At 35.7% G+C, this 72089-nt stretch overlaps 3 long non-coding RNA genes across 7 annotated transcripts; 1 reads left to right on the forward strand and 2 right to left on the reverse strand.

Moving 5' to 3' along the window:
* Positions 1-9903: 9903 nt before the first annotated feature.
* Positions 9904-14665, reverse strand: LOC145325023 (uncharacterized). 2 transcript variants are annotated; one of them, XR_013881376.1, is made up of 6 exons: positions 14328-14665; positions 13759-13811; positions 12608-12681; positions 11651-11860; positions 11150-11287; positions 9904-10669 (listed from the first exon to the last, which is right to left on the reverse strand). It is a non-coding gene; the product is annotated as an uncharacterized LOC145325023 (long non-coding RNA). The 2 variants fall into 2 exon arrangements; XR_013881377.1 differs by lacking the exon at positions 9904-10669 and having other exon boundaries at positions 11132-11287; positions 14328-14399.
* Positions 14666-19983: 5318 nt separating this feature from the next.
* LOC145325024 (uncharacterized) lies at positions 19984-24734 on the reverse strand. Of its 4 annotated transcripts, none has more exons than XR_013881379.1 (8): positions 24605-24734; positions 24037-24104; positions 22527-23129; positions 22196-22312; positions 21763-21900; positions 20761-20946; positions 20459-20555; positions 19984-20116 (listed from the first exon to the last, which is right to left on the reverse strand). It is a non-coding gene; the product is annotated as an uncharacterized LOC145325024 (long non-coding RNA). The 4 variants fall into 4 exon arrangements; XR_013881380.1 differs by having other exon boundaries at positions 23045-23129; positions 24605-24733; XR_013881378.1 differs by having other exon boundaries at positions 22196-23129.
* On the forward strand, positions 22030-22624 carry LOC145325026 (uncharacterized). The gene is made up of 2 exons (XR_013881382.1): positions 22030-22168; positions 22583-22624. It is a non-coding gene; the product is annotated as an uncharacterized LOC145325026 (long non-coding RNA).
* Positions 24735-72089: the final 47355 nt, after the last annotated feature.

Raw genomic sequence — 72089 nt, forward strand, 5'->3', positions numbered from 1 at the left:
TTCATTATATCTTTGGTTTTTATGGTACAATAGATTTTTTTGTGGATTTTAATATTAAAAAAATAAAATTTCTCGCTGATTCGAGCATCCAGTATGTAATTTACTATCACTGTCATCACACAACATACAGGAAAAAGGATTTGTGACTTTTTCTACCTAAAATATATATTTATTTCAACAGATGCTTTTTAAATCTACTTGTCTGTATTCTTTGCTACTTAAAAATGTTGTCATTCTTGTTGTCAAACAATAAAGAAATATTTAATATCATTTTCTCATATTAGGTTAATTTTTGGTAAATTATTTCCAAAATAAGTGTTTTTATCTCCCCCCCCCCCAATTTTTTTTAATGGGGTTATTCATCCTTCCTGCTGAGATTTTATAACATCCCCTTCCACCCTTTAAAAGTGTTTTGTGGTGGAGGGGGGGGGGGGGGAAAGGTTAATTTATCTTCTGTACTATTTTTTCGAAGATGCTTTCTAGCTCCCTTCCCTTCGGTCATTGCAGGGTGGGGAGAAGGGATGGGGGAGAAGAGATGGGGGGAGAGATGGGGGGGGGGAGAGATGGGGGATATAAATGGGAAATAGGGATGGGGGAAGGGATGGGGAAGAAGGGATAAGGACTAGGAGGCCCATAATCAAATAATCCCACCCCTTAAAACGCCCTTACTTAAAATTAGTAAATATAATCAAAATGCCCCCCCCTAAAGCAAAGTGCCCCCCCGGGGCACTTTGATTTAGGGGGGGGCAAAATTTTACAAAATCTTCAAAATGCCCCCCCCTAGACAAACTGCTTTGCACGCCACTGCACAAGATTGTAATGTTTTCTAATTAAGTAAATCTTGTAGGTTAATATAATAACCATACCCCCAATCCACGCTCTTTCAACCATCTCCCCTACTTCTACTAGATAAACAAAATGACTAATAATGATGCCGATGTTAGCATGCTAAATTGACGACTATCTTTTCCCTGCCAAGAGTTATAAAAAATCTCTTTATTTATCTAGTCCGGAGACGGAGCCGTTTTTTAACGAAAATTACGGCTCCGCAACACTGGTATTAATGATAAGTCTTAAACACACCATAATTAATAATAAAAATTATTCCTATTGCTTTTAAGTAAGGTGCGTGACAATATAAAGATTATATGAAAATGGGTTGTACCTTCACCAATAAACCACGAGATGATTTGCTATTAATGCAAAAGAATAGAGGGGGCAGGGGTTAAATAACTGTAACTGGAACCAGGTAGTTGTCTGGGTTATACATCTAAACTTAGACATCTATTAGTATGCTATTGGATTAGGGTAAAACATTAGAGGGGGAAGGGGTTAAATAACAGTATGTCTACATTCTAAGGACCTTGTGCCGACTCTCAATTGGGTCTTTGAAAATTAACCAATTTTGTGGGGAATATTAATACAACCAAGTAGCAGAAAACAATTTGCTAGCAGACGAAAAAGGTCTATACTATAGATCTATGGTGTCAATTTAAAGATTATCCAATTCCCTTTCCCCCTGAGGTGGTACACCCACTTGTTATGATCTTAAATTATTTTGCTCTTGTGCTCAATTCAATAATTTAAATCAATCTTACTAAGCATTGGTTTTTATTGATAATCAATCAAATCAAAAAATCTTCCGATTCATTAGTTTAAACAAGAATAAAAAGTGCTAAAAGACAAAGTAACTTACTTAATTTAGATGCTCTAATGGATCAAAAAATCTTCTCAAAAATCGTCATTCTTCTATCTGTGGCAGCAGCCGCTAAAATTGCAAATTCTTGTGGTTGTACTGAGATAATAATGAACAATTAAAATGAGCAATAGACATGGATGTAAAGGAATAAAACAATAGACGATAAATCGATTAACATCCCCATTAAGGATAAACAAAATTACCACTTCTCTAGATCTTAAATTATTGGTTGAAAAGTTAAAATATTGATAGATTGAACCAACCATCCAGGTTTTAAAAAAAGTACCCAACGTTTTCAAGACAACAGAAACCTTGGGGACTAGTATAAAGATCAGTCCAATGTCCCCTCCCTTTTTGATTATAGAGTAGTTTCGCTACCAAGAATAAATATCAAAGGTATACATCAAATATAATTTTAACATTTTTTTTATATATTTGAATAGAAGATCTGCATTTAAAGGGGTTCTTTTCTGCAATGTATTCGTAAACTATCATGGTTTATTTATTACTTATTCAATGTTTTGAAGCAAAATAGTTTCTTTTTTTATTAAAAGAAGTAATAAAATTTTATTCTTTGATTTCTAGACATGAATTAGAAAGGGTTTTGCAAAGAAACTTTAACAAAGGCAAATTTCAAAGTGATAAAAGATTTTTAATACATTTATTTGACCCCAATAATTATACCACTCCTGTCATGTATCTATTTATAATGAACTTTTAGTAGCGAAGCTACTCTATTATTTGAAATGTTCGTCAGTAAGACGTCCAGAAATATTCAAGATATGACAATAATTTTTTGGTGAAGAGTCCTTAAATAATGACCATCAAATTTATAATTTACTTGTTGCGTTAGTCTGTTGGTCATACAACATAGTAACATAGTTTATTTTGTTCTAAGAAATGTTTTACAATTTTTTATTTAAAGTGGGGTTAATTTAGGACCATTTTAAATTGTCCCATAATATGTTTAAAACAAGGTGTTGGCGCTCTGTTGTATGCATTTTCTATATGAGTCATGAAAGCATATAAAACCCATTTTGAATTGCAAAGCTTTTCATAACTCTCTATGTCTGCCCGCCCATACATCCGTTATAATTGGTATTTCTATAGGGGTAGGTCATTTGAGTATAAAATTAAATGGTACCCAAAGTTAAACTCACAATTTATATCTTTCTTTTGGGATCTACTGCAGTTCATGGTAAAATATTGCTGGTAACGAATATTGCCAAAAATATTAAAGGCTGCTAGCTGCCAAACGGCTGAACGTACAGATCATGACCGCACACTGTTTTAAGCGGTATAAGAAGGCCTACAAATTATCTGGAATAGCCATAAATCACTAATGCATAATTTTCTCGCAGTGCAGAGAAATGAGCGAAAAAGGCCTATTTTACGCGTTTTTTCTTCAGTGAATCTTTCCCTGTGCATTATTGCATCTTGGCTATTCCAGATTATTTGTAGGCCTTCTTATACCGCTTAAAATGGTGTGCGGGTATAATCTGTACGTTCAGCCGTTTTGCAGCTAGCAGCCTTTAAAATTCATAGATTTTTGGCAATATGCGTTACCAGCAATATTACCGTGAACTGCAGTAGATCCTTCTTTTGCTTAAAACTGTTAAGCCAATAACTTTGATAATAGTGGGGCACTATCGTTCATTGTCTTTTCCCCTAAGATCCGTGTGTATGTCCGTCATTTCAAAACACCCGGTGGATATGAGAAATATGGTTTTACTGTGCTGCCAAACTATAGATGTGCTGACGATTTTTGGCCTTAAAGAATTCTTCAAATTATGCAAATCTATATACTCTAAAATTAACTTAGTCTATGCTTTGAATGATAAATCCCTATTTTAGATTTGTGTTTATTTCAGTGCTTTGGTGCTATGGATATTGTTATCCTTAGCAAGATTTAAACAGAACAGGATTAGGACTTTTAGAACAGTTCTTTCTCGGAAAGTTTACAGTTATAATTAGTCAACATTTTTACTCATTCTATCAAGATGTCAGTTTTAGAAGAAAACAGGACAATTTTGTTCGTCTGTATATAAAGTAACAGGATGGTTGTCTGCAGATAAAGATCCCACTTACAGCTTGTCAAATTATGATTCTCCTTTACAGAGAAGCTTCTTATAGGTCCAGGGAAGGTTTAAAACTTTTTTGAAAGAGGATACCGCCACCTTCCCAATAAAGATCATCAATTAAAAAAAATTCACAACCCCTCATTTTTCATTAACTGAAAAATACATATTTATATAACTTATTGATTATCAAGATATTATGTTTTTAAATAATTAAAATCCTACAATGAACAAGGACGATGAAAAGTTGAAGAGAAGCTGCACAACCAATTTAAAACCAGTGGCTTAAAGGAATGTTTCATGTGAAGAGAATCAAATAGGACCATGCAAAAATATAAATTTTATTTAACATTGAATATTCAAATATTAGAATTACATCTAATATTTGATAGCGCAGCTACTCTAATTTATGGTACGTCAGTCCGTTAACGAAAATTAACATCAAAGAAAAAATACTTCATATAGTTTTAGCGGCTACGCCCCCCAAAATAGAAATAAACCTTCCCAGGAATAATGCGAAGCTACAGTGTAAAGGAGAACCATATTGGTAGAGCGGTTAGCGAGATCCTTTTATACAGACAGACGTTTCTGTTATGCTGAAAATTAAAATATTTGAAAATGCACAATGACCAAACTTAGATTCAATGTCTATTTTATAATCGGTCGGATTAAACGGCTGCATTTAAGATTGCACGAAATCTATGCAAAGCAAGGATGCCATCGTCCATTATCAAGCTTTGGCACAAGGCTAAAAAAACTGTTAAAAATACAAGTATGCCTGTTTGTCTGTTTGTACCCTGTCTGTATGTACCCTGTCTTTGTGTACCCTGTCTTTGTGTACCCTGTCTTTGTGTACCCTGTCTGTGTGTACCCTGTCTGTATGTACCCTGTCTTTGTGTACCCTGTCTTTGAATACCCTGTCTGTGTGTACCCTGTCTGTATGTACCCTGTCTGTATGTACCCTGTCTGTATGTACCCTGTCTGTGAGTACCCTGTCTGTATGTACCCTGTCTGTGTGTACCCTGTCTGTATGTACCCTGTCTGTATGTACCCTGTCTGTATGTACCCTGTCTGTGTGTACCCTGTATGTATGTACCCTGTCTGTATGTACCCTGTCTTTGTGTACCTTGTCTTTGTGTACCCTGTCTGTGTGTACCCTGTCTGTATGTACCCTGTCTTTGTGTACCCTGTCTTTGTGTACCCTGTCTTTGTGTACACTGTCTTTGTGTACCCTGTCTTTGTGTACCCTGTCTGTATGTACCCTGTCTGTATGTACCCTGTCTTTGTGTACCCCTGTCTGTGTGTACCCTGTTTCGCTAACTAATGGACTAATATGGTTCTCCTTTGCAGTGTGCATTCTTAAAGGTCCATTAAAAGTTTATAACTCCCAAGAGAAATGTGCCCTGAAAAAAGGAGAATTTACATAACCACCCCCCTTCATTCAGATGCCCCAAGAGCCTTTCAGACGTAGCTGATGGCATTCTCTAAACACAAATAATTAAGATAGGCGTATTGACCTTTTGTTGTTATATAGAGTAGTCAATTGTAGCAAATAACTTTTTTATATAAATCATAATAGAGAAAAAAAAAACACCATAATTAAAGAAAAGCAATGATTTCAAAACAACACACACACACAAACCAGGGGATGAAGGGACATTGGACTATAAATTCTACTGGTACCCAAAGTCTTGTAACCACGTTGCTTTTTTAGTTGGTTAAAAAACTATGGGTACCTTTAATGAATTTTTATTGCTTGATCTTCAACTAATGATTTTAATCTACAGAAGGGGCATCTTTGTTTCTTATAATTGGATATGTACATAAATTATATTCATTGTCTTATCCCTTAAGATCCCTGCACACAAACACAACAAATACAACAGCAACAACATTTTGGTTGAATTAGCACATTTACGCAACAACAAGCACCACTATACAACCTACACATGCAAAACATACAATTGAGAAGAAAGGGTTGTGGAGCCGGAATAATATTAACAATGCCTAAATGGAGTTATTGATACAAATATAAATTGATATATATTTATAAGAAATTATAGATAAATTATAGATAGATGGATAGATAGAAAATTGATGGAACGGATAGATAGATAAATATATAGTTTGATAGACAGACAGGTGGATAAACAGACATATGGATAGATAGATAATTGAATAGTTGTGTAGACAGATAGATTGATTGAGAGATGGATAGATGAATATGAAAAGGATAGATAGAATGATAAAAAGATAAATGAATGATTAGATTTATAAATAGATGATTGGGTATCTGGTGAAATAGTTGAATGGATTATGGATGAGGAGTAGATAATTATATAGATGTCTAGACAGGTGGATAGATAAATTGATTTATTGAAATTGTAAGAATGGATAGATAGATATAGAGATAAGTAAATAGTTAGATAAATCGATAGATTGAAAAATATGCATTTTGGGATCAATAGACAACTACATCAATAAATATATGAGTAGATAAATGAGAATTAATCTTTCAGTTAATTGTAAGACAATGGAAAAATTTTAAGGATGGGAGAAAGAGTTGTAGATCCACTTAGCTGTATGAAGGGCCTGGCTATTTGGTCTACCAAATGAATGGTTGCAAAATTAGAGCTAGTGTTATAGACAAAACTTTAAGAAAATAAAATGAATCTGGCGAAATCCAAATAAATTTTGACTTTTTGCTTGACAATCCATGTTTGCTGTATTAGGGGAGTGTAGAACTCTATCAAGGGTGATATTAGGGGGGCATATCCAACCCTATAATTATGAGGTTGTATACACCTCCCTTCTGCACGCCTTTGAGTTGATGTTAAAACAACTCTACAATCACTCTATTAAGCAACAAGTGGACACTGAATAAATGTTTTTTTTTATGTTTTTTTTTATTTAAACCACTCTACAATCACTCTATCAAGCAAGAAGTGGATATGTGAACCACTCTACAATAACTCTATTAAGCAAACAGTGGATATTTTAATCACTCTACAATAACTCTATTAAGCAAGAAGTGGATATTTAAACTACTCTCAATAACTGAAGTTGAATTCAAACAACTAAATAATCAATCTATTAAGCAGGAATTGGATATTTAAACCGCTCTACAATAACTCTATTAAGCAAACAGTGGATATTTAAGGAGGAACAGAGTTTTTGCAAATAATCTCGCACTAGTTTTTTCGCTCAGTCATTGCACGGTCAAATTTTGACAAAATGCTACCTTAAATGAAGTGTACTTAAAGGTTTGTTCAATCTTTATGTTAGAATTGCGGAGTTTAGTATTACAAATAAATACTAAAATTAGCAACATAAGTAATATTATTATCCATAAAAAGAGCAATAACTTAAAGCATTCAGAAAATAACAATATGATCAATATCAGATTTTTTTTAGTGTACTTGTAACTAATAAGAATACTCAAAGCAATATAATTTAGTTGAATGTTAAAGGGGTTATAAGCAATTTTATACAACCTAATTTGACATTATAACAGATTGCAAAAGAAACTGACTTACAGACATTCTTTGATTAAAGAGTAACTATGATTATAACCTGCAACTTTAGCGTAATAGATAGCCATCCTCTAATTTCTAAGAAATAATAGGTTAGAACCTTGATTCAAACCTCATCATAACTAAAGAGGTTTTAAAAGTACCTTCTTATGCTATGCGCGACATTAAAAGAGAAAGGGAGAGAAAATAGAATGCCTTGTCCAAAAAAGGACTAACAAAGGTTTTGTAGGATTGTTGCCAAAAGAAAAACAGATTTATAGAAAAGGTAGAAAAGGAATGGATCATTTATAACAAAAGGTATTAATGTGATACAGTTTAAAATCCCCAAAACGAATTTTTGATATCAAAATAAAAATTAATCATCAACACATGCCTCTGATTTTTAGAAGCAAAGCTACACTATAATTCACTTGTGTTGCTGTCCGTACCGGTATGTGGGAAAAGAGATTTTCAGCTGCTATTTAAGATTTTTTTAGGTGAAGACACACTTTTCCTTACTTTCTTGACGTCGGTCTGTCGGTCACGCTATGCAAGACATATCTATTGATTATAAAGGTTTTGTGAATTTTTAATATTTCTCTTATCACTCTGAACATTTGCTCTAGAAGACCACTTTCCCTCCATATTTTTCCATCTTCACTACTTATGGATGTTGACATCCCCTTGTTATGTTCAAATTTAATTTTTAAAATCCATTTTTTTGTTGCGTAGAATACCTAGGTTATGATTCTATTTTGAATCAATCTAATAGTTTCGTGATTTTTGGAGAAGAATAGTTATTTATCGCATCTATTATAGACAGCTTTACGCGGGCGGATTGTAACATTGACAAATTATAAGATAAATGATTTTATTATTTGGGGATAATTTTCTGTAATAAAATACAACACATGATTTTTCAGTATGACTCAGAACTACATAGTTCCAATCCTGCTTATACAAATCGGTTTCTAAAAGCTAAAAGCTAAAAGAATTACGGTTCCCAATTTTTTTACACATTCGTTTCGATAAGAAGCTAAATATTAGTTCCTTTTGATCAAAAACAGACATAATTAGTTGTAGTATAGCTTAAAATAAAAATATAAACCCGCGACCGTGGCTTAACACTTAGCGCATGCGCTAGTCGTCGGGAAGGTGATAGGTTCCAATCTCGGTCCGACACTGCGTCATAAAAATGGTTCCCACTGCTACTATGTCAGATGGGCGACGTAAATAGTTAGAGTGGGTGGGAACGCCTTGGCCCAAAACAGGCAAAACTCGTTACCATGCACAGTTAGGACTTCTCAGACAAAGGTCGTGCATCACAGAGAGTTAGTTGTCTGATGGATGTTGCTTCACCTAATATCCTTGAGTGTTATGAAATAGAAGGGTGCGTATTAGTCTTCCTGGATTGCTGGACCAGGACCTGAACAGTACATCAAGTCGAAAAAGACCTGGTAATCCGAGGTAAAACAAAAATATACAGGTTAGACTTAATTAAACATTTAATGATTGCTTAGATAATATATTTTAAAGTTAGTATGTTTTTCAATAATATAAAAAGAAAAAAAAGTATTCTAAATTTTGAAAATGATATGAAATAAATTTCTGAAATAAAAAGCTAAAGGGAATACTAGAAAGAATTAATAATAAAAGTCTGAGGGTATATTAGGATTTTGCAGCTTTATTCCGAATCAGAAATATAAATATACTAAACTTTTTTGTCATATATTTAGAATTGATTTAGAAAAATACATGCACAAGTTAGATAAGATTTCTAAAACAAATTGATAGGTAGTAAAATAGAAAATTTTATTGCGCTGCAATAGACATAAATAATTAAGTAATTACATATTAATCCTTAAACTTTTTTTTTTACATTTTTAAAGATCTACAGTTTATTTATTATTTGTTTTGTTGATAAATAATAAAGGAAAGTTAACAATATTTCATATGTTAGTATTTCAGTGCAGCTTATATTAAGAATGAAATTAATTCGGAAAAAATCACAAAACCTATACGCCTTTTTCAGGAACACAGTAATAGTGTCTGACTGATTATGACGTAACAAAAAAAAATTAGCCAATGAGAGGCCGTTATTGACCAATGGTAAAATTTATAGTGGCCTCTCATTGGCTAATTTTTTTTTGTTACGTCATAATCAGTCAGACACTATTACTGTGTTCCATTTTCAGCTTTCGCTGGGGGGCAACACATCGTAAAATTGACGACCTCTCCATTTGCCCCCCAAATATTATTTTAGATTAATTTCGCTTGTTGGTTATACCTCTTACCTGATTTTAGTGTAAATTTATTAAATACATATAAGCAGCTTAGAGTGCCAAATAAAAAATGACGTCATACAATACAAATGACTAATGAAAGGCCAGTATACGTTGTAATTGACCAATGTAAAATGTATACTGGCCTATCAATGGTCAATTGTATATTGTATGACGTCTTTTTTTATTAGGCACTATAAGCTGCTTTTAGTAAATCATAAGAAATAGTTTATGGTAAAAAGACATTATATCAAGCGTGGTTCGTCCTTTTCCCCTAAACCGATTCTATGAATAACTTGTAGAGTAGCTTTACTGGGGAAAAACCCAACCCATACCTTAAATTATGTATTTATTCTAATGCAAATAAAAGACTATAAAAATATTATCAAAATTAGACAAATTTAAAACAATTTAATATAACTTTTAAGTAAAAAAGCATGTATAAAGACCTATTTATTAAAATGGGGAAATAAGATCTATAAAACGAAGACCCTAAAAGGTAAAGTGAGAGACAATAACCCTTTTTAATAGAATGGTCATAGTACAGCTAAAAAATTATTAGCAAATATTGTCAGTATAAATTAACATTAGTAAAACAACACAAGAATCATAAAATTAGAGGTTTCGTGATAAACAAACTAAATTAAAAGAATGAAAATTTGTAAAATTAAAGATGACATTAAAAAAAAAACATCATTAGAAAAACTAATTTGAAACCAATAGTTTAATGTATTCTTGATGTAAAATAAAATAAAATGTGATCTTACTAATTTATGAAATGATTATTGTAATTTAGTTGAGATATGCACACACTTTTAAATGCAAAATCTTAATAATCAGGTCGCCAATTTCTATAAAACATAAAAATCAACACAAAAATAAAAGTCATCCTTTTTGTCTCTCTTTTTCCTAAGGCTTTCGGGCCTATAAAAGTAAACCTGGAAAAGAGAAACAGTCAGTCGTTTTACGGAATTTATATATATCACACAAACTCTTTTTGAAATTTCTGAAATTTAAGGGAAGACTCCCTTCTCTTTCTTTGGAATTTTCTTGAGAGTCTTGGCGGCTCAAACTTAGGATTTTACATTTGGAACACACCTAAAAAATAAAAAGTTTTGTTAGATAAGTTCATAATACTTTGTTAAATAAATTATAGAATATCATTTTAATGTTGGTCAATTGAGATAAATTTAAGAATAGGGCCTTCTTAGGGCCTAAAGGCTTAGGCATCCGGACGGATAGTTATCTCCAAATTTTCTTCTGAAGAGAACTCCTATAGCGCGGTACTAGGTACCAGCAAGTCGCAAGTCACTACGGGGCTAAATAGGAATAACACAGGGAAGGTACGGTGGTGGCTCGGCTACCAACGGTTGATGATAGCACGCTATCTGACGGCCGATACTAACAACTGTATCCTCCCCCAGCTTCTGAAGTATAGGAAAGTTGGAGATCGTTATCTATTCGGACAATTTAACATTTTCGGATTAGAACTCTGAATAAGTTCACGTCTTAAAGGTAGTTTTGCTTTGTTAATACTCTGGAAGATCGGTTCGGAGCTAGACCTAGTGACTTTCTTACCTGACAAAGGTACCTAACAAAGAATCTCACGCCTCACGGGGTTGTAGGCAGCAGAACGGAATGTTGTAGTCATGTTCGCATGGCTCTAGTAATCACAACAGATCCTTCCAGTCCAAAAGTGTTGGCAGAGTTAGCTACCTAGGAATAAAAGGATTCTTAGAATAAAATAACAGCATAAAGTTATCGATAATATTTTAATACCATTTTCGGAATAGGGCTTATAGGAAAAAGATTATCCCTTAAATGTATTTGGGTTTAGGATCGGTGTAAAATAATATCACCATTCTAAGGTTAAATATATTTGTCAAAACAGGGATTAATGCGTCGCTGATCTGGAAAGGTGACATTGGTGAGAGATTGTGGTTCTGTGATAAAGGATTACATTTGTCCCTGGAACCCGGAGGCGACCCATAAAATTGGTTCCGTTACCGGATAAACCCAGGTAAGATTTAACTTTTTCTTTTTAGGAGGGAGAGGGCAAGGCCACTAAATAAGTCTTACCAGTAAAGCATCCATAAAAGCACAGCTCTTCATTGACAAACAATCATTCCATGTGTAGTGCAGCAGAGCATAGGCCACGCACAATGGTGCTCCATTTACCTTTGATTTAGGCCTCATTCCATGTGTAGTACAGCAATGCATAGGCCGCGCACAATGGTGCTCCATTTATCTTTGATTTAGGCCTCATTCCATGTGTAGTACAGCAATAACCTAAAATGGATGATATTATTATTGATCAATTAGAAGATGAAATATTAAATCCTTCACCTTATAATCCAGAATATGAACCTGGATTAAATAATGCAGTAAATCATTATCTAAGACTGGAGGAAATACCTAGTGTTCATGTTAGGCCTGAGATTCACTCAGCAACAGCAATGCTTGTCTTAGGCAATAGGCGACAAAATCGCATATTACATAGGCCTCAAATACATGTACAAGACATTCCTACCATACATGAAAATGAGCCAAATATTCAAGTAATAAAACAAGAAAATAATGGAAATAAACCCCAAAATAAAAAAGTAGTTAAACCAACTTCAGATTTTTCGGGTTATGATTCAGAATCTAGCTATTATAGTGAGGATTTTGACAGACAAAAAAGTAAAAAACATTCTAAAAAAAGGCCTGACAGAATGTATGATCCACTTAACCCACATGGCAATGAGGACCAAAGACGCCATGAACAACATCATGATAGACATGAAAATCGTTATAAACACGATAAAGACAAAACTAAGTCAAGTAAAGAAAGACAAAATAAAAGAGACAATAGTGACAAAGAAGACAGGCATAAAGACAGACAGAATTTCTCTATGCCAAGGAGAATGAATAGACGTAGTAACAGTAGTGGTCCTAGCTCTAGTTCTAGCTCTTCAGATACAGAGTTAGATAGAAGGACTCCATCTACCAATAGAGATAATAGACATAGAGAGACATCTCAAGACAATAACTTACTTGGAAATATGTTCTCCCTATCACAAATACACGTCCTCCAGAAGCTGTTACAGGCAAACACATCTACCACTGATCTAAATACAGCAAAAATAATTAATCTCATACCAAATAATTTAGTGTGGGGCAGTTGTCAACACGAACGTATTCACAGACAAGTCAAAATATTGGGTAAAATCCCACCCCAATATGGAGAAAAAACTAACAATTACACTTTTTTTAGCACTTTTAAATATTTGGAGGAATATGAGATCCCCTTTACTCATAGTTCCTACAACAATATTCTCATTCACTATTTTAATGAAGAATCAAGAAAAAAATTAGATATTTTAGAAATAGACCCAAATACCCTCAGTGCACAGGATTTTGTAAAATCGATCCTAACTGCCATAGGTGCAGAATTACTCCACCCGTCAGACTATGAAAAACAATTCTACACTTACAGATTCACTTTAGAAGACCAAGACAAACCAAATAGAATAATAATATATTTGGCAGCCATGTTGCAAAAAACAGGCAATAGTCATGAAAATCAAATGGCTAAACTTAGGGAGAAAATATGTACCTATTTGGTACCACCATTATTGCAATCTGCATTTTTGACATCCACCAATGTTCCTTACATTACTAAAGAGACAATCTTAAGCTGGTTTAGCAATAACAGAAGCTTTTATAACTCAGCCATTGAGAGAAAAAGAAAATTAGACAGACAAAAAAATGCAAATGTAAACCAAGTAGAAAAGGAAAAAACTTGTGAGCATTGCCAAAAGCCTCACTATTCTAGATACTGTTTAAAACATCCAGATGAAACAGTTAAGAAAGCAAATATGGAATGGTGGTATAAAAAGAATAAAGAAAAAGCTAACAGTATAGTTTGTTTATTGTGTAATTCTGACACCCATGGTAGTGGGGAGTGTTTCACTTTCCCTAATGTCAATCCCTCCAAAGACCAATGCCCACGCTGCTTAAATTATGGTGTATCAAGATTATACCATCCATTGTCGGCGTGCAAATTCCCGCCAACAATGGAAAAAAACTAGTAGGGCAGCCGAGTATTTCTCAAGAAAGCAAAAACATACAATTACAGATAAAAATACCACAAGTTACGGATTCTTGGGACATACCCGGCACCCCTATTCTAGGGAAAAAATCACCTCAGAATCAATCTGGTCCCAAAATCAACATTTCTTTGTCCATTCAGATAAACCTGAAAAATTCGGATATTGATTATCAAAATGAAAATATAAAAATTAAGAATGTTGAAGTACTAGAATGTTCGACTACCCAAAATAGTGTCAATAATAATACCCAAAATAGTGAAAATAGTAATAATACTAATAAGCTAATAGAAAATATATTAATGGAAAGTCAAACATCTAATACTTCAACATTAAACTGTTCGTCTATAGACAATGATTTAAAAATAATAGAAAACTCTGTTGTTAATAATCCAATAGATAAAATTAATCCGCCAATAATTACCAATATAAAAGAAAATGTGTCTAACACAAAATTGGATAAATCCCCTAATTACGCGACGGATCAAAAAATAAGTCAAAAAATTGAAAAATTATCTAGCAATAAAATTTCTGTTAATTTGTCTCAACAATTGCTATGCCCAGAGGTACAAATAGACAAAGTCGATTTAGAAAATAGTTTGGGGCAAAAAGAGGAAATAGACGAACAGATAAACATCAGTAAAATAAAAAGCAAAGAAAATTACCCTGAGGATTTAGATGAGCAGAAAATTGACTACTGCAAAACAGTACAGTCTTCTTACAACACTGACATATCTGAAAACAATAGAATTAAAGAAAAATCAGATTTTAAAAGTGCATTGTGCATGAAAAATGGGGCCAGAAACACAAAGGCTTTATCATGGCTCCAATATCTTGAAGACTTTCCTTCTCAAAATAAATTCATGACAATCATGTTAGTTCTACTAACAAGTATGGTGATTGGTAGTACTCTTGCTTCATTTGGCTTATTATTTTTTATCATTGCATACATTAGTATGTCAAATGAGAGATTATTACTCATTGCCATGACTGAACGCGGAACCAACAGGATTGATATGAATAAGCATGAAACAAAGCCGGAGTCTAAGCCAATTAAATCGAGCAACCGTTTAATTAAAACCCTAAATAAAATAATTAATGTTTTAAATTATATTAGGGTTTATCTAGCTAAAAAGATAAGGTATAAAATAGCCATTATCCAAACGTTTTAAGAATCTCCAGATCCCATTCTTAGAACTATACAATGAGACACAGAGTTTCATTAGTAAATTTATAGTATAAATGTATAAAGAGCATATTATTTGATTTCCAAATGCATAGACCTAGAGCGTTGCAGACGAAAAATAATTTCATTAAATTTTGCTTTCTAAGTTTAGCTGTTTAATGCTTTTTACTGCTTTTAGAAAAAGAAAGGGACAATTTTAGTGAAAAATTGTCATTTCTATCTAAACTTATGTGAAGTATCTAAAACTGCCATTATACTCATAATCATCTTTTCTGATTTACAATACTGCATTTTTAAACCTAGTTATTTGTGATAAGACATTTTTCCAAATGATATGAATACTTTGTGGAAAATCAAAATTATCAAGTTTTTAGTGACATCTAGCGACAAATGTAGAACTAATATATTGCAGATGTTCCCAAATTTAATTTTTGCCTGTATTTACGTTGTTTTCGATTATTTTTCCATAAATGGTTGAGATCTTTCTTGTGGGGGTGGCAAATTAACTATGTCCTTATTTCAAGTATTGGGTTATTTTCAGTTTCAAGAGATCAATAGATAATTTTCAAAATAATTTTTAACAAATGAACAGTATTTAAACTATGCAAAAACGAAATTAACTAGGCAAAATGCAGAAATCATTATAGCTGAAACATAGATGTCCAAGTAAAGGGGTAATGGTGTATTTGTCCCTTACACCCCTCAAGTTTTTTTAAAATACCTTACATTACTCCCCTTGAACATATAGAAATCCTCATTTTACCCCCATGCTAAGTAAAAAGCTTGGGCGTCCTTGAGTTAACATTAGTTTGCAATTTGCTCTTGGTTCTTTTGCCAGCACCCGGCTGTATTTACATTTTTGAATGATTCAGCTTATTTCAAAGACCCAAACAAAAGTCGTGTAAAAGGTCTTTGAGAAGGGGTGGTTGTTACATATACTATTTATTGCTCTATATACATTACTTTAATGCTTTATTTATAAAAGGCAAGAAAAAATAATAAAAAGTTTGAACAAGAATAGACATCATTATAACTATAAAGTAGGGCAATTATGTGTGCTTAATAAAATGAACAAATTCAGCAGAAAATTAAAAAATAATTACAGACGACAATTCTAGTTTTAGAGCAGATATGCTCTCTAGTATCTATCAAGTACAGACATATCTAGTTATGTAGCAAGCTGCAACATACAATCAAAATCATAAAATAACTCCCCACAAAACTGCAGAAAACATATAACCTAGAGATAAATTTTTCTTGCTTAAAAAACAATAAATTCCTACCTGCCTATACCTCCATTAGTAACCACAAGCCCTTCACACTTCTGCAGACAAATCCGGTACATCTGCATATTACAGGAGGCCCCAATGGAGAGTAAAACTGGTAGGAACTTCGCAATTTTCTCAGCTGTCACCAATGCCATCTTCTTTTCAGTTCACAGTTTCAGTTTCCTCAGAAAATTTCGAATCTCCAAAATACAATTACAAACACTATACCTAAAAGTAAATACAAGAATTAATAACAACTAAATAGATAAAGCTATTAAGATTTTTTTTTGCAGTAATAAGAAAACACCACACAATAATAAATTAATAGTTGACAAAATTATGAACAGAAATGTGTCATCCAAAATTACAAGACCTTATTAAATAAGCATGAACTTAATCCCAAAAGAAATAAAAATTTCCATAAGAAAAGTCTAACTAAATCCAATTTCCATAAATTATGTGTTTATGTAGCAAAATAGTCCAACAAATTTATCATCTATTGTCTTATCCCTTTAGATCCTTGTATAATTAAATCCAATTTTCATTAATTATGATTTAATGTGTCTTAAATTTCCAACAAAATATCGTCCATTGTCTTATCCCTTAAGATCCCTGAAAATAAGCCTAATTTTAGCTAATAATTTTTATGAAAATGAATTTATAAATTCTGAGGTTTATGACCTAGTTCTGAACACATGTGTTGATTTTTAGACATGTGTGTTAAAAATCGCTCCAAAACATACATTTAATTCAACTTTTTACAAACTTTTAAATACATAAATTGATTATCTTGAATTTTCAACTGCAAATTATACAACATTATAAGACTGAGCTGATTAGGCTCTCTATCTGGTATAAGTTTGATTTAAGTTTCACTTTAGACTTAAAGATTTTATCTTTTTTTTTTAGGCTTTACAATTTTTAAGGTAAACCACAGTTTTTCCATTACAAAATAATTTTAATAAGTCATACATGATAAATTACCACCTGATACCTCTAAAACCAATGCTTATTTCTCCATTTTTAACTAAACTTTTAAACAATTTTGATACATCCCAATCACTAATTAATAATTTTCCTATTCTTAATCAAAAAAGGCTAAATTAATCCGGGATAAAGGAATAAACAGAATCTTTAATGATTTTTAAATATTTTTAGAATAAACAATCAGAGTGTGCATTTCCTAAAGACGAGAAGTTATTAGCCGCGGCTGTAAAGTCCCGCAAATACAGCGTCACCGCTCAGGGTGGTTCTACCACCTGTATTTGTCAGGGCATTCCCGCCTATCCCAGCCACGCTCAGGTGGACAATTGAGAGGATTGACAATGGCTGATAATTTTTCAGGAAGGACAGCTCCAATTGAAGGGGAAAATAATTATATTGGGCAATATGAAACCTATCCCGAGGGACAATACCAATCTGTCCTAACCGAAGCCTTAAGGAAGCTGATGTTATCAGCTGAACACATAGATTTCCCATCCAGAGAACTAATGCAATTGGTTGAGAGGAATTTGACCGTTTATACCCCAAAATACAGACGTCCAATTACCCCATCTGAAATGATAACTTTGTGTCCTAATCAATGTAGTCGATGTTAAGAGATAGCATTGTGGCAAGCTAAAATGATTAACTATTAACAACCTTTCGTTCTTCTATAAGCTAATTAAAATATTGTTCATACTTTTTACAGCACTAAGCATCTATGGCATTGTAAAAGGTTTTAAGAACCTAAATATGAGTTTAAGCTTTTCCCTAAGAATACTCTTATAGGGGCGCAGCCAATAGTTGTATCATTGTGTAAAGAATAGGGCCTTTATGCTTTGAAACATGTATTTCTTAGGATGTGTAGATAAAATGGCGAGTTTTTTTGTATATTTTTGGCCTAAACAAAGAATATTTCTAAATGCAGTTTAATTTTTGAAATTAGTTGTTTATGGAAAGTAAATTGAATTTTTATAGTAAAATTTGAAAAACCTTATATGATAAAAACTTTTCTGAGGGTTCTAATATTATTAAACTGATAGATAGTAAATTAAGGAAATGCTTTGCTCCGAAATAATATAATTAAAATTTTTGTGTAAATGCATAAATATAGTGTTGAAAAAAGTTGACACATGTCAAGATAGAAAACAGACCTCATCAAAATTATTTTAGTTTTTTTAAATAATGCATATTTTGAAAGTACAACTTGCAATATTTAAACACACACACGCAAGCCTAAGATAAATTAATAACAATTTCTAAGTTTTAGGACAACTTAATCTTAAATTACTTTCTAACATTTCTTGAAAGCAGTTTTTAAATCGATTTGCCTTAAAAATAAATTTTTTTCTTATTCTCTTTAAAATAGGAAGATAAAAACGCCGAATAATTTTTCTGTCAATTTTTGGCAAAATAATAGACAATTATTGGAAAAATTTGTTTTCGTGCGCATAAAAACAATCAAAATTTTTGCGTAATAGAATAGGTTTTAAGCTATTTTTGTAATTTTTTTATTTCTTTACATATCCTCAGTGTTTATGGTACGATTTCCAGATTTTTTTTTTAGCTGCAAAATAAAATTTCCTGTTGTTTAAAGAAAACAGACAAGACGATCAGACTTCCTTTTTGCAGGTTTTTGGCTATTTCTATATTTTTTACATTTTCCCCCATATTTTTGGTATTTTTGGACCAGTCTTAAAACTCTTTAAGATATCATGATCAAAATAATTCTTCCCATAGTTATGAGCATCCTTTAAGTAAGTTACTTTGACCGACAACATTATATAAATAAAAACAAGTTTTAGTGTTTATTTTACCCAATAAATCAATTAATAAAAACACTACAAATCTACTTGTAAATATTACCATCAATGACCTTTTTGTGTTTCGCTATTTATAGATGTTGTCATCCTTGTTTTGCTACATTTAAAATATTTACTTCACTTACAAATCTTCTTTCTTGTACATAAAAAGTTACAATTGCTAAGCCATAAAATTTTAAACTTTTAAAATGAACAAAAAATATAAGGTCATTTAAAAACAAATGGAAAACTACACATATATGTTTTAAAGCAGCAATTTTACACACCACAACTCAGCTGTTTCCCAAGCCACTTAGGCGGAACACACACGCAGGCTATATAGCTCTAAAATACATTATTCAACATCTAACAATAGACACATGCACATTTCACACAACATAAAAATAAAATCAACATAAATAAACTAAAACTTTACTTATCAATATTTTTTTTACACACACCTTGATTTTTCACCTTACACGACACTCCTTAATAAAAACAAAACACCAAAGCTATCAGTATAAAACAAAAAAGCGATATTAATTATTTCTCTCTTTCTGTCGACCCTTCTCTTTATCACTTTCTTTCACTCTTGTCTTAAATCTATAAGTCAAAAGGCCAATGTCTCTTATGTCAATTACTCTATAGAAAGACAGAAAATAATGCCTTATATGTTTTATACAGAATGATATTAACAAAATAAATTTAAGTTTTTAAAATATAAACCACCCTCCCAACTCCCAACAAAATGAACTGAAAAATAAAGCAGCCAATAAAAATCACTCTCAAATTTATCTCTAACTTATTTTAAAACCCCTCCAATTGAGCGAAATTTTTTTTTGCAAAGGGGGAGAAGTTATTTTGCTAAGCAAATAACTATCTAATTATAAATATATCAGTCACATATTCTGTTTACATTAATCAAAACCTAATCTTTTTGCTTCACCTAAAATAAGAATAAGCATGCATGTATCTTATCCCCCAAAAAATAATTAAGGGGTCTTTTTTTAGCTTCACAATCCTATAAAAAGGGATGGGAGCACCATAGGCCCTAAAGGACCAAAATAAAAGCAAAAGGAACACTCACCTAGAAAATCAGTGTACAGGCTACTCCGTCTGCAATCAAATATAGGGCGGACATTCACCAGTTACTTGATCAGCAATGAAATGTTGGAACCACAGTTGTTGTATTAAAACTGGGAGCCGAGTAGATATGACTGAAAAAACAGAAAAAATAAATATTAAATCAAGCTAAAAAATATTCTACAAAATATAAGCTGTAAATAAGATTATTTAAAAAAGAAAAGCACACAGAAAATAAGCCAAAAGACATTCACACTTAAAAAATTACATCTAAAAACATTAGGATTTAATTATCTGCACTACACTCTTGTTCTACTCTTGTTCAGAATACTTTTTTCTCATCATAAAATCCATTATAAATATAAACCAATTTTTTTATCATTCTATGAAAACTTATACAGCTCATAAATTACGAACAAATAAAATATTTTAAATTAATACCCATCTAAATTGAGTCTAAATGATAATATCATTACCTCATAACTGCTATCTTAAGTAAATTTTGTACACCAACAACAAAGCCCAATAAGTGAAAAAACGGCAGAACAAATAGCTAAACAGCTACATGATAATCTAAAACAAAGAAAAAATAATTGTAAAATGAGACAATAATGAATAAGACAATAGTAAAAAACCAAAAAACTTTGTAATTAAAACACCATTATTTTAAAATTAACAACAAGATAAAATTATTAGTTGTTTTGAAGAAACACAGTCTCTTATCCAATATTAAATATGAGTTCGATACTTAAAAATTCATCAAAGAATTATAACTTACCAAATAAAATAACAAAACCAAATTAGAAAGGATCTCCTACATCGTCATCCCACAAATAGCGGCAAACACCACGCTTCTTGGAACCTTGTTCCAGGACAGGAACATTCTGCTCCATGTAGGTTGTCTTGGCGGATAAATAGCGGCCCAAACAAATCCCAAAAAATCTCATCTTCTTTCTCAAAACAACTGAAAAATAAGAACAATTAAAAAATATTAAAATAGCTATACAATTTTAGAAAAATCAATCTTTTAAGTATCGGTCTAATACTCCATATATCTATTGTATCATTAAAAAAGCTATAATTTAAAAGTGAAAGAGGATGTTGCTCTTATGATGTAAAAAAACTTGGCAAGGTGTCTAATCACGTTGTCGTTGGTGTGCAGTGCATAAATCTAAAAAAGTTAAAAACGTTTTATTCTTTGCTCAATAATCTTTTATTGGAAGAAAAAACAGCTTTTTGGACTACAACACTACCACACCACCTCCTAAATTAAATCAAGATATCCATGTTTTTAAAAAATGTAAAGCTAAGATAGATACACACTCTACTACTTTAATTGGAACAATAATAATATTTAATAATTTTATTCCAGGTTTCTAACTCTTTTATTATAGGATAACACCAGAAAAAACAGCTAGTAATCATCAATTTCCTAGGATCCGAAAATGGAGAACCATATCAGTCTCATACTTGAGACAAAAAACCAACGAATGACTGTTTAAGACTAAACTACTAAAGACTTCAAATATTTTGAAATGGTCCATTTTTATCTCTTCCTAACAAAAATACTCAAAAAAGAAGACGGCAATTAAAAGTTTCGATATCTTCAATCAACCTTTTTCTCCCCTGTAAAGAATATTAAAAAACTTTCCTTTTTTCAACTATCAGAGAAATAGGGATAGGAAACTCAACAGAGAGCTGAAAAATTTAGGTGAAAAACACTCAAATAATATATATTTCCCATTCATAATTTACCCATTACATGCAATGATATACTTACTTTGTATGTGTACCACAACCCACTAGTTGGAGATGTAGCAGTGCGGCAGGTGTCCCAGAATAAACAGCTGACAGTGGAACAGTCAGGGAAGCTTTTCATACTCGTTTATTCAGGTGGAATACAGCGGTTCTAAACAACCTAAAATAAAATAACAAAATTAGGTTGTTATAAATGAACTACAAATAAAACAATAAAGTATAATACATAAATAAAATACTAAAGTTTGCATTGCTTTGTTAATTTCTTTTTAAAGTCTTTTTTCGATTTAGGGCTTTTCAGAATAGTACATTTCATTAAAACAATCCAATGGTTCATTAGTCAAAGAATGAAAAACTTACTTACATAATTAGGTGATATTTGGATAGGCCGCAATCTACACTATAACTTTGATTCCAAATTTCATTAGGTAGCTAACCAATCAACAACATTTTACCTATGGTTCTTCGTGCTCAGACTTTCCTTCTGATCCATCACGAGGGGCACCAACAAAGTTCTCCACTAGAGATGGGGAGGTCAGATCCACTCTTCTTAGGTTCAGCTAATTCCAGGCCTTGATAATATCAAATTAAGCCCAAACTTTTAATGGACTACAATGCTTTTAAAGTTAACTTGGAGGCTGTTACGGTACCCATTTATTGGTTCTTTACAATTAAATAGGAACAGTGAATTCAATGGAATCATATCTTCAATTTTGGTTTAAATGAAATCTTTACATGTACGGCTTCGCTGGGTAAATGAACTGACTATTTTAATATTTGTTTTACCTTGTATCTCCGCAGAAACAGTTTAATATTACATTTTGAAAACTTTTTCACGATAGTTAATTTAACCAATCTTTTCTTAAAAGAAACAAAATAAGTTGTTGAAAACTACTAAAATTGGAAATAAAAAAGTTCAAATTGTTTTTATAAATGCTTTGAATTGATTTAAATGCATATTCTGTACTAAAAAATAACAATTTTCTTTAAGTTTTTATGTAGACTGTTTTCCCTTGCTCTTAGTAAGATGGCCGACGGGCGACGTTAGACTGATACAACGAATATAGAGATTTGAACCTTTTGTGCGTCATAGGTTAATCACATATATAGATTGGATAATATTTTTCCCATTTCTACTTTCTACAAAATTAAATATTCTTTACTAAAAATGAATTTGAAAATAAAAATGGCTTTTGCATTAAACACTTACATTTTAGTATAAATTTAAGTTTTGTAAGTAATTAACATTATTTCCGACACTTAATTTTTGCTCTGTGGTGAAGAAATAGGTTGCGTGACTTTACCTTGACATATTTTAAATTATTAAACTTTAGTTTTGTTAGGGAAGCCTTCTCTCAGTCTTCGTGGGGTGATTTGACTGGATTCCTCCTAAATATATACAGTATGGCTACCAGGGAAACTTATACTTGTACTAATAATAAAAGAATTAAGACTCTATGACAATCTCTCAATATTTAATGCCTATTTTGGGAACTTTCTGATGACTCATGACAGCGAGAGATTGAAACTAATAAGTGAGAACAAAACTGGGAATATGATATTGCTTGAAATTTATGCAATAGCAACTAACTTTAGGGTCTTTTTGACTGTATAGTCGGGTTTTTAGCTATTTTTTTTTATAAAAGGACTTTTTAAGAGTTTATTATTTATATCTGAAAGGATCTAAGTAATTTTTACAAAATTAGAACCGACTATGAGATAAATGTAAAATACTTCATATACCTACTAGCGGTTACGCCCTTAGAAGCCTCTAGGGGCAATTAATGTGTGAGGTCTTTTCACCCATAATAGTTTACAACCTTCCATAGACATATAAGAAGCTTCATTGTAAAGGTGAACCATATCGGTTCAGCGGTTGGCGAGATCTTTCGCTACAGACAAAAAAGGCTTACTACTTTATAAAATAGGATAAAATCAATAAAATATGTAGCTTTTGCTAACGCGTAAAAAGAACTATAACAGTTTAAATAAAACTACTCTATAACTAGCTAGATATGGAAATAAAATAAAATAACAAAAGTAATTGTTGGAAAAATATTTGGCCCATAACAAATAAACTGAGACAACCCAGCTGCTCTTTAAAACAATTTCCCAAGAATTTGATGTGGACCTTATATTTTTTTTTTCAACACACATAATGTTATATAATGTACAACTAGTAGAAAGGAGATGAATATGACGAGGCTATCATATTTGTCCACTTGACATTAGTTCAATATAGTAAAACTAGTGTTTTAAAGGTCAAAAATAAAAAAGTTACAAATTTGATACTTACCAAAAATTGAGAGCCCAAACTACGACTACAATCAAGAACAAAAAACAGCCAAACTACTGCAAAAGGGCCTGAAAAAATAAGAAATTCAATTTTTAGATCTAATCAAAAAAGAATAAATCCAATTTTTAAAACACATAAAATTCAATCATTGATAAATAATTATGTTCAGGTCATAATGCAGGAATATGATTGCAATTTTATGGAAAACAACATTTTAAAAATATTGTTTCTTTAAAAAATACATATAAAATTTAGTCTAAAAAACATCTGTTTAGTGAGAGATAAAGGAAGGACTAAATATTATATAATAAAAACGTAGCATAAGATTAATGACCTTAAAAAACGAACTTTCGAATAAAATAGTAATAAAATGACCAAATTTGTATAAAAGATAATTAATTAATGGAATGTCTTTCTATTTTTTAACTCTTCCCAATAGAAATGGATTAATAAATAAGTGATAAAAAATATAAAGACAAATTATGTAATAATAGTTTAAATTGCTAAATAGTCAACACATAAAGAAATTAAATTTTAGCCTTAAGAAACAAAACAAAAATTAGTTTACCAGTAATGGTGTACTTATTTCTTCATTAATCAACGCCTTTTTGTTTCAACATTTTTACCAACCAAAGCCGAGTACACCCAATTTTATCAGCTTGGTTCAACATGATACTCTAAACAATATGTTACAATTGATTTTTAACTTATATAATGCATATTATAACATGTACATATATAAATTTAATCACGAAGGCTTTTATAAAACTTTTTACCGAGATTTTAAGGGAAAACTAATATTTATCACCAAAAAGAAATTAGCCGTTTAGAAAATTATATATTTTTATCATATTTTTCACTGAATAGAGCCTAAAAAGGCATTTTTTAGCTTAATTCTTCCCTTTTTAAAATGAAAAATTTCCAGCGTCTAGCTACCATAACAAAATTAGACGCCATTTAATGCGTCATATAAATAGAGTGTTCAAAACTTAACGCGGCATTCATTACATCCGTGCGCTTACCAATGTAGGTAAGACGACCTTAATGTTTTGGTATAAGTTTTAAAGGGCCTTCTACTTTTTAACATAGTATATAAAAGAATTATTTGAAACATAACTTAAAATCATGTTTTAAAAACCTAATATTATATTAAAAGTACGTCCGTGTAAAAAAAAAAAAAAAAACAACAAAAAAATCATTAAAATAATAAACGAAAGATATCCTATGATTTAAAACACCTCAAAAAACAAGGCTGTATGAAACACGGGTCATTTTTAGCCTCCTGAAACGTGTTATAATCGAGCTTTTCTTTTTGAGGGGGGTACATGGTTCGTCCTTTTCCCCTAAACCGATTCTATGAATAACTTGTAGAGTAGCTTTACTGGGGAAAAACCCAACCCATACCTTAAATTATGTATTTATTCTAATGCAAATAAAAGACTATAAAAATATTATCAAAATTAGACAAATTTAAAACAATTTAATATAACTTTTAAGTAAAAAAGCATGTATAAAGACCTATTTATTAAAATGGGGAAATAAGATCTATAAAACGAAGACCCTAAAAGGTAAAGTGAGAGACAATAACCCTTTTTAATAGAATGGTCATAGTACAGCTAAAAAATTATTAGCAAATATTGTCAGTATAAATTAACATTAGTAAAACAACACAAGAATCATAAAATTAGAGGTTTCGTGATAAACAAACTAAATTAAAAGAATGAAAATTTGTAAAATTAAAGATGACATTAAAAAAAAAACATCATTAGAAAAACTAATTTGAAACCAATAGTTTAATGTATTCTTGATGTAAAATAAAATAAAATGTGATCTTACTAATTTATGAAATGATTATTGTAATTTAGTTGAGATATGCACACACTTTTAAATGCAAAATCTTAATAATCAGGTCGCCAATTTCTATAAAACATAAAAATCAACACAAAAATAAAAGTCATCCTTTTTGTCTCTCTTTTTCCTAAGGCTTTCGGGCCTATAAAAGTAAACCTGGAAAAGAGAAACAGTCAGTCGTTTTACGGAATTTATATATATCACACAAACTCTTTTTGAAATTTCTGAAATTTAAGGGAAGACTCCCTTCTCTTTCTTTGGAATTTTCTTGAGAGTCTTGGCGGCTCAAACTTAGGATTTTACATTTGGAACACACCTAAAAAATAAAAAGTTTTGTTAGATAAGTTCATAATACTTTGTTAAATAAATTATAGAATATCATTTTAATGTTGGTCAATTGAGATAAATTTAAGAATAGGGCCTTCTTAGGGCCTAAAGGCTTAGGCATCCGGACGGATAGTTATCTCCAAATTTTCTTCTGAAGAGAACTCCTATAGCGCGGTACTAGGTACCAGCAAGTCGCAAGTCACTACGGGGCTAAATAGGAATAACACAGGGAAGGTACGGTGGTGGCTCGGCTACCAACGGTTGATGATAGCACGCTATCTGACGGCCGATACTAACAACTGTATCCTCCCCCAGCTTCTGAAGTATAGGAAAGTTGGAGATCGTTATCTATTCGGACAATTTAACATTTTCGGATTAGAACTCTGAATAAGTTCACGTCTTAAAGGTAGTTTTGCTTTGTTAATACTCTGGAAGATCGGTTCGGAGCTAGACCTAGTGACTTTCTTACCTGACAAAGGTACCTAACAAAGAATCTCACGCCTCACGGGGTTGTAGGCAGCAGAACGGAATGTTGTAGTCATGTTCGCATGGCTCTAGTAATCACAACAGATCCTTCCAGTCCAAAAGTGTTGGCAGAGTTAGCTACCTAGGAATAAAAGGATTCTTAGAATAAAATAACAGCATAAAGTTATCGATAATATTTTAATACCATTTTCGGAATAGGGCTTATAGGAAAAAGATTATCCCTTAAATGTATTTGGGTTTAGGATCGGTGTAAAATAATATCACCATTCTAAGGTTAAATATATTTGTCAAAACAGGGATTAATGCGTCGCTGATCTGGAAAGGTGACATTGGTGAGAGATTGTGGTTCTGTGATAAAGGATTACATTTGTCCCTGGAACCCGGAGGCGACCCAAGCGTTTAAAACATATAATAGCGCCACCCTTACTTACAGAAGTGTTTCAGTTTGTGGCAGTAGCTGCGACACTAAAGGCAAAAGATGAAAAATTGTATTGAATATTTTAAAAATCCGAATAACCTCGCAGCCCCGAAAACAAGGGTTGATAACATAAAATGATATTGTTGTAGAATTATTATTCTAAGCAGACACCATGTATAAACTTGATGCTTATACAAGCTATAGGGAATAACAAATCCGAAAACAAAATTTTCTCTAGAGTTTAAACAATCACTGTAAAAAACACAATATAAAGTAGTAAGGTTTGTTTGTCAGAAGCTAAAGATCTCTTAAACTGCTGGTCTAAATAAATTGCACTTTTAAGGGAAGGTATATAAATGTCTTTAAGTGGTTTTAGGCTATTTTCCTGACCTCCTTCGCCCTCTTCTAGAGGCTAGAGGCGAAGAAACTAGAATAATATAAAATGTTTGCCCGTCTGAAGCTTTAGGTTTTGAAAACCGCTGTAAGATTAGGTTACTTCCTCGAGTTCTATCTTTGTTAATTTAAAAAAAATCTACAGAATATTTATGGTGAAGCTTTTTAAATTTTTAATCAAAGTAACATGATGTGTGTGTGTGTCTCGTGTTAGTTTGATGTGGTTCTCCTTCATAGTGAAGCTATTGGTAAATGGAAGCATAAGAGGTTACCTTAAAGAGAAATTGCCCCTTAAAAAAAGTTTTCTCCCTCAAAGTTTTTTACTTTTTCTTTTTAAAAACTAATTATGAAAATTAAGGGTCCCCTAGAGGTCTCTAGTGGCGAGTCTAATTGATATAAAAAACATTTAGAAAAAAATAGTATTATTGTATGAACACTTAATTTGGATGTTAGAAGAATATTCGTGTTTTGTTTGCTGATTCTATTAACTCTTGGAAAATTTAGAAAAACATAGAAAGAAAATTTCCCTGTCACATAGAAGTTTCTTTTTCTTTTCAAAATTCTGATTGGTTTGATATTTAGTTTTTTGAAAACAAAGCCTAACCATAAAGTGAGTGTGTCTGTTTGTCGGAAAGGATTGCATTGGATCCATTTGTAGATCTAAATCCTATTATATAAAGTAGTAAGCGTTTTTTGTCTGTCCCGAAGGATCTCGCTAACTGCTAAACCGATATTGTTCTCCTTTACAGTTAGGCTTCTCATAGGTCCTGGGAAGGTTTTAAACTATTTTTGGGGAGGGTGTCTTTTCATACTTCCCCCCAAAAAATATTTTTTTACTCTTGAAACTCAAATTTAAAATGGGATCAGTTCAACTTTTCCCTCTCTTACCTTAAGTGCCCCTAGAGGCTACTAGGGGCGTATCCGCTAGTTATAAAATAAACTGTTTAAGATTTAAACTATTTAAAGATTTTCCATCGAACGAATGAAAAAACTTGTTTATGAAACTATGGGTACCAGTATAATTTACAGTCCATACTAACCTCCTTCCCTGCAAGGGACCAAAGACTTTTGGTATATGTACCTTACCCTCCTTCATTAATATAGATTTCAAAATTGATTTCTATTTTCCTGGGCACGTTACTTTTGTTGGTATTAATAACTGACCCCCTTATTTTACTTCCTAAAGAAAATTGTAATCGATGAGTGTTCGTTTACATTGAGGGAGGGGACAATTGAAAATAAATCAAACTGGTACCCAACGTTTTACAACTGCGTTTTCTTATTCGTTTGCTCTAAATCCGTGAGTGCTTTTAAAGGTTCCTTCCTAACGATGCTGTACGTATTGGTGCAAAAAATGGGGACAAATTTCAAATTGTTTTGGCGTGTGACGTCATACCCCCATCTCTTTTCTAGAGGGTTTCTTTCCTCCTTCCCTTTTCTTTCCCCTCACTTGTGACGTAAATAAACAGCCCCGTTAAATCAATTTAAAAAGATTCCACGACAAACGTAGGAGTCCCAAACGTAGGAGTGGAAAAACATCGGAGTGGACAAACGCAGGAGTCCCAAACGTCGGAGTGGGACAAACGTCGGAGTGGACTAACGCAGGATTTTTGGGACAAACGTCGGAGTGGACAAACGCAGGAGTCCCAAAATATTTTTTTCAATTTTGAATTTTTCTTTTATTTTTGATTTTTTTTTCAATTTTAAATTTTTTTATCCAACATCTCCCCCCCCCCCCCTTTATTCGGTCCCCTTATTTTTCTTAGTTAGGTTAGGTTAGGTTATAGGCCAGGGGGCCGAGCGCTGCGGCTAGGCAGGCTAGGGGGCCGAGCGCTGCGGCCAAAACCATTATTTTGTAGACAGGGGTATAAACAAATTTAAAAATTGTCATATTATTAAAATAGCGGACACTCCTGCGTTTTACTTAAGCAATGTCCACTCCGACGTTTGTCCACTCCGACGTTTTTCCCACTCCTATGTTTGTCCACTCCGACGTTTGGGACTCCTGCGTTTGGGACTCTTGCGTTTGTCCACTCCGACGTTTGGGACTCCTACGTTTGGTAGGACCTTTAAAAATTGTCCCCATTTTTTGCACCAATACGTACAGCATCCTTCCTAACTTTTAGTTTCCAAACACTTCAACCTATAAATTTAATCTGCAGAAAGAGTAATTTTGTTATCATCGCTAGGGATGAACATCAATTTATCATCCATTTACTTTACACTTTCAAATCCCTGGTTTGTTTAGTAGCTAATTAAAACAAGTGAATAATAGTTATTTCTCGCATCGTATTATAAACAGCTTTCCGCGGATATAGAATGTACAATTATAAGATTAAAACCAGTTTTTTAGCCCCGTGGTGCCGAAGGCACGGGCTAAAAAAATGATTTTAATCTTATGATTGTACATTTTTATATTCGTAGAAAGCTGGATGTAATACGATGCTAGACATAGTTTTTTCGTATGGATGAGAACCGGTTCCTATCCCCGGATTCGAATGAATACGAGAAAAACTTTTTTAATTAAAAAGATTGACATAGTTGTAAATAAATTAAGAGATACATGATTAGTATGATTAAGTGTTCTTTCTCACATAACAATAAAATAGCAGTGTTATAAAATAAAAAAATAATCTTTCTCCCTGTTTTTTACTTTTTAAATTTACAGCTAGAGGGTCCACTCCCTCCCCCCCGGCCCCCCCCCCCCACACTCCATGAGCCCTTTAGTATGGGCTTGGCGATGTGATTACTCATTTACACTATGTATCACCCCTGTTAACGATTAAAGCATCAAATTAAAGGTTTAATTGTAAAATGTCGATGCATGACCAAGCAGAAAATCGTCAGGGAATAAGGGATTATCGATTTTTTTCATTATTAAATAACATTACCATGACAAAGCCTCCCAAAATGCAAAGCATGTCATTATTTCAATGTTAGTTTGTCCATTATAAAATAATGATTTTGAAATTCTTTGCATTAAAGAATAATCCAGTACACTTGTTAATGTTTAGATTATTGCCTTATACAATTTGTCATATTTTGTTCACCTACTAGAGGCTGGGGCTCAATCTAGTGGCTTTGTATCTGAAGCGGGAGGGAGGTTGCAGAGCATAGTCTAAAACATTTCCTAGAACTAAATATCGGTTCTTTGCATGTGGTTACCGAGATATTAAGGGACAAAAAAAACAAAAAATAACTAAAATTTTTTACATATGTATAATATCCAATTCCTTTATTCTATTTTTTTTTCCTGATAAAAAGTAACAGAACGTGCTGAAATCAAATGCACTTATATGTATAATTATCAACCTTCAAAAATTTTAGATTATTTATGTATACTTACATAATCTTAAAAACAAATACAATCCCCAAAAAAAACATTTTATTTTTTATCCTTCCTTTAAGGTTAAGTTAATTGATGATTAGAGCTCCCCACAAGGCAAGTAACACGTCTTTTTCTATCTTTTTTTTTAAAATGCCCCCCTTTAGTATAGCTTTTCATTTTAGAAATAAATAAATACGCAATAAATAATTATTGCTGCGCTTCTAAAAATTGAAACATGCATATATTATAATTGGCTACCAATACATAAAATGTGTGGATACTACTGATGCATAATCATATGGTTTCTCATGTATGTGGGTAGATACATGTAGGGACAGAGACCAGGGATCTAAAGGAACAGACAATGACCGATACATTTGTTGTACATTCCAAATGACGATACAAAAAATTACCCCTTCTGTAGATCGATGAAAGTTCCTAACATTGTCAAACCAACGAATAAGAAAGGGTTATTATAAAACTTTTTTTTGACTAGTGTTATAATCAGTCCTTTGTCAGAGACAATTAACTCTTTTATTGTGAGACGCGTTCACAGGATTTTTCTTTTGAAGTTGATATTTTGTCACAGAGGTAGCTAGAGATTGTAAGAGTAAGTCTAGTGTGGAGTTTTTGTAGTTCAAATACTGTTAGAAGCTTAGCTACTCTATAATTCTCTTCCTTGCATTGTAATGTTGTAATATAAATATTTTTGAGTGATTTAAAAAAAATTCCATCTCTAACTACTAATAATGTTTCTCTTATTAATTCGAATCCGGTGGATAGGAACCGGTTCTCATCCATACGAAAAAACTATGTCTAGCATCGTATTATATCCAGCTTTCTACGAATATAATACGATGCGAGAAATAACTATTCTTTCAATAATATTTTAGTTGTTTAGTAACTATGTATACCTATTTTAACATAGATATATCAATCTTGGAAACAGTAATACCCAGGGAGGGAGGAGGCATTAAACTTTTAGATATACTGGTACCCAAAGGTTTATGATCACGGTCGCCCAGAATAAAAACTTTTGGTACTTTTATCAAATCTTTATTGATTTAGCAGTGTCAAAACTTTTCAACCAAAAATTTTAATCTACAGACGAAGTTTCATCTTTGAGGATGGTCATTATTTTATCATCCTTTGTCTTCTCCACAAAGATTCTTGTTCAAATAAATATTGCTGCGCTTCTCTGGAAGTGAATATGTTTGTTTCTGTTGAATAATTGATGGATGATAATGCAATATTTGACGTTTGGTCAAAATAAAAATATAAGATGTCATGAATAAGGAAAATGTAAATAGATAATAAAAAATATTTCTAGTATGGCTTCCAAACAGGTTAATATCTGCTGGTTTAGAACTGGTTCTCGGCCATACTAAATACTTTAGTCCCTCCGGGCTAACAAAACTGGTTTTAATCTTGTAATTTATCATATTAATATCCGCGGAAAGCTGTATATTATACGATACGATAGATAACTGTTCATGTATAATCAATTTGAAGCAAATTAAAAAAATCTGAGGAAAAAATACATTAGAAAATCTAAATGTTAAACTCTTCTAAAACACACCTTGAATATAAAAACTCCAACGTCTTAAAAAAGTTCTCAAGATTGATAATTTTTCCCTTATCCTTGTACAGATGCACTAAAATAAGTGAATATGTATGTTTGTTTGTGTAAAATCTGCAAAGTAACTCTAAAACTGACTTTGTCCGTACTAAAATATAGGGAAAGCAGAAAATTGCCCTCTTTATATGCGGACGGCTCTGTAATTTCAATTAATATTTAGTTTAAAAAAGAAAAACAATACAACGAACGTCAAATGCCTGCTTTAAATCTAAATTATTAACATTTAGTCTAAGTTAAAAAAACCTTTCTAGACTCTAAAAATAGCTAATAAAGACTAGGGACACGTGAACTATTATTCACATTACAAAGATATGAACTGTTCATAATTTTGTTAAAGATTATGAATTTATATGTATTACAATTACCAATTTATGTAAATGTATTTTATTTTCAAAATTTAAGGGTTACCACAAAGAGAAAAGTATTGAGACAGTCAGGGGGTGGATAGTTCATTCCAAGAAAAATACTTTAACATTTAGCAAATTAAATTATGGTTTACACTCAATATATGCTGTTCTTGATAAAATTTTTAAAAATAAACGATATATCAAAGTGGGGGCAGAGATTCAATATAAAAGAAATTCTTATCATTTAGAAAATTGGATAGAGAACATTTTTTGTTTTAGATAAACTATGTCTACCTGATAGACAATACAGAAGTAGAAATGTTTATGGCAATATTGGCACATAGAACAATGTTATATAGAAAGTTTTTCTTTTAGACAAAGTCAAGCTCTTTTGATACATATTGTAATAATCTTTACATAATGTCTTGAAATCAAAATGCACTTATAAATAAAGTTGTATTATTTATTGAAAATAAGCTTTTATAAATAGTCTGATTATTTAACAGAAGAAATACATTCCTTCTATAAATTTTTTGTAGTTCTGTGTATTGAAATAGCTTCTGGGAAAGAGAGATGTTTCAAAAACATTGAAAAGAAGCATAGAATTAAAAACGCATTTTGCTAAATTATAAAAAAGTGGGAGTATGGTATGATCATTATAGAAAAGGTGTGCGGACATAGAAAATTGATGCTAAGTGTTCAGAGAAATATTCCAAATTAGCCATCTGTCTTTGGCAACAGGCTAGAAACTCCATTTTTTGGGAGAAGAAGGGGATTTTGGACTGTAAACTAAACCAATAATTTTAATCTACTGAAGAGATAATTTGTTTATCATCATTGTGGATATGTATAGTTTTAGCATCCATTGTCTCATCCCTTAAATTCCTGCTGTTTCCTCAAATGGTGTCAAGGTGTATCCACCCCCTAAGACTAAAATAACACTTTATTAAAGGAGGGTGTCAAAAAATTTGGGTGCGTTTTTGCAACTCCAGGCAAAACCCTGGCACGCCACTGACTTTAATGCTATACATAGAAGAGGAAGGCAAATAAACATAAACTTTTCAGTTTTACGACTTGATCAAGCAAAACTTTAGTAAGTAGAATATTAGTCTCTGTGAATGATGGTGGATACTAGGTATATCAGTCTCTGTGAATGATGGTGGATACTAGGTATATTAGTCTAAGTGAATGATGGTGGATACTAGGTATATTAGTCTATGTGAATGATGGTGGATACTAGGTATATCAGTCTCTGTGAATGATGGTGGATACTAGGTATATTAGTCTATGTGAATGATGGTGGATACTAGGTATATTAGTCTCTGTGAATGATGGTGGATACTAGGTATATTAGTATATGTGAATGATGGTGGATACTAGGTATATTAGTCTCTGTTAATGATGGTGGATACTAGGTATATCTGAATTTAAAATTGTAAATCCCTTCTTCTGTATATTTACCATTGACTGAACACAGACAATTCACTAGGAATACCAAAAAAACTCTCCATATTACATAATAGGTGTGCAATCAATTACGCAAATTGGCATTTCCGCAAAAGGAAAGGAAAGGATAAAAGTGTCTCAACCATGACACTTTGGTTGAGTGTGACTTCCGAATTAGCGGGAAGTTCTCGAGATCTGTTGGCGAACATACAAACCCCCAATACCAGGAACCATCAAGTTTCAACAGCAGGTTTGATTATAGATTTATTGATGAAATTATTTCAAAGTCCTGAAATTATAAAATCAATTAATACAAAATTCAAGTTTTTATAACCACGTAATCTTAATTGTTTTTTTAAAATCATTTTTCTCTACGGTTAAGAATCTTTGGAAACTTTGGCTTTAAAGGAAAATTATTTGGTTTAATAAATCATTGTTAAATGCAAAAATAAAAGCACATAAAAAATTACTAAAACATAATATTAATCATAATTAAGTTTCATGCTTAGCTGGCTAAAGCCTTTTTAAAACTACATATAATCGTCCTATACACCATTCCTCTTAATAAAATTAACAAATTCTACCTGAAGTTCTTATGGTTTCAAATCCCTGGTATACTAGGGTTGTTCACGCACTATGAGACCAATGATAGGCCAATTTTTTGTTCTCCGAAATCTTCACACACTCATATCTCATTCAAAAGTAACGAACGTGGCGCATCAAAATATAAACAATCCATACCGCGTCACTTTATGAAAGGAAAGTCAAAAAAGACGACATTTGCGCTTAATTTGGGATAATGATAAGGAATTAATTTCGATCTTGATAAACACAAAGCTTCCTCGAAAAGAGGTTAAGACACACCCCCCGTTTGAAAGTCAAATTAACTTCCTTAACGAGATTCAAGGTTTTTTGCGCTGAGCACTAGCAACATTTCTCACTAAACTCAACTCACCATAATCACATGAGAATGGCCACATCCCGAAAAACATGACAATTTTTGCTCCTAACTAAATGAAACCCCGTGAAATGCATACACAATATTATACTCCTCACTAGGACTCATAATACCTCACATTTTAGGATAGAAGGATGGGGATTGGATTGTACCATACAATATTCCAGGCACATGACACTCACAAGATCACATACACAAATCCTAAAATGGATAATCCTATTAATCATGATGTTGTAAATATAACAACTTATACTAAATAATAATCATTTCATAATCAATAGGTAATAAATCATTATTAATAAATCAATAAGTACCTACGAAATCAGGTTGAAATGTAAACAATAATGGTAAAATAAAATGAAATAAATCTTAGACAAGAAAATTAAGATTTATAGGTACTTAAAACTAAATTTGTTAAGCATCAAAAAGAGTAGTAAGAAAAAATATTTCAAAATCCTTGGGCAGAAAGTTTTTCAAACTTAATGAATAAGAACTGTACTATCTTAATCAACAATAAAACTTTTCAATACTTAAATAATAGCAAAATAATAATAATATCTTCGTTAGAATTTTCATCGAAATTATGAAAAAAAATACCAATTTTTCTTTGTAAAAATATGAGACTTTAAATATGAATTTTCAATCATTCCTTGATCTGAATAAAAATGTTTTACTTGATTGAAATTCATATATAATTTAAAAAAATCTGCTAAAAAAATACTTGATTTTTTTTCTTAGAATAAATATCGAATCACGCAACCTCGACACATTTATTCCTTTTTGGTAAACTTTTCAGGTAAGTTTTATAATGAATTGTACTTTTGAAAAGAAGTTAAACTCAATAAAATTAAATTTGAGCATATGAAATAGAATAAAATTTAATCGCATTTCACTTGATTCTTATTTTAGGCATAAAAATAGGCATATGAAAAATGTGGCTTTTTTTACTAAAAAAATCTCAATTTCCATAAAATAAGAATCAATTATTAATCATAATTTTTAATAACTGCCTGACTGATACAGCATGTTCTTCCAGGGGAGATTTATCTGTCAGCCTGAACAAGACTCTTGCAGTCTTTCTCCCATCCTCAATCCTCGTCACTCGGCCCATCCGCAAACATCTCATCAGCGGATTGGTACTCGTAACCAGAACTATATCTCCGTCGGCTAGCGGCTCCGCCATCTCATCTTTCCACTTGGACATCCGTAATACCTTCGGTAGAATCTCCTGGCGGTAGGCAGTCCAAAACTGGGCAGACAAATCTTCTAACAACTTCAACCTGGAGGAAATTTGGTCCTCCGGTTTCATCGCCACATTGCACAACGGCTGGCGGTCAACATTTCCCAGCAGCTGGCCAGGGGTAATCAGCCACCAATTCTCCACGTCGTTCGCAGCTTCTATCGTCAACGGTCTGCTATTCATTAACTTGCTAACCTCTGCCAACAGCACCAGGAGCTCATTAAAATTAACAGAACTATTCACCAACTTCTTGGACAGCAATCTCTTGGTTAATCCTACCATTTTCTCAGCTTGCCCAATAAAATGGTGGGCTCGGGCCGGGATCTGTGACCAAGAAAACTCTACCTGGCTGCCCAACTTCTGCTCTAAAACCTTGCGAGCAGCGGATAATTGTGTGCCCATGTCGCTTACTATAACCTTCGGCAGACAATGAACAGCCTCCAACTTGCGCAGGGACAACAGGATACTGCTGGTATCATACTTCTCCAAGGCATCTAACCATAGCGCCCCTGAGAACCTGCAGACTACCACGAACACCCACACCTTCTTCGTTGCTGTCTGACTCCTCGTTTTGGCGGCAGCTCTCCTCGTAACCAGCGGACCCATCAGGTCAACTTGCACAGCTTCAAATGGCCTGCTCGGGACCAACTTGTCAGGTAACACATCCTTCATGGTAGTACGACATTCCTTGGCCCTCTCAACACTGCAGGGCCAACACTTCTTCACCTCCATGATGGACAACCTCCTTGCCTTCACAATCCAGCACCAACGGCGGCTCTCAGCTAAGGTTCCACGGACACCAGAATGAAGCTCAACATGCGCTTCTCTCATAATGATAGAAGCTAACCAATTACCAGGCTCCAAAATTACTAAACCTGGCATGTCTTCAAATAGCATTTTACGGCCACCAGTAATGGCGTCAATGACGGGCTCGCCACGACCAACCATTTTAAGAATTTTCATCTCCCTGGTCACATATTTACCTCCGGGACCCACGACAGGCCAGGTCAATGATACTTCATGCACTAATGGATTCAATGACGAATAATTGCCTTTAGCGTCATTTATCCACTCATCCTGTTGGCTCCATGACACAATGAAAAGTTCCGCCGCCGCCATAAAATTGTACAAAGACGGCTTGTACACAGAATCCGCGGCTGCTACATGACTACCAGCGGCTGTAGTCTTGCCTTCTTGTCTGCTCTTTAGCTTCTTCAACCAGGTGTTCGATACTTGCAGGACAGCTGCCATAATACGTTTGGCCTGTCCAAATGATCTCCTGTGCTTAAACCTAAAGACATCTTCAGCGGCTTCTCCGGTAACTTTCATTGAACATAACTTAACCATTTTGGTATTCAACTCCTCCGGTGGTAAATCCTGCTTGACTTGTTCGGCAGTTTTCACCGGCCACGCACTTTCATCCTGGTGCAACCATTCTGGGCCCAATCTGTACCTGGAACCTGGACCTAAATCTGATACCTTGCAGGTGCTTCTGGTGCCCAAATCTGCAACATTGTGTGTCCCTGGGACCCACCTCCAGTCATCCTTGTTGGTTGCAGATTGAATTTCTCCAATGCGATGAGAATTAAATGTGTTCAACATAGCACTGTTGGAAACTATTTTTGATAAAACACACGATGAATCAGTAAAGTACATCACTCTGATAACATCAAAGGGCAGGGCATCTCTGATGGACTTTGCCAACCTTGTGGACATCTGGCAACCCATCAATTCAAGGCGTGGAATTGATTCAGTCTTGACCGGCGCAACTCTTGACTTGGTGGCTAGCAGGAACGTTTCAAACCCTTGCCTAGTTGGCCACCTCAAATATGCCATACATGCATAGGCCTCTGATGACCCATCCGAAAACATCATCAAGGATGGAAGGCCAGTTGGTTCCTCCGGGACCACACAACGGTCAAACTCCAATTTAGCGACCTCAGCTCTGTCCTCCAGCGACTTAACAAGTTCATCCCGTAGACTTTTTGGAATGAAATCTTGCCAGCCCAAATTCAGCAAACATGTTTTCCGCAGGACAAGTTTAATTCTCAACAGAATAGGGCTGCAAAGCCCGATCGGGTCGAAGGTCTGGGCGGCGAACCTGTGGACCATCTTCTTTGTCAGATTCTCGTCCAAGGCGTCCTGGAGGTTGTACAAATCAGCATCCTCTTTCACCTTCTTTCCCTTGACTTTACCATCTTGGTTGACTCTCGTGGCGATGGATAACACATCAGTGGCTGGCTTCCATATCAGCCCAAGAACCTTGGTTGGCGGGCAATCATCACCTGAATAAATGACTTGTTTGAAGGAAAAACTACCTTTGCTGATAATTCTATCGGCTTCTTTCATCATCTCCTTGGCTTCTGGCACAGATCCTGCTCCCGAAATAACATCATCTATGAAGCTGTGCTTCTCAAGCTTGACTGCAACTGGAATCTGAGGTAACTTGAAATCTTCCTCGGGGTAGGTAGGTATTTGTGGCTCCTTCCATAATTCAGGTTTGGCAACAATTTCACTACCATTAATGTTACCCTCTCCATACATCTCCTTGACCTCTGCTTCACTCTTTCCGCCGAACAGGCGGGACGTCAACTTCAGGGCTGTAACCGCCAAATTTCCCGCAGCCAACTCGCCAAAATTCACAACTTTGGTCAGGTAAATTTCAAGTGGACCGTCTGGCGTCGGGGAAAATAAAACTCTCTTCATCTGGCTGTCGAACTCTGTGGCCAGGATGGAGTTATAAAACTTGGAAATATCCGCGGTTAAACCAACCTTGTAACCGCGGAAAAGCAACAAATGATAAAAAATCTTCTGCATTGGCGGCGGACCTCCCAGCATTATGTTATTAAAACTGGTGCCCTTGAACGTCAGGGAACTATTTGCACACAATCTCATGGGTGTGGAACTTGAATCCTCCTTGAAAGCAACCACTATTGATGAACAAGACTTAGGCCCTTCATACTGCAATTCTTCAGGCGTTGCTTTTTGAAACACGCCTCTGGATATGGCGTCCTGGAATACCTGTACATACATATCATAGGTACCTTCCTTGACCATCTTGGCACGATCCTTTTCAGCAATTTTGCGGGCTAAACTCTCATTGTAGGGCAAAGTGTGAGGATCTTCAATGTAAGCATATTGACCTGTCCACTTGTTGGACTGCAAGTCTAGTGTTAAACCTGCCTCAATTATCCTCTGCCTCTCACGCTGGTCCCAGGTAGTGCCGTCGGCCATAGCCTTGCACTCTTGACAGGCAGTACATCCTGGACAAAGTGCCTGCGGCTGTACGCCAAACGATTCAGACGTCAGAAAGTCTGGCAAGGTGCCTCCACTGACACTGACAGCCTTATATGCCGACTTTTGATCTCCAGCTCCACCGTCAGCACTTGTACAGATAAAACCACTACCAAAAATGGTTCGCCACAACATAGACTGGCCCACTTTCTGGTAGGTTGATGGAAACACGTCAGGATGTGTATTTCCAATGATGATATCTAAGCCTCCACTAATATATGTAAATCTTTCTGGCGGCATTTTAAATATTTCGGCGGCGGTTTCTGGGTGGACCGAGCGCATCTCGTTGGCCCCGCCGAGGGTAGGCATGACAGCTGCCTCAAACTCCCTCAAATTACCGTCCCTATCCTTCAGATAAAACACAACATTGCGGCAGGAAGACTCACTGCCGTTAGCTACAGAAATAGTTGTATATCTGCTGGTAGATTTCAGCTTCAACTTGTTGGATAACTTCTCAGACACAAGTGGCAAATTTGCACCAGAGTCAAACATGACAGTGGCGTGGCAGGTGCCGCCGCCAGGTGCTACAACAGGAACTAACTGAAGTAGGAAGGTACAGGGGCTGGGTGCAGAACTTGACTTGTAGACTGTATTCACACCAGCACTAGCCTCATGGAGCAACCTACTATGATATCTGTCGCAATTATTGGTGCCACAAACACCAAGCTTATCCGATTTATTACACTTGTCAGCAGCGTGGCCGTCACACAGGCAGAGTTCACACAACTTTTTCTGCTGGACAACTTTCTTTCGGTCAACCACATCCATCTTCTTAAACGTGAGGCAACGGAAAATCGGGTGTTTCTCCTTGCAGCTTTCCACAGGACATGTACTGTTCCACTTGGAAGCCTTGTCCTTTCCAGCCTTTCCATTCTTATTGTCGCTGCGGCCAGATACTTGCGCGGCGGCAGCTCTGTCACGATTTCTCTTGCCGGCGCTAGTGTCATAGGACATATCACCAGCCAACATTGCTCCCCTGGTCCTCTCCAGCAGTTCTACAATCTTCTGGATGTTTGGTTGGTTCATGCTACCTAGCTCCATCATAATTTTCTCTCTCAGGCTATCGGGGCACTTGTCTTTGAAAATATGAATAAGAGTTAGGTGGTGGTAATCCTTAGCTGCAGAACCAACGATGGCTTCTACTTCCTGCATCGTGCTCTTGAAGGTAGCAATTGCACTAACCACGTCCACAGGTTTATCTACAGGTTTCATCTTGTTCAGCTTAGTTAAAATCTTCATGAACCGGCGGGTGTTTGATAAAAACATCTGATCGAGAAACAACCATTGTTCATTATGATCTCTAATCGCTGACACTTGCTTGCGTAGCTCCGGGTTGGTTATCACCTTCTCCATACACAACATCAGACTTAACCTCTGGTCAGAAAATCCGTAACCAGCGCATAGATCCTTAAAGACCTGTTTAAAGTTGGAGTAATCTGTATCTGTACCGTCGAAGGACGGCAGCAAACTGTTGTCCCAGCGCCCATACTGCGGGTTGGAACTCCGAATATCCACGGCAGACATACTTCTGGAGAGTATGGCAGGTGTCCCACTCTCATCCAAGTTAGATGAACGACGTTCCATCTCTCTAAGCCTTCGGTACATATCACGTACTTCTTGGCGCAACTCCATGGAAATTTTAAGCACTCCCATGTCCATCTTCACCTTCTCAATGACGTCGAGGTTCCTGGCGACAGTGCTTGACCTCGCGTCGTCTGAATCATTGTCAAGCCAGTACAGAATTTTTGTACACTGCTCCAACGACGCATAAACTTTATCTGCAACAGTTTTCTGTTCACTAGCTTCATCCAAATCACGCTTGAACTCGCGCAGCTCACTAGTCTCCACGGCAGGTTTTAGACTTTTTATTAGGTCAGATTGGTCCTTGACCTCACTAAAAATGTCACGAATTGATTTTAAATTCACATTTTCACATGAACTAAAACTTTGGCAGGCTTTTAGATTGTCATAAAACACTTTTAACTGTTCGTCAAACACCTCTAGCCTTTCACTGCCAATAGCGATAGCTCGCTCAATTTTCTGCTTTTTGGTTAGTGGCATATTGATTCACTAGGTACTTATTTCACAGAAAAAATTGTCACAGTTTATTGCATCAATAATCACTGGATGCTATTGATCACTTGAAGAATGCTAACGCCTATTCTTCAGATCCTTTGAAATTGTCTCAACCATGACACTTTGGTTGAGTGTGACTTCCGAATTAGCGGGAAGTTCTCGAGATCTGTTGGCGAACATACAAACCCCCAATACCAGGAACCATCAAGTTTCAACAGCAGGTTTGATTATAGATTTATTGATGAAATTATTTCAAAGTCCTGAAATTATAAAATCAATTAATACAAAATTCCAGTTTTTATAACCACGTAATCTTAATTGTTTTTTTAAAATCATTTTTCTCTACGGTTAAGAATCTTTGGAAACTTTGGCTTTAAAGGAAAATTATTTGGTTTAATAAATCATTGTTAAATGCAAAAATAAAAGCACATAAAAAATTACTAAAACATAATATTAATCATAATTAAGTTTCATGCTTAGCTGGCTAAAGCCTTTTTAAAACTACATATAATCGTCCTATACACCATTCCTCTTAATAAAATTGACAAATTCTACCTGAAGTTCTTATGGTTTCAAATCCCTGGTATACTAGGGTTGTTCACGCACTATGAGACCAATGATAGGCCAATTTTTTGTTCTCCGAAATCTTCACACACTCATATCTCATTCAAAAGTAACGAACGTGGCGCATCAAAATATAAACAATCCATACCGCGTCACTTTATGAAAGGAAAGTCAAAAAAGACGACATTTGCGCTTAATTTGGGATAATGATAAGGAATTAATTTCGATCTTGATAAACACAAAGCTTCCTCGAAAAGAGGTTAAGACAAAAAGCAAGTTTAATAAATGAACATTAAGAAACAAAGATTGGCAATGCTTTTAACATTATGAATTAAGAATAGAGATATTCTGCTTATGCCTTTGTACATAATCGTACTTGAAATAATATTTAAAAGTTGCAGAAGAGATGGCACACCACATAATAAAGATCCCCAAAATCTTTTCAGGGGATTATTTAAAAAAAAGTTTATACTACAATTCTTTTAAGGGAGGAACTTTTGCCTTTAATTTACAAAGCAATAATATATATTTAATAAAGTCTAAGATTGGTTTTAGACAAGTAAAAAAAAAGTCTTAAAAAGTTTGCCTTTTTGAAATATCATAGTTAGATGGTTAATAGTTTAAAGAAAGACTAAATTTCAATATTTTATTCCGTTAATAAGATTAATCTTAAATACATGAAATATATTCAGCCCTGACTAGCGGCTTCGCCCCTAGCCTCTAGGGGCTTTGCCCCAAGAGATGACAACAACAAAAAATTCAAAAAAAAATAAGAAGAATTAAAGAAATCTTCTACAAAAGAAATTTTCTACAAAAGAAATCTTCTACAAAAGAATTCTTCTACAAAAGAATATTTCTACAAAAGAATTCTTCCACAAAAAAAAAAAAAAAAAAAAAAAAAAAAAATGGGGGGAATTTTTTTTGTTTTTGGGGGGGTTGGGGGTGTCCCACCCCCCAAGAAAATAGCTTAAACCACCACAGGACCAATAGGTATATACCCTGAAGAGTAGAATCCAATCGGTTCAGCGGTTACCGAGATCTTAAGGGACAGACAGACGGACAGACGGACAGACGGACAGACATCAAGCTACTTTGTATTATAGATAATTACCGAAGGGAATCAAACCCACCTTTCTTTTTATATGCTATCAAAGTGTTTGATAAACTCAGCCAGATGAATTTTAAACACAGTAGCCGAAAAAATCACATTTCCCCCATAGCGTTACGGACTGACTGACTGATTAACGGACAAATAATGTAAATTATAGAGTAGATTCGCATTAAATATTAACTTTAAAATTTTCAAATAGTATTTTTTTATCTTGATCATTTTGGTTGATTTTAAAACCATCTTCAAATTTATACCCAATTCAAACAAGAATTTTTATATAAATTGAGGTTGTGTGATTTTCTAGTTAATCAATTTATTAAAAACAGAAAATACTTTTGGGTTTTAATTAACAGTTTACCTAACAATTTTTGAAATATTTGGCTCAGGTTGATTTTTCTGAGGCTTACAGGCGGCTGCTGAGACCTATTATGAATAAAACTAAAATAAGTCACAAAAATGTCTTTGTAAAAAATAAACAAAATGTATTAAAATCTTTCCCACAGGTATTTTCATGATTTTTTACCCTTTTCTAAGTAAAAATGTTTAAAAATAAATGTTTCAGACACTTTCCCTATTTCACAATTTAATATTTTTTTCTCAGAAGACAGCAAGCAAATATTTTATCCATCCTGGATTCTTGGAGGGGGAATGTTTTTCTAAAATAAAAAAAATTACCAGAGGTATAAGACATTTGACGATAATTCGACTCAACCAAGCTCATAATGATCGCCCGTTCTGTAGGTGATGAGGAGAGGAGGAGTGGGAAAGAAAACCCCTAAAAAAGAGATGGAAAATCCCTTATTTTTATGACGTAACATGCTGATTTTTTGAAAGACTTTCTTCGTCTTCATCCAAAATATATCTCTATTCTAATAATTGGCGTAAATTTATAAATAATTATACTTCTTTAATATTATCTAGAGTAGAAAGGCTTTTTTTCTGTTTAATTTACTACTGAATCGATTACAGTTTCACACAGGTCCATGGATAATTTCAAGATATCTATTATTTAGATTTATGTACTTTTGGGATAGTTTTAGGCTATTTGTTTTGCTTTCCCTACCCTTCTTAAGCAGAGCTAGGGGTGCAGTCGCTATATAGTATGTTGATATATTAACAACAAAAAGGTTGACAAAATTACTTTGTTCTTTTAAATTTTATCTGACTCATGTCCCAAAGGTTTTAGTTGACATCAACCGAGCACTAGATTTGGGAATAGTCCCTTTCGTGGCAACGCCCCTTAAGGGGCAATTCGTTGTATTTTTAAAATGGCTTTTGATAAGTTTTTAATAATATAACCCCATATCGTATCTTTATAATTAACTATTAACTAACTCTTTATTGCACAACCTTTGTCTATGGCTAGAAGACCTAACTATGCGAGCATATATTTAACGCCTCTATATATGACAAAGTCTCAGCCAATGTTTAAGAAATCATCACTATTCTCTTTCCCCGCAAATTTTAGGTCTATACACAGTTTTGTTTTTGTTGCAAAATAAAAATGAAATATTTGCGAATTATTGATTGAAAGTCAATACATTTTGATTGAATAGGAATAGTTTTAAAACTTTATAGCGACTCTATAACTAATAAAAAGTCAGATATCTTAACCCTTTACAGTCGGGCCCCTTGCCGCACCTTAATAAGTTCCTATTAGAGCTAGAGGGCTAAAAATTTTTGTGCAAGTCCCCTGTTTGATAATAAATTTCCGACCTTAAGTGAGTCAAAGTCAATTTTCGCTTCCTTCACCCTTTTATTTAACAACCTTTGTTTTTAGGTTCTTTTTTTATTGAAAAATTTCAAACGGCTGTAATTTTCTTATTTTTGAAGCTAGAAAAACAATGTTTTTACATTTTATGTAAATTTTATATTAGAAATATCAAAACATAAATTTCAGCGGCCGCAGCTGTACTTGGCAGCTGCCAGCCGCCGCAGTCGGCGGTCGGCGGGAAAACGGCAGCGGATCTTTATGAAATTTTAATACATTATGTAGACATGTAAGGAAAGCCTAAGTTTAAAATTTGAAGTCTCTAAGTCAAAAATTGCGGTCACAGGAACCTTTTAAAGATTTCTGGAGACCTGGAGGATCAGGACCTGCAGGATCATACCTGGTGTAGCAGATCGGACGTAATAGATAGCTTTTTAAAAACTATTAAAGCCCGCCTCGAGCGGTGTGGCGGCACTTCACGTTGGAATGGTAACGTTGTGGCTGAAGCGATCCAAGAGCGAAGCAACTCGTTCCCTTCGTTTGTACGTCTCCGCTAAGTTAAATAACGAATACTACACGCAAGTACCCACAGGGGATTTTATATGTTTCTGGATAATTAATTGCAGCTATGATTAGCTGCCCACAAATTGGAGTTGATACTCTACTAACAACTGTTTGTGCGGAACTGATGTATTTTCAATAGACAAGTATAGTTTACACAAAATTAATGAATACATATTATATCAATATACATATAGGAAAATTACAGAGAGTATTGAAGTATTGAGGGGGCGTTTCTGATCATTCAGGGATGGCAAGGGATACACGTAGGTCTGCGTAGGATATATCAGCAGGCCGGAGTGTATGTTGAGTTTCCCGTTTAGTCACGTTCAGTTGTGCATGGAAAATCTCCGTGATGCATTGAGGATGCCAAATCCCTGGATAACTGGAGCTCTCTTCTATAAAAGTACATAAGTTAAATATCGCCTAAAACCTACACGCGTAGATGATAGAAAGGTCAAATATACATATAAATGCGGAGCATTATATGTATATCGATTTCTTGGAAAAATATGGCCTCATATGAGATATCACAAGATTATCAAGATTTTAACAGAATATAATAAGTACAAATGTTTCATAATTAAAACTCGAGATCCGTCATTTGTGGGCTTAAAAATTCAAATAAAAGAAAAATCAATAGAGAAAAATTAATGCTTTAAAATGGTACTAATTTCATAAAAATCTGTCCACTCGTTTAGGATCACGAAAATGCCATTCTGCGTATTTTACAAGTATCTCAAGTAAGACCCACTACATTTTCTCCCCTTTTTATCTGGCGAACAGACGTGCCAGATAACATAACGCTCAAATTGGCAAAGACAATAGACTGGTCGGCCAATATTACCTATTGCGATGTCATGGTATTAAGGTTGATAGCCTAGATGTTTTAGTCGCAGTGTTGTATGATGGCAAGGATGCAGGATCTAACATGATGGGCTGTATCTCTGTCATCTGGATCTTCGGGGTTGATGTCGTTGGTAATAGCGACGTTGTCTCTGCTGTTGTCGTAGGTTCTCGCCTCTCAGGTCTGGTGTCGGCCTTCTTCTTCCTCATAAGCTTCTGGTAGGAATGCTTGTTATAAAGATAAAGGTGAGCAATTAAGGCGATGGCGGCTCCAGGTCCTACACGTAGAAATGTGAGGATAATGCATATCAGATCAGTAATAAATTTTAGCCCTAGGATGACCAGGCATGCGAATGCCATTAGGTCGCCATATTCATGGAGCCAGCTCTTGACGCTGCTCCACAAATCAAGTTTGCGTTCCATGTCCGGCACTAGGTTTTCAAGGGTATACAGGGGTAGGTTGTTGGTAGAAAGCTGGTTACAATTTCCATCTCCGATGCAGAGTCCGTAGGTGATCTCCTTCAGGCTTGCTTCGGTGTAGGAAGGGAAGGTGAGGGTATGTAACCATTCAGCTCTCTCTCTTTCCGTGTAGATTCCTCCATGGCTGAAATCCGTCCAATTAACTAGAGGGGTGTCGATGGTCATTTCCATGGGGGCCTGAGTCTTGATGATGGCGGGAGTCAGCTGAATCCAGCCTTCTTTAGACTTGACAGTTAGGGGGAAAGTTGCTGAACACGTTACCCTTGTAGAATGCAACTTATAGTGTTTAGTTGCAGCATCTGCATAACCATCAGGATCCAAAGGTATATCTTGATAGCAATTGATGTCGTCCTTGATCTTCTGAGTCCTCTTGGTGCACTGGAAGGTCATCAACAGGTCTCCCTTCAAGAGTCCGTAAGTCGCCTCGTGTAGCAGCACTGGTTGGTCTGACTTTCCATGGTAATGGGTTTCGCATATGGTCTTCCGTAGTGTTACATCTAACTGGCTGAAGGTCTGACGCATACTGTAGGCTAAATAATTTAAATGTACTGCAGCTTGAAGGTTCACATCTATCTGTCCGGGGTCGATGGTGGCGAGTCTGCTGAGTTCGCTGGTCCTGCCCAGGTAGATGCCGTCGTGGTCCGTGGTGATGACATTAAAGGGGCAATGCATTAATTTCATTGCGCCTGTGGTGTTGAGTAAAACTTGCTGCTGGTGGTCCACTAGGTAGGTGTCCATGGTGGTGAGGGGGTTGATGGTGTTGACCATTTGTAGAGTGCAGGAACTGTCGTTGATATTCCAGACGAATGTCGCGGCGCCAGTGATGCACTCCCCTTTATGATATGGACATGGTAGAGATAGATGATCCGTTTCACTCTCTACCTTGTTGTTGCTAACCAGAAACGTTTCTTCTTTAAGGAGAATCTGGTACTCAGCTAACTTCAGGGTGTTGTAGTGGATGGTGTCGCCCATGCGGATGGTCTGCCCAATGCAGGTGATCTTGTCGTCTTCCATCTTCAGGGATCCGGCCAGGGTTGCCGAAACGTAGGTTGGGCGGTTAAGTTTCACTTTGATAGGGTCACCGTAGCCAGAAATTTGGTATTCCTGCAACAGTGACATGCGGCGGCAATTTTCTGCAGTAATTTCTTCGTGCCTCATAGTTTGGGGTACCTGTTGTAACTTGAGGTGGCCCCAAACTCCGCACTTGAAATGGTACAAGGATACCCTCACTTCGCAGGAGTATCCGTGTACCTTTGTCAGTGTTGGCCTCTGTAGGATTGTGTAGCGCTCCTTCACTGGAACTTCTTGTGTAGGTTCCTCTGCTCTGCATATTGTTTCCTTGTTGAATTTCTTGATGGTGGAAGGGTTTGTGCAATCTACTATATCTATTGAATATGCCTTACTGGTTGGTGCTACCGAAGCCGTTAGCACCGCGATCAGTGGTAGGAAGATTATCGACATGATAAAATTCCACCTCGCGAGTCTCTAGGATCACCGCTTGACACACTCGTTGATTCTTGTTGAACTCCACTGCTTCGGTACTCAAGTTCCAGAAGACTGCTTGTATCTCGCCGGTGTAGTCGCTGTCCACTAATCCTGCCAGTAAAATTACTCCCTCCCGTTCTATGCTTGAACGGCCAAAGAGTTTCAGAAAATATCCGGGGGGTACACTGGTGTGTAGCTTGAGAGGGACGCAAGTCTGTTGCCCAGGGGGAAGGATTGTGTGGGCGGGGCAGTATATGTCATGGCCCGCACTCTCTTTTGTACCCTTGTACGGCAGCTTTGCTCCACGTTTGACGGGGATTCTGATTGTCCGCGCAAGTGTAGCCACTGCAGGCGGGTCCATATCCTCGTCCGAGCTGTCTAACACCTCTTTGCTCTCCTCCACTTGCTGTTGCCAAAGTGTCCCACTCCTCTGCTTCTTTCCTCCGGATTTAACCCTCTCCCCTTTTTCGGGTGAGTCCGTGGACGGCTCTTCATTGTCGCTCAGAGCGCGCTTCTCTACCCGGGGTGCGGAAGGGTATGTGTACGTAGCTCGCTCGCGCTCTCTATCTCGGCGCGGTGTCTGCGGGGGCGAGCTTCTTCTCGGGCTTCTCTCTCTATCGGGGGTTCGCTTGGCATCTCTCCGTTGAGTGCCCGAACCGGACGGTTCGCAAGATCGATCTCTCTCCCTCCCTCTCTTCTCACTCTGCTCTCTGCGTGGTGTGCGCTGCATCGCTGGTGATCTGGGCGGTGGTGTATCCGGTAGGGGAAGGTTGAGGGGGTCAATGTTGGGCGGTGGTGGTGGTGCTCCTCCCGGTCTATTGGGGGGTCCTCCCTCATCATCGCTGTCATCCCCATTTGAGAAATCAACTCTTGGATTAGGCGGCTTCGCCTGCCTTTCTGGATTCAAGGGAATTTGCTCCCCTGCCTCATCTCCGTCTTCTTCAAATGGTTCTGGGGGAGAAGTTGGGTCTCCATCTGTCATTGCTGGGGGGTAATATGGTTTTAACCGACCAACATGTACAACCAAGTCCTCCTTTTCTCCCGCTGGTATTGTCTGAATCTTGTATAAAACGTCGGCACACTTCTCGGTAATTAAGTATGGTCCACTCCAATGTTTGGTCATCTTCTTCTTTGCTTTACCATGGTTGGGTGCCAAATAGAAAACTTTGTCGCCTACTCGAAATTCGCGACTGCCGTGATACTGCAAAGCATTTCTTCGAATGGTGCTTGCTTGACTCTTCGCCATGGCTTCATACATGGTCGTATATCTATCCAATAAATTTCTCACGGCTGTGGGAATATCCTTGTCATCGTCAGGGTTTGGTAACCGCAAAATCAAATCCGCGGGTAGAGTAGCCTCTCTACCCTGGAAGGCAAGAAAGGGGGTCACGCCGGTGCTGCTGTGGATCCTCGTGTTGTACGCCAGGACAACTCCAGGTAAGTATTCTGGCCATAGAGTTTCCCGTCCTTGAATCACGGTTCTCAGCGTCTCTTCCATGGTCCGGTGCCACCTCTCTATAAGGTTGCTCTGGGGGTTCGCCACGGGGCCTAGCTCGTGCTTAACACCGAGCTTCTGCAAGAGTTTCTTCATGATGGTGTTGCAGAACTCTTTTCCCTGATCACTGTGGAATGCCTGTGGGCATCCAAAGGTACAAATGAACTTGTCCATAATCGTCGTGGCGACCTCGTCGGCGGTCTTCTGTCTCAAGGGGTACGCCTGAACGAAGCGTGACCATCCGTCCTGTAAGGTCAGGATAAAATTGTATCCTTCTGTAGTTGTGTCGAACTTGCCCACCACATCCATATAAACTGTCTGGAGCGGGTACCCGTTTTGGATGGGTACGTGCGCTCCTATCTTGATGTTGGCCTTGATGTTCTTCTGGACGCAGTCATGACAGACGGCGATCCTCAGGCGGATGTCTGCTTGATGTCCCACATAATAAAAATTCCTCAAAAACTTCGATATGGTGGAGTGCATGCCGAAATGCGCTCCGGTGGTAGTTCTGTGGCAGTGAGTGAACACCTCTTCTCTCAGGGACAAAGGGACCATGATTCTGCGTCTCTTCCCGGTGAAGGTGTTGATCTCCTGCTCAATGACTCCATCTTCTGCAATGCGCAGAGTGTCGAAAATCTCAGCCAGCCGGTGCACGTCCCTACTCTCTCCACGCAGGGTTGCCTTGTCTGGTGCACGCCGGTCAACGCCTATCCATCTACGAACCTTTTCCAAAATAGGGTCGTCTAACTGATGCCGGTACACTCTGTCTCTGTATCGTTCTCGGCGGTCAGGAAGCTCGTCAGCAGGATCATCCACAGCTCCGACGTACTCTTCCTGCTCAGCCTCTTCCTCGGCTGTGGGGTCTGGCATGTCAGCATCGGTACGCCGGCTTAACGCGTCGGCGTTGGTATTGAGTCTCCCCGGCCGATGAACCACACGGAATTCGTAACCAGCCAGCTCCTCAGTCCACCTGGCCATCATGCCAGTGTTCTTCTTCAGTGACTTCAACTGCTTGAGGGCGCTGTTATCCGTATTAATTTGGAACGGCTTGAAGCTCAGGATTGTCCGAAACTTTCTGATGCCATAAATAACTGCGGAGGCTTCTCCTTTCCATGAGGGATATCTCTGCTCCGCGCCAGTCGTCTTACGTCCCATGGCGGCGATCAATCTTTCGGCGCCATTCTGTACCTGACTCAGGATTGCACTGATTGCTCTTCCTGAGTAGTCGGTGGTCAGTTGAAATGGGGTATCCGCTTCAAAATCGGGCACAGCGCGGATGGGGGCATTCTGGAATTTGTCCTTCAACTGCTGGAACTGCTCATCCATCCCTGGGGTCCACTCTAGCTTCGTGGCTTTCTTCTGTGCATTCATCTCACACGTCAAGTCGGCGTACTCCGGTATGAAGGTCCGGTAGTACCCGTAAAAACCAAGGACACTATTCAACTCGGCGACAGTTGAGGGCGGCGGCCAGTTCTTGATACGCTCCACATACTCTGGCACCATACCGATACCCTCGTGACTTAACATGTGGCCAAGATACTGGATCTTCTTCTGGAACAGCTTGCTCTTCTTGGCCTTCAGCTTGATTCCAGCCTTGCGGTGGGCCTCAAAAACCTGTCGCATCTGTGGTACATGATCCGCAACTCTCAGGTTGTATGATATTACATCATCGAGGTAGCATTGCGCTACCTCGCTCCCCAGCGGGTTCATTGCGGTGCTGATGAATCTGCTGTATACCGCTGGTGCTGTGCTGATGCCGAAGGGCATGCGGCGGAATTGCCACAAACCCGTTGGCGTGGCAAAAGCCGTCAGCTCCCTGGATGCTGGATCGATGGAGATGTTGAAGTAGGCGGCTGTGGCATCTAACGTTGAATAAACACGATGTCCTCCTGCGCGGTCCAATAGCGTCTGTATCCTCGGCAGCGGGTAACTATCTTGCTCTAAGCAACTGTTTAACCTGCGGAAGTCCACTGCCCATCTGATCTTTCCATCCTTCTTGCGCACGGGAACAAGGGGGCTCGCCCATGGCGATGAACTCGGCTCGATCACTCCTTGGTTGAGCCAGTCGGCCATCTGTGCCTCCAGATCCTTCAACATCTTAGGGTTCAATTCCCTGTATCTCTGCCTGATGGGCTCCGTCCCTGGCTTGAGCTTCAACTTCATTGTTACCAGGTCTGTGTGCCCAGGGGCCTCTCGACTGAATATGTCTCTGTACTCATAAATAAGCTCCTTGACTTGCTTCTTGACGTCGGGGTGCTCGTTCAGTAGCTCGTTGTCCTCCATCTCCAGGTCCTCCCAAACTTCCTTGAATGTGGGGTTCTCCATCTGCTCCTTCGTCATGGGCTTGTTGGCGTCGCTCGTCTTGTTCTCGGACATTGACTGAATAACTTCATGGGGCTCTCTCAACACCAAGCTCTCGGTGTTGATCACCATACTGCTGTCCTCACAAATCTCGGCGGTGAACACACACCCGGCCGATGCAATGCACGGCGCCTCCTGCAAGTTGACGACAGGGATGCGGACTATCCCATTCTGCTGGGCTCTGTATACTCCTTCCAACACACGCACTGGACTATCATCTAAAACGGTCTCTTCTACCATGACAATCGCTTGCGGTCGGAGTTCTCGGCTAGGAAGAAAATTCACGACAGACACTGACTCTGGCGCGAGAATCCTAGTCGCTTGGACGGACAAACGGACAGGACGCGGCCGCTTACCTACTGCGACGGTTTTCAAACGAACGGCCGGTCCTTGGGAATTACGAAGCGGTCCCTTGACATTACGTGTCCAAACGTTTTTGCGCTCAAAATCTGCTTTTGCTTTGTGCTTAAAAGAAAGTTGCGCAACATATGATTCGACGGAATCTGGTTTAAGTGCTAAAAACTCACGTGAATGGTGCACATTACCATTCGCAAAATTATCTTCTGCTTTACATAAATCTTTAAAAGTGGGCGTACAAACATTTACAGCATTACTATAGCTACTTATTTCTGCATTCAGCTCCTCGAAGGCTCGTAATGAAACACTTATCTGAGGGTTGGGGGGCGAGTGCTCCCCCGGCGGTTTTCCAGACCGCTCTTCGTCTTCTGAGGTACTTGGAACCTCGTAGTCGATGGACTGCACAAGCGGGACTCTCGTCTGCTTCACGACCAACGCCGCCTGCACCGGTGATGAGTAATCTAGAACTCCACGAATCTCCTCGACCCACTTGCACCCAAGGTTGATGGGGGTGCGAAGCTCAGGTATAACCAAGGCCTCTCGAATGTAGCTAGGACAGTCGTCTCCCAAGATAACGCTGATGTTGTACACACGGCCGATGACGTCCATATCGCCGCCATTCGCCGCTGTTCCCACTGATAACTCGCAAGGAACGATCGGCAACTGTAGTTTCCGGGCTAACTCCTCATTTACGGCGACTCCTTCGTGCAACTTGTTACCGGTATCGATGAGACCATAGGTCCGCACAGTCGGTCCATTTGCACGCAGGCTGATCTTAACCATGGCCCGGGCGCCTCTCCGTCCTTGCATCTGATTGAGGGTGGTAGGGTCTACAGTTGCTGAGGGACTCCGACCTACCGACGGGAGCCCTCTCTCACATTTTTTGAAGTCTTGCTTCTGTGGCCAACTGCTTCCAGACAGTTGACATCTCCGTAGAACTGCGCCTGGTCATCATCTCCTACGCCACTGTCCGCGTCTCCAGGTTCGTTGGTACGCATCTCTCGCACGGCGTGCCGGCCACGATCTTGATATTGTCGGCCGCGTCCGCCGCTGTTGGCGTTCTTCTCCTGGTTCCTCTTGCGCACGTTCGCCAGCTTGTCCTCAGGAATAGTACACGTCTTCTGCCAATGGCCAGGCGTGCCACACCTCCGACAGTTGCCTTTCGGTTTGTCTTTGGTGGCACCGCCCGTACCCTTACTCGCTTGCTGTTTCTTCTTAGGGCAATTACGCGAATAATGGCCTGTCTGGTTACAATTGTAGCACTTGACGCTACTAGTTCCATCTCCGACAGCGTTGACCTCCATATCCTCGGTGCCGTCGTTGCGATAGATGACACGGTTGGACGTGGCGAGGCCATCCATGGAGGTATCCTCAGCATCTCCATGGTGAATAAGTTGGCGCTGTGTGGCAATCTCGTTCATAATAACATTCCGTAGGACACCCATGCTGGTAATACTAGGTAGCTGACAGAAAACTCTTTTCCGTACCTCTCGATGGCGTAAACCAAGGGTTACCTCTTTCCGGAATTGGCCTGGATCACGGTTGTCTGGGGAGTAGGCCTTCAACCACATCTGCTCTTTCTTGGCAAGGTACGTCTGCGGAATCTCGTTCTTGCCCTGCGACAACTGCTTATACGCGTCCTTGTTGATGTCTGAATCTGATGGTGCTAGGAATATGGCGTCCAGCCTATCCATTACCTGCTCAAGGGTGAGCGCATCTTGGTTGTCAGCGACTTCTCGGGCCATCTGGAACGCTTCTCCGTCGAGACTCATGATGTATTGGCCTTTCCTGCCCTCTTGATCCGATGGGTGATGACGGGCAATCCTAAACGCGTTGGCCATCTTGGTCTTGTGGCCATCCCAATCTTCTCCGGCACGGTTGCAAAACCGGGGAAAATTCTGCTTGTTAAGCTTCCGACGCTGGTTCTCCAACCAGGTTTCGCCTAGCGCAATGAGTTGAGCGTTCTCATTCGGCGCTCCTGCTGCCTGTGCCTCTTGAATAGCACGCTGCAAATTCAACTGCTCTAGATCAGCGGCCTGTTGAGCTTGCGCCATCCTCGAAACTCAACGAAATTTCTTCAAAATTTAAGGAAAAATTTACCAAGTTGATGTCCCAGACGTCAGAATGGTCCCACACTGGTCTCCAAACACAGGGGTTTTCGTCCTTTCTGATCTCAGTTCTCATAAAACTCGTCTGGATGTACACGATCGTCCGAAATTACCGTAGTTCCTCTGGGTAATTTCCTCGTAAATCTCCTGTTGAGCACTGCGGTTTATCCAAGCACAGCTGTCACCAGTTTGACTGTAGCAGATCGGACGTAATAGATAGCTTTTTAAAAACTATTAAAGCCCGCCTCGAGCGGTGTGGCGGCACTTCACGTTGGAATGGTAACGTTGTGGCTGAAGCGATCCAAGAGCGAAGCAACTCGTTCCCTTCGTTTGTACGTCTCCGCTAAGTTAAATAACGAATACTACACGCAAGTACCCACAGGGGATTTTATATGTTTCTGGATAATTAATTGCAGCTATGATTAGCTGCCCACAAATTGGAGTTGATACTCTACTAACAACTGTTTGTGCGGAACTGATGTATTTTCAATAGACAAGTATAGTTTACACAAAATTAATGAATACATATTATATCAATATACATATAGGAAAATTACAGAGAGTATTGAAGTATTGAGGGGGCGTTTCTGATCATTCAGGGATGGCAAGGGATACACGTAGGTCTGCGTAGGATATATCAGCAGGCCGGAGTGTATGTTGAGTTTCCCGTTTAGTCACGTTCAGTTGTGCATGGAAAATCTCCGTGATGCATTGAGGATGCCAAATCCCTGGATAACTGGAGCTCTCTTCTATAAAAGTACATAAGTTAAATATCGCCTAAAACCTACACGCGTAGATGATAGAAAGGTCAAATATACATATAAATGCGGAGCATTATATGTATATCGATTTCTTGGAAAAATATGGCCTCATATGAGATATCACAAGATTATCAAGATTTTAACAGAATATAATAAGTACAAATGTTTCATAATTAAAACTCGAGATCCGTCATTTGTGGGCTTAAAAATTCAAATAAAAGAAAAATCAATAGAGAAAAATTAATGCTTTAAAATGGTACTAATTTCATAAAAATCTGTCCACTCGTTTAGGATCACGAAAATGCCATTCTGCGTATTTTACAAGTATCTCAAGTAAGACCCACTACACCTGGAACCTGAAATTGACTTTAACACCTGTATTTCATATGAAAATGTACTACTAGAGGATATTTTAGTATTTTAGTAAGATAAAATGCTTTGTTTAAGTAAAAAAAATATTTTTGCTCTTTACCTGGATCACCCTGCCAGCTTTGCTGGCATCCTGTGCCCGCCAGGATGGATATATTAAAAAAATTCCAACTCTCAGTTATGTGTCATACCCATACTTAAAAAGTCACGCCGATGGGCTCTTTATCTTTCACACACAGAAAATGAGAAAGAAAAAACCGGATGGGGGGGGGGTGGGCGTTCAACGCCCCCCCCCCCGACCGTTAAGGGTTTTAAGGGATAAGACGATGAACGATAGATTTATTTACTTCCCAAGCAAAATTACCTTTCCTGTATAATAAAAATATTGATTGAAAAGTCTAGACTCTAACACTTGGAACCAACCAATCAAATTTAATAAGGTAACCAAAGCCTTTGAGCAAACAAATGAGTGTTTATGTTGATAAAACTTTGGGTACCAGTATAATTTACAATCTAAAGTCCCCCCCCCCCCTCCTGATAAAATGCATATGGCCGTATAAAGACACACTGTTTCAAGTACTACTTTCTGGAATAGCCTAAATTAAAACTTTAAGCAGTTGGTTGACTGACATTTTTGACATTAGTAAAGTATTCATGTCTAACATATCAAACATCAAGCACCTCAGTTATATATCTTTCTTGTAACTTTATTCTAACTACAGTTTAGTTATTATTATGAGCTTACTTGTTATGAATAATTCATTCTTGTTAAATTTATTCCCTGTTTACATTTTTATTGTTTTTGCTCTCCCTTTGAACCATTATCTGTTTTATACAAATTTTATAAAAACAGAGAATTCTTAGGTAATAACACTTGATACTTGGGTTCGTTGGCAATGTATGATAAATTAATGTACACAGGACACCTTAAAAATTACCTCTTCAGCATATAGACATTAATGGCGGAAACGTTTGGACACTGCTAGTTTCTACCAACCAATCACAAAAGTCTCAAATGTTTTTAAGCTAACAAATGAAAAAAAATTAAGAACAGCCGTATGTTTAGAATTTTAGACCAGTGCATTATTTACAGCCTAATGTCCCCTCCCTACCTTAACTTTCTATACGATTAAGCTGTCCGTCTAGTACCGACTCATACACGATAAAAGTTTTAACTTTTAAAAGTTTACGTGTCATTTAACACAACCTTTAAAATTTTCTTGGTAATACTTTGAAAATGAGACATATATTGAATATCCATTTATAGGAAAACTCAAATATAAGCTTAATTCAGTGAGAAAAGGATCAATAATCTTTCCATTACATGCGACAACACTTGTTTCATTGAAGGAGACAAAATAACCATGTTAATTCTATCAAATTGTTCGGAAACTCATTACTTCAAAGGTTGTGTAAAAAAAGAGTTGGTTGTAAGTTAGGTGTTATCTTATAAAATATTCCAGGTGTTGGGATATTCCTCCCATTAGTTTTATGACCTGACGTTAAACTGTCATGAACAGCGGCCTCGCCCCTACAGGTAATATTGTTAATGACTTTATAATTCTTGCCTGGGTCGTATATAAACACTTTATGGTTAGTTCTAAGTTAGTTCGAGATTCAAACTCGATAATATATCTGTCACCTAGCTGAAAACTAAATAAAGCAACCATAATAATTACGCAACAAGTGCAACCACAAATTTACTAATATCCTGTATATCAGCTAGATAAATCTAAAATTGATGTTTCCTCTTCCTTTCTCCTATTTTAAATTTGATGATTCTTCAACTTAGCAAATTATAAAATATTGGAAAACTGGATAAAATTAAATGTATCAGAAAATATTTAATTTCTTCAAGTTTTATTCTATAAAATTTATGGATGGATGTTAGATAAGATAAGATAAGATAAGATTTATTTTCCTCAAAGGTACAACATATTTTATTAGATATATATTATAAATTATGTTACTATGCTTGATTTGTTTGATTCATCTGGTTTGTTGTGTTTGGTGCAGGTTAGATAATAATATACATAATAACAATTATTAAGTACCTAGCATGGAATTGGCCGAACTTCATCTCCACCTAGTTACCAGGCCAGTTTAAATTGAATGGAGACAATATTTTACAATAAAAATTCCATGCAACATTGTACCAGATAGTTGGCATAACCCTTTAAGGGTTGTGGAGCCACTGGTGTACTTTGACGCTTGCCAAGCCGATACAATGTTATATGTGCAAATAAATAATAATCTTAACAATGAAACAATATCTTGCTGTGTATTTCAGACATCCTCCTACTATCAGTTGCAACTTCTCCAAGCGTGAATTCGGAACAATTAAGGAACCAAAACCTCCATAAGGAGTCGCTATTCCCGTTGAGATCCCTTTTCAGCTCCAAATAGACAGTTTCCTTTATATCAAATTATTTTCATTATAGAGTGGAGTTTTGTCCGGGTTTTAAGGACATCTCCACACCAATAATTACAGGATAACGGCAAATTTCGCGATAACACTTGGTCCAATCCAAAAAATCCAAAAAAAAAACCAAAGAAAAGTCCAAAAAAGGACAAGAATACCCTAATAATAATCATATCGTGTACTTAAGTGAACAAGGTGTAATGGTTGGTTTCGATTCCTACGGAATCTGATTTTTATTTTTGAGAATGGATATAAAAAATCCTAAGAATAGGTCATATGCGATTCCTACGGAATCTGATTTTGGTATTTTGATAATGGGAGTGTGTCCCTAAATATGTATGGTTCGATTCCTCCGGAATCTGATTTTTGTGTTTTGAGAACTGGTCACAGCATGGCTGTGAATGGGGCAACAAAATGGGAGAGGAAGAGGGGGGGGGGGAGGGGGTTTTAAGGGAAGGCGAAAACGTATCATTAATCCATTGATTCCACCCCTTTTTGAAGGTAAAAGGGTGAAAGTGGGTCATGTTAAAAAAGACTGTGGCGTGCTATTGCGCGCGTAATTTGGTTATAGCTTTGCTTTAGTGAGGTTTAAATCTTACTATTGTTTAGACACGAAATGTTCGGAGAGGAAGAATACCAACAAATGTGGCAGCCGCTACGCAATAGATTGACAATAACATATGAACGACTTCTCAATATAGTTAATGGTGACAATGTCAGTGACGAAGTACGTCGTGAGGTAGCCCGTCTTCTATACCAACAGGGTTATTTAGAAACCGAGTTGGCCCTCACACTATACAACCCAAACAAGGACATGGAGTTTCATGAAGCTAAATTGGGTGAAATTGCTGAGCGGATAACTGCTCAAGAGGGGGCCTGTCTCCAGCTATAGTTCCAGAAGTTGGCCATTTCCGGTTTGAACCAGTTACGGTCAAGTTCTCTACGACTTTATATACAAGATATCCGCAAAAATATCCGCAAAAACACCCGCGGAAATGTCCACATGATGTTCACAAAAATCAACAAAAATCAACAATGAATCAACAGAAAAAAACTGCAAAAAGTTACTGATATGGCTATTGAAATATAAAATTGTTTTTGAAGAATAATACAGTTTAGTTTTATCCAAAAAAGTAAAAGTATTAAAATATCATAAATTATCATAAATTCATTGATTTGTTTAATAAATCCTAGATATCTTGCTATGAACTTTTATTTTTTATGAAGGATGTATAGAGTAATAGGATGTCTGTTAATATTTCGCTATGGATTAATTTTCATTAGCATAAAAAAAAGTGAAGTGAGAAACTGGTTAAAATAAGGGAGATGGGTCAGGGAATTCAACAGGTTAGGGGGAGGAGGGGGGGAAAAAACTAGAAGGGGAGTGGTGGGTGGTTTGTGCGCGGCCGTGACTTCCAGCTAGACAGACGGAGCGGCGCCTATCGTTTGGTATATACTGGGGGGGAGAAAAATAGGGGGAGGGGGGAAGAGTGGTTTTCCGGTAAAGCACGGCAGAATAAAGCAAAAGAATAAAGCAAAAGAGGGGGCGGGGGGGAGACAATTGGTTGTAAAGCATAGGGGGAATACGCGGGAAATCGGAAGTAGGGAAAGTTATTTATTAATTAATAAGTTAAATTAAGATTGAATAATGTATGGTATTAAGACACAAGGGGGGTATAAATATGGGGGTGGGTAGGGTCAAAGTTCAATTGTCTCAGAAATGTCAGATCAAGAAGAGGAAGTTGGACAAGGCCAAGGTGCTTTACCGGATGGGGCGCCGGAAGTTCCGGAGGAGGCTGGAGGAGAAGAAGATGTTCCCCTCCAAGACCAGGTGCAGGAGCTCATCGCCATGTTGAACTCAAGCGATGAAATCGATGATCCTGCACCCGTGCACGGCGTCCAGCAGCTGCTGAACCTCGCGGCAGTGCCTGATCTACTCCCATTTCCGGGGGTAGACAGGCGCTGTCTTTCTATGTTTAAAAAAATCCAAATAAACTTAGGTTTGAGAAATCTATTTTTTTATAAAGAGTAGTGAGTTGACACTCCTCTATTCTCTATATAATTCAATATTAATTCAAATTAGGTAAAGGTCTTCAATTTAGACAAGACAACATAACAAAGTTTATATAATCATAAATGAAATAAGTTAATGATTTGGTTTCTGGCATCATCATCCAAAATGGGTAATGCCTTGGTATTATATAAACAATAATCCTTTAAACAGTTATTGTTAGGCAACTTGAAAACGATGCTATAAGCGTAACAAATCCAGAAATACATCACAAAAATTTACTTCAGTAGAATCTTATATAGAACAACTTAAGAGTTAAGACTTTAAAAACCCTAATAATGATTAATGTTCGTTTGTCCCTTAGTCTTATTTGTTGTGCATTGTTTTTGTGGAGTTTATTATTTATTTCAAGATATATTTCCAAACTATCTAATCCCAACGCTTTCAATATAGGGATCTAAAGGGATAAGACAATGGCCGATAAATTGATGATGATACACAAAATTAACACTTCTGTAAATTACACCTAGTGGTTGACACGTTTTAACATTCCAATTTATGAACAAACCAATCAAATTCAATAATTCCCCAAAGTTGTTAAGCCAACGAATAAGAAAACGTTATAATAAGACTTTGGGGACTAGTGTCACAAACAGCCCAATGTCCCCTACCTCCCTGATTTGAAACTATCTAAGGCCAACGCTTTCAATATATGTGGGGTGACCAAAACTGACAATTTGTTTGAAACTAATTAAACAAGTTAGATTGATATTCTGATACAACTGTCAAATTATTTTACAGCTTTACACACAAACTTAAACTGTTATTCTATATTAAGATAAACAGAAAGGTTTATTTCAGATAAATTTATCATCTATTTCAATATTACAGTATTAAAGTAAAAGTATAGAGGGGGCAAGAGCTATATGTAACTCTATCCACGGGGTGGGGACCCTGTGCCGTCTTTGAATTGGGTCCTGAAATTTAGTGTAAACTTAATATCTAGCTATCTCTTTCTGAAAATTATAAAGGGGGGGGGGGGCGTAATGACATAAGCTCTTAAACCGTGAGCAAAATGGTCTAAATATTGAGCTAGACCCTTCAAACTTGGTATATAAGCCTAGTCCTATAGGTATTACATCTAAATGGCAAAAAAATCTAAAAAATTTTATTTTTAGGTTAGGTTAGGTAAGAAAAACCCTGCGGAAATGGGGTTTTTAGGCTTTTTTTGGTCTATTTTGATGTGGAAACTTGCCTTAAAATGTTTTTTCTTAGGGTTTTAACTTAAATACACTGTATCTATTCATTATTTAAGATGATTCAGCAAGTCGTGGACCGACCCCAGGGGGCTAGGTGGGTGGCCCGCAGGGGTTAAGTTCATTTTTCCCAATATATTTGTTGTGATACATCAAATTATAGGTTTTTTAGGTCAAGGAACTTAAATTCAGAGCTAAAATAAGCATTAGACTAATCTGAAGCTAGCCCCAGCGGGCTAGGTTGGTGGCCCGCAGGGGTTAAGTGCATTTTTTCTAATATATATCTTGTTATATATCAAACTATAGGTTTTTTAGGTCAAGAAACTCAAATTCTGAGCGAAAATTAGCATTAGACTGACCTGAAGCTAACCCCCCCAGGCTAGGTTGGTTTTCTGCAGGGCTTAAGAGCATTTACCTAACCTTACCTAGAAACTTACTTATATTTTTACAGGTTTTTTTCTTGAATAAACTGTGTCTATTAATGAAGACTTTATTTAAGATGATCCAGCAAGTCGGGGACCGACCCCAGCGGGCTAGGTGGGTGGCCCGCAGGGGTTAAGTGCATTTTACCCAATATATATGATGTGATACATCAAATGATATGTTTTTTAGGTCAAAGAACTCAAATTCAGAGCTAAAATAAGCATTAGAATAATCTGAAGCTAACCCCAGCGGGCTAGCTGGGTTGCCCACAGGGCTTAAGTGCATTTTACCTAAGCTAACCTAGAAACTTACATTTATTATTTTTTTTAGGTTTTTTTTCTAGAATAAACTGTCCATTTATGAAGACCTTATTTCAGATGATTCAGCAAGTCGAAGACCGACCCCAGCGGGCTAGGTGGGTGGCCTGCAGGGGTTAAGTGCATTTTCCCCAGTATATATGTTGTGATAAATCCAATTATATGTTTTTTAGGTCAAAGAACTCAATTTCAGAGCTAAAATAAGCATTAGACTAATCTGAAGCTAACCCCAGCGGGCTAGATAGGTAGCCCACAGGGCTTAAGTGCATTTTACCTAACCTAACCTAGAAACTTTCATTGAATATTTTTTTTTATAGGTTTTTTTTCAAATAAACTATCCATTCATGAGGACCTTATTTCAGATGATCCAGCAAGTCGAAGACCGACCCCAGCGGGCTAGGTGGGTGTCCCTCAGGGGTTAAGTGCATTTTTTTTAAAAGTATGTGTTGTCAATACATCCAACTATAGGTTTTTAAGGTCAAGAAACTCAAATTTACAGCTAATAAAAGCATCAGACTAATCTGAAGCTAGCCCCAGCGGGCTAGGTGGGTTGCCTGCAAGTCTTTAGTGCATTTTACCTAACCTAACCTAGAACCTTACCTGTTTTTTTTCTGGAATAAACTGTGTCTATTTATTAGAACATTATTTAAGATTTAAGACCCCAGCAGGCTAGGTGTGTGGCCTGCAGGGGTTAAGTGCATTTTTAGTTTTCATACATAAAATTATAGGTTTTTTAGGTCCAGAAATTCAAAGGGGTAGTTTTACGAAATGCATTTGAACTTAATTTAGTGAACTGCATATTTTTTCCTGGTTAATTGGTTAAACTACATTTACATGGCATATATTTGAAAGAATTTCAATTTTGATAGTACAATGTTAGCGGTGGAAGAATTTAATATGCTAACAGGATACAATTTTTTAATTTAATGTATACCACATACCACGAAAAAACTAGCATCAGGTTGCTATTGTGTTTTTTTTTAGCTCCAAATTGACTTTAAAAACCTATAGTTTGATGTATAACAACACATAATTTGGAAAATTTACCCCTGCAGGCCACCCACCTAATCCTCGGGGGTTAGCCTTAGGTCAGTCTAATGCTTAAAATAGCTCTGAATTTGAGTTTCTTGACATAAAAAACCTATAATTTGATGTATGACAACACATACTTTAGAAAAAATGCACTACACCCCTGTGGGCCACCCACCTAGCCCGCTGGGGTCGGTCCCCAACTTGCTGGATTATCTAAAATAATGTCCTCATTAATTGACACAGTTTATTCAAGGAAAAACCCAAAAAGAATAAGTAAGTTTCTAGGTTAGGTTAGGTAAAATGCACATAAGCCCTGTGGAAAATCTACCTAGCCCGCAGGGGTTAGCTTCAGGTAAGTCTTATGCCAATTTTAGCTCTGAATTTGAGTTTCTTGACCTTAAAAACCTTTATTTTGATATATAACAAGATCTATATTGGAAATAATGCATTTAACCCCTGCGGGCCACCAACCTAGCCCGCTGGGGCTAGTTTAAGATTAGTCTTATGCTAATTCTAGCTCTGAATTTGAGTTAACTGACCTAAAAAACTTATAATTTGATGTATCGCAACATATATATTGGGAAAAATGCACTTAACCCCTGCGGGCCACCCTACTAGCCCGCTGGGGTCGGTCCCCGACTTGCTGGATCATCTTAAATAAAGTCCTCATTAATAGACACAGTTTATTCAAGAAAAAAACCTGTGAAAATATAAGTAAGTTTCTAGGTTAGGTTAGGTAAATGCTCTTAAGCCCTGCAGAAAACCAACCTAGCCCGGGGGGGTTAGCTTCAGGTCAGTCTAATGCTAATTTTCGCTCAGAATTTGAGTTTCTTGACCTAAAAAACCTATAGTTTGATATATAACAAGATATAAATTAGAAAAAATGCACTTAACCCCTGCGGGCCACCAACCTAGCCCGCTGGGGCTAGCTTCAGATTAGTCTAATGCTTATTTTAGCTCTGAATTTGAGTTCCTTGACCTAAAAAACCTATAATTTGATGTATCACAACAAATATATTGGGAAAAATGAACTTAACCCCTGCGGGCCACCCACCTAGCCCCCTGGGGTCGGTCCCCGACTTGCTGAATCATCTTAAATAATGTCCATATGAATAGATACAGTGTATTTAAGTTAAAACCCTAAGAAAAAACAATTTAAGGCAAGTTTCCACATCAAAATAGACCAAAAAAAGCCTAAAAACCCCATTTCCGCAGGGTTTTTTTTACCTAACCTAACCTAAAAATAAAAATTTTTGGATTTTTTTGCCATTTAGATGTAATACATATAGGACTAAGCTTATATACCAAGTTTGAAGGGTCTAGCTCAATATTTAGACCATTTTGCTCACGGTTTAAGAGCTTATGTCATTACGCCCCCCCCCCCCTTAAAATAAGCTGTTTCTGGGATCTTAATGAACAGCCACACAATTGATGTGATGATTAGATATTAAAGGGAATAAAGATTAAAAAATTATTCCCCTAAGTAAATAAAAAAAGTTGAGTCTAAGATTTTTGAAAGTTAATTTTCTCCTTATTAGCCATGTCATTTACACAATCCTTCTACATTTTTAAAGCGAAGCTTTTCTATAATTAGGGTCGGTCCGTCCGTATGTCGCAGTTAGCTCTTTTCGTTAATTTAAACAGGTTAGAGTTGTCCAATCGATTCTAAACTTTGCATGATGATTCATGTAGTAGTTAGGTACATTTCAGAAAGCGTAGCAACTCCATAATCAATACCAGAATGTCCGTATGTTTATTCTAAACATGTCGATTTTTAACTTTTTAACAACAAATTTTTGTATGTTAAAATTATCCGATACTGATTTTTTGAAACTGATTCCTTTTACAACAAGGTACAATGTCATAAGCGAAGCATCTCTATAAACAAGTCCCAAAAATGTAAGTATGTCCTTAAACAGTATCATCTATTCTTGCAGTTTTGCAACAAATTTACTTACAAATTGTTGGTACTGATGCATTAATATTTTGCTAATTCAGTTCTGACAATCAATAAGTGTTAATGTTCGTTTGTCCTTCCATTTCAGAGATTCGCTTTTATGAATGTTGTCATCCTTGTTAAACAGGTACTCTACAGGTAGGGAGGGGAAATAGGACTTGAAATTACAATGGTACCCAAATGCTTTGATTTAAATCTTATTCCTTAAGTTCCATGGTACTTTATGATTTTTTGATTCTCATAAAAATTAGGTATACTATTACATATCTACTAATAGGGGTTGGATATGGTTTTCAATATTTACAAAAATATGTTTTCTTGATTTTCTTAATAATAATTAAGACAATCACTTACCTACAAACGGATGGACGGACAGACGGATGAACTGCGGTTATCAATTTTTTTTAACAAAAAATAGGAACATGTAGTGTCCCTTAAAATCGAGACATATAGTCTAAATAAATTATAAATATCTCAAAATAGAATAATAGTTATTTCTCGCATCGTATTGTAAACGGCTTTCCGCGGATATAGAATATACAATTATGAGAATAATACCAGCTTTTTTAGCCCCGAGGTGTCGTAGGCACCGGCTAAAAAAACTGGTTTTAATCTTATGATTGTACATTTTTATATTCGTAGAAAGCTGGATATAATTCGATGCTAGACATAGTTTTTTTCGTATGAATGAGAACCGGTTTCTATCCACCGGATTCGAATGAATACGAGAAATCTCTTTAAAAAGCAAAGTTTTCCTTACAAAGATGCAAAAACAAGGATGATAACATTTATTACAGCAAAGCTCTAAAACCAGACAGTAAGACAAACTAATACCAGAATATTAAAGCACAAAATTGTATATAAATTGTACATACAGGATACTCTTTCAGGATAGTAATGGACAACTTGTCAGACTTTATTATGCCTATTTAAGAGATTTAATTTAGAAAAAATAATTATAATCAGAATCTATTGTAATTTGTAAACTGGAAGTGACTCCGTGTTTAACATTAATGTGCCAAACTTTTAGTAAAGTGTCAAAACTTTAACAATTTTTCCTGGACAAGTTAAATTGGACATTGGGTCTAGATAATAGATTTACAAATAGGATATCTTATCCTAATTTAAGATCTAAAAGTCATATTTACCCGAAGTATTAAAGTAAATCATAGTTGATGGTAAAAATAAACAATTCAATTAAAAAATAAGGTTAAAGAATTTTTTTCTTCTTAAAAGATTAAAGTAACACTTTAAGCTGCCCTTTCTATTAAATAAATAAATTTTAATAAATTAATGAATAAATATTCAGTCACAAAACTGTCAACCTACTATCTTTAGGATATATTTTACCTAAATAAAAGGGGGCATTAGAAAAGAATGTATAGCATAAAGATATCTATAATATTTATTATTTTGTAGTTTTACTTAAAAATCATTACATCTATATTTATTATAATATCATTATGTTATTGTCACAATATTAGCAATTTTATTAACTTACTAAAAATATGTAATTTCATGTTGAAAAGAAGGACTTTTGCATCTTTAATCAGTGCAACAATTATAATTACAATTAAATGAAAAGTAATGAACTATGCAGTTGAAATAAAAACAACAAAAAATTCAAATTTCTTTTAAAAGATTTTTACTAGATAGCTAAGTTGATTTTAAGAAATTTATAATCCATCATTTACTTAGGAAGTTTCAGTAATTTTGACTTCAATTCAGGAATAAGGTATAACTAACAAGCGAAGTAAATCTAAAATAATATTTGGGGGGCAAATGGAGAGGTCGTCAAATTTACGATGTGTTGCCACCAACGACAGCTGAAAAACACGAATAGGTTTCGTGATTTATTTCTGAATTAATTTCGTTATTGGTAGAAGCTGACTTCAATTACTCTTAAATTTTGCCGTACATCTTGGTTATAGACATAGCTTTTATCGTATGGATGAGAACTGGTTCCTATCCACCGGATTTGAATAAATACAAGAAAACTACTTACTTAATTTAAAGATATATTTTACAGAATATGAAAGTAAGTAAAGAATATTTGATATTATGTGAAAGGTATTGAACATGTAACATAAGTTTGAAGCATAAATTTTTATGTTTATAGTCACCTAAATCTTTTATAAATCTTGATGATTCAGCCAGATTTTTCTCATATTCATACAGGCTTTTTTTAGCTTAGCTTTTCTTTAACTGAGGTCTTCTGTACGCCTGGAAAAATCAAAATTTGGTTTCTTTACTTTTGTTTATTTAATTATATTTGTTTTTATTTAATTTAATCTCCCTAGAGCACTTCAAAAAACATTTCTTTCTGTACAAATAATCAGACATACAGGCACACATTCCATTACTTTCTTATAAGAATTGTTGGATATTTAGGCACTTAAACTATTAATAGGACTTATTTGGTCTTCATTCATTGATAAATGTTACAAAAAAATAGGGATTAAAATTCATCAACTGCTTTGATAATGTCAAGGTGACTAAAAGTAAAGAATAAGTCGAAAATCTTATCTTAACTAAATCTGATACTTTAGAGAGAGAGAGAAAGAAGGAGGGAAAGAGAAGGGGAGAGGGAAGGAAAAAGAAAGAAAGAGAAAGATAAAAAGGGAACAATTGACTATGATTGAATCTTCCCCTAAACATTTATGGCCATGTTGACCTAATAAACGTTGAAGTATCGTCCATTGTCCTATACCTGTATCCCTTATTATATTTGTACATACAATTTTAATGATATTGCTTTTTCCCTATTTTTTCTTGAACCCTCAAACTTCCAAAGATTTTTGTTCTCTATTTCAATGTGGGGGATGTTAGTTTAATGACAGATTAAAGTGATATGGATTAGAATAGACATTAAAAAATAAAAAAAACGGTTTTGTTTACGTTGAAAATGTATCACTACAAAAAAAAATTCTGGATCAATTTTAAACTTGTAGATGGTTCTATATTGCCTGCGTTAATTGTGGTTTAATTCCATAATACTAGAACTTCATGTTTTAGGTTATAAATTGAAATTTCCTAAATATGAAAGAACAATGTATTTTCCTAATATTAATTTCAAGATGTCCACTCTTTTAAACATTATTTACTCTTTATTTTTGTAAAGACCATTTTCCTAATGAAGTTTCATTTTAAGGAGGGTTGGGAATTGACATTATGTTGTGTAATGACAATGTTTATTAGAGGGTTTCAAATAATTTGGAATGGTGGATTTTCAGTCGGTGAAAATAACATCAAATATGTATACTATTCTTTATAATAGAAGTTGAAAATAATTCAATTTATTCTTATCAATATGAAGTTGGAAATTTGGAACCGGAATCAACTACTTGAAAAGTAGTAAAGTTTTTCTTAAACTATTCTTTTAGAACTAACTGGTCTTTTCTGGTTGCAAGCTTTTTTTATGATTTAAACAATAATGGGGCAAATTTGTATTACTATCCCCTCAAAAAACTCCTACTGAACATCTTTGTCTAGTTGTGTTTTTTTGGGTAACTCCTTATGTTTTTGGATTGTTTTGAGATTTTTCCAAACCTAGCATAAAGTCTAGGTGCGAAGCATCTGTTATCTAATAAACCATAATATTTTATTTCGACGCCTATGAATTAAATATATTAAAATTGATACAATTTTGGAGATAACACATTGACACTTTCTACGAATTTAGCAACCCTCTAAAGTTCATTCTGTCTTTAATAAGTGTAAAAGCATTTTATGAACATCTCTTGTAAAACTAAAAGATTTTTATAGCCGACGCTTCTCTACAGGTCTTATTAGTCAGATCTATATATCTGTCTGCAACGCACTTTAAGCAAATACGTACATTGTATTAAATTTTATTTGATGTTTCGAAGAATTATTTTAAATTTAGCTTGATGGGGTTACAACAACGACCAAGCTAATATTGATTGATTCACTTCTCCAAGAGATGCGATTGATATTGAAGATTTTTTTCTTTGAAATATATTTCGTTATGTAGCAGCAGTAGTTACTAATTTTAAATGTTATGGTTGAGATATAGTTATAACTGTTCAAAGTGGTTATCTATTAGCCTCGTCTAAATTGGAATATACTTGAAGTTATATAAATGCACTAAGAACAGACAAACAAGTCCGATTTGTAGATCAGATTTTCTGTTACAAATATATTGTAAACACAATAGAAAAAAAATAAAAACATCGCACACACACACACATACACATATGAGTAAGTCTTGGATATATGTTATTGTAATACTTTGTTGAAAAGAATTTATGAATTTTAGATAAAGCAGAAGTTTCAATTTTACAGGTGAATGGTATCTGATGGAATAGATCAACTCCCTCTCTTTACATTTTCTTCTTAAAATAATTCTAAATAACTTGCAGCTTCCTGAGTTAAGGAGGGGTAACACATATTAAGTTTTGCAAATTATTATTAAAAATATGTTTTCTTTTTTTCCTTGAAAAATAAATTCAAACAGATACAACACTGAAATGAGTAACCCAACTGATGCAAATCTTAACATTTTCACACCCATGTTGATTTTAAGTATTTTATGATGTATATGTGATATTGCTAAAAAAAACGAAAATAGTAATGTTATTTTTTAGTTAAAGAGATGGGAAATGAATACCATTAGAACTATTTTACACTACTATGATATTAAAATCTGTTGTGTGGTAGAATTTAAAGGGGAAATCTTTCAACTTTTTTAATATTTTGATTTTTAATAATTTTAAAAACTTATAAACAACGCATCTACTCTAAAAGTAGGAATAATTACCAGTTTAAAAAGACGTTTATTAACGTGAATTTGACCACTTTAAATACGTGTTTATTTGGTATTTTACAAATACAATTATTTACGATAGTTAATTTTTTAATATAAGGACTTATTATTGAATCATAGGGTAATTCCTATCAGAACCAACACTACACTTCCCTGAAAATTAGACTCTGATCTTTCCAATTCTATATAAATATTATATTATATTGGTTGCAGAAAATTCTATATTTATTGAATTTAAAAATCACGCAACCTTGCACTTCAAAAACTTATATGATCAAATTATAAGGTATGCTAAAGGTAATTTTTAGGGAGGTTTAAACTTGCAGGGGGGGGGGGGGGGGGTAAAAAGGAAGGCAGTTATAAACAATTTGTAAATTAGGAGGTTATCTAATACCCCCACAGACCCCTTCCTGCACGCCCCTTTGTAAATATTTTCATTTAATCAATTATTCATTAATAACACAATTCATTGTGGTTTGATAATTTAACTAATTCAATGAAAAATACATAAATATTGAATATATTGGTATTTTTTATATATGAAAAATTATAGTCAGTAGTGGTTTAAATGGAACAAATTTCATATTTGTACACCAAAAGGATAGAAGCGAGATGGTCATAAGTTTATGCATTTGATTTTTTAAAAATAAAGTAAACTGACACTGAAATTCCTTACAGTTTTTTCGTTTTAGGGTCCACAATCAAGAAGTTTTCTTTAGAACAATATATCCCAAAGCGTGTTCTGTGAACTTATGAAGCTTATTCTCACTTATTATTCAGTGACTATGTAATGTTTTTTTTTTGTTTTGTTTTGATGTTGAAATTTGATTTTACATTAATTCATAGCATCAATTTGAATTATTGACTTTATTACAGTGGCATATATATGAAACATATTTACTATAAGAGTGCGATAAAAAGGGCCCTTCCAAATTTCAATTTTAAGGAAGGGATTGAAACGCTTATTCTCTACTAGAATGAAAATTGTGAAAATGGTGAAGTATTTAAATTTTAATAAATGTGTATTACACCGTTCTATCCGACACAAAATACATATATTGTAGAATGTTGTTTGTGACGTGTCCTATAAATTATACTTTCCTACATTAAATTGTGTACCAGTATTAGAGTATTTATAAACTATGAAAATAAGTAGCTTATTTTCAATTAAATGTTTTTGTCCTTTATATGATTAAAGCTGATTTTAAAGTATGTTCTATTTAACAAATAAATAAAATTATGTATATTTTAGATTAGAATAGGCATTGATTCGAACGCATAGCAAAACAGCCAACAAGAAAACAGGAAATAAAATTTCAATCCTTTTTTACAGTTAAAGATATTTTCTATCAAAACATCTAATGATCAATACCGATTGCCAGACTGATAAACTGACCGTTCAATAGCACAACTTATAACAAAAAAGCATGTTTTTGTTAACATTTGCAGTTTAGAAATTTTATTTTAAATTCAGGGGTTGAAGGAAAATTATAAAGACAATAATAAATCCATTGTGTATCATTGCTTGTGAAGCTACATTGCAAGTCATCTCTACAGGTCTACTTGTCCCCAAAGTTTTATTAACACACGTCTAAAAACTTTGGATACTTTTATTAAATCTTGATTTGCGGGTACTGACTATTAGTGTTCAAACACTTACACCAATAAGTTCAATCTACAGAAGGGGTGATATTGTTTGTAATAATTGGGGATGTGTATTAATTTATCGCCCAATGTCTTTTATTCCGAATGTATTTACAAAATATCTAAAACCTTAGTATATTTTTTCTAACAATCTTAACATGGTAGCAATTTTGTTAAGCTTACACTTATATGC

This window comes from Acartia tonsa, chromosome 7 (assembly GCF_053477335.1).
Source record: "Acartia tonsa isolate MP-2025a chromosome 7, ASM5347733v1, whole genome shotgun sequence".
Classification (NCBI taxonomy): Eukaryota; Metazoa; Arthropoda; class Copepoda; order Calanoida; family Acartiidae; genus Acartia; species Acartia tonsa.